This window comes from Adelges cooleyi, unplaced genomic scaffold, assembly GCF_023614345.1.
Source record: "Adelges cooleyi isolate 19-005CV unplaced genomic scaffold, UGA_ACOO_1.1 ACOO_flye_CR_arks_rails_tigmint_CR_PRNA_574, whole genome shotgun sequence".
Classification (NCBI taxonomy): Eukaryota; Metazoa; Arthropoda; class Insecta; order Hemiptera; family Adelgidae; genus Adelges; species Adelges cooleyi.
In genome coordinates, this window is record NW_026096268.1 from 1574230 (window position 1) to 1646318 (window position 72089).

General features: G+C 33.5%; 3 protein-coding genes and 1 long non-coding RNA gene across 10 annotated transcripts; 3 read left to right on the forward strand and 1 right to left on the reverse strand.

Annotated features, from left to right (window-relative positions):
* Window positions 1-749: 749 nt before the first annotated feature.
* LOC126842909 (uncharacterized) lies at window positions 750-3062 on the forward strand. Its single transcript, XR_007686383.1, has 2 exons — window positions 750-1383; window positions 2185-3062. It is a non-coding gene; the product is annotated as an uncharacterized LOC126842909 (long non-coding RNA).
* Window positions 3063-5515: 2453 nt separating this feature from the next.
* LOC126842964 (centromere/kinetochore protein zw10 homolog) lies at window positions 5516-10052 on the forward strand. Its single transcript, XM_050580220.1, has 10 exons — window positions 5516-5727; window positions 5813-6015; window positions 6193-6997; window positions 7074-7219; window positions 7280-7365; window positions 8335-8510; window positions 8574-8750; window positions 8954-9091; window positions 9171-9304; window positions 9639-10052. The coding sequence occupies exons 1-10, from the start codon at window positions 5694-5696 to the stop codon at window positions 9867-9869; spliced, it is 2130 nt and encodes a 709-aa protein (XP_050436177.1). The 5' UTR covers window positions 5516-5693; the 3' UTR covers window positions 9870-10052.
* A 1463-nt stretch (window positions 10053-11515) lies between these two features.
* On the forward strand, window positions 11516-19370 carry LOC126843048 (protein SCAF11). Of its 6 annotated transcripts, XM_050580350.1 has the most exons (13): window positions 11516-11880; window positions 12804-12863; window positions 12942-13020; window positions 13090-13245; window positions 13327-13476; window positions 13536-13691; window positions 13827-14012; window positions 14094-14195; window positions 14256-14443; window positions 14504-18372; window positions 18446-18528; window positions 18768-18896; window positions 18997-19370. In XM_050580350.1, exons 3-13 carry the CDS (start codon window positions 12958-12960, stop codon window positions 19111-19113), a joined length of 5199 nt encoding a protein of 1732 aa, XP_050436307.1. In that variant the 5' UTR covers window positions 11516-11880; window positions 12804-12863; window positions 12942-12957; the 3' UTR covers window positions 19114-19370. The 6 variants fall into 6 exon arrangements, with proteins under 6 accessions (XP_050436307.1, XP_050436305.1, XP_050436308.1 ...); XM_050580348.1 differs by lacking the exon at window positions 12804-12863; XM_050580351.1 differs by lacking the exon at window positions 12804-12863 and having other exon boundaries at window positions 13830-14012.
* Window positions 19371-24168: 4798 nt separating this feature from the next.
* On the reverse strand, window positions 24169-46671 carry LOC126843829 (mushroom body large-type Kenyon cell-specific protein 1). Of its 2 annotated transcripts, none has more exons than XM_050581639.1 (4): window positions 46477-46671; window positions 30718-30905; window positions 29374-29912; window positions 24169-28233 (listed from the first exon to the last, which is right to left on the reverse strand). In XM_050581639.1, the coding sequence occupies exons 1-4, from the start codon at window positions 46589-46591 to the stop codon at window positions 25941-25943; spliced, it is 3135 nt and encodes a 1044-aa protein (XP_050437596.1). In that variant the 5' UTR covers window positions 46592-46671; the 3' UTR covers window positions 24169-25940. The 2 variants fall into 2 exon arrangements, with proteins under 2 accessions (XP_050437596.1, XP_050437597.1); XM_050581640.1 differs by lacking the exon at window positions 46477-46671 and adding an exon at window positions 45185-45748 and having other exon boundaries at window positions 24170-28233.
* Between the last annotated feature and the right edge of the window lie 25418 nt (window positions 46672-72089).

Consider the following 72089-nt stretch of genomic DNA (forward strand, 5'->3'; position numbering starts at 1 on the left):
ATTTATTTAACAGTTTATACGGTAGAATTTATAGTTAACTACGATTGAGTATCTGTTTTATATTCAATCATAATTAATTAGAAATTCTTGTTGTATAATAAGAGTGCGCGAGAGTATATTACGACGGGTAGTAAATAATAACATTCATTAAAATGTTTCGGATTACCATCGCTAATCAAACGTTTATCTATAAGGAAATGTTTTATTAATAACTGAAATAAATGTTTTTTCAGTGTCTTAGAGGGGTTTAGGGGTTCTGACCCCCAGACTCACAAAATATAAACAATTGTATTTATTCGATAATATTGTTTTTGTTTTGTTATTAAAGATACGGTTTCCTAACATTTTAACCCCATCGCCCAGAAAATGAGTGAATTATTATATATATATATATATATTATAATACGTATTTTGTATGTATGTAAATAAATATATTATAGCATTTTTATTATGTTCAACGCATTTCAGGGAATTAAAATAGTAATAATAATAATTGTTAATATAGAATTAATTAAATTAAATTAGGTTAAATAAAACATCGTATCGTATACTTATAATATAACATTAGTCGCTATTCGAGACCATATCAGGAGAGCACGATATAATTTGTAAAATGATACATCCTGTATATGCCGGGCAAGGTGTGACGGGCGGGTCGAGGAAATACTAGTCAGTGCGCATGCGCCGCGGTAAAAGCCCTGTGGGAGCGCCGCCGCCGCCGCCGCTCGTTCCTCCGTAATAGTCGACAGATACACCTTCTTTTCAAATCGCGGCAGACGTACCGACGAAAAGCACACGCCGCAAGTCATCGGTCGTGTTCGGTCAAACATATATATATAATACATAAATATGTTTTTTTTTTAATTCCTTGACCGGCCGTTCAGTGTCGTCCCTGTTTGCCACCGTGTGTGTGTGTGTGTGTATTTTTCCCGGGCTTTTACCTGGCCATTATAAATACGGGGTGCACGCGGGCAACATCATTCAGTCTACTACCGGCTTTTCACCGAACGACATCTATTTAGCCTTCGTGTATTAAATATATATTTTAAAAATAAATTCAGTTCGCCGCCAAAGTGTGTTCACGTTTTCGAAACAATTTTACCGATTTGAAATTTATTTTTGAAATTTGATTTAACCTTCCGAACGCAATCATCAACGATGGGTTTGGATCCGACCGGTTTATACTGAAACACCCGCGCTTCAAAATCGCCAATAATTTTTTTATTGACAAAAAAATAAATAAACTCAAATTTATTTTTCTCAACACGCCGACAGCCAATACAATCAACATGTGCGGAGGAGGACCGAAACTGGACCCAACCGGCCTTTACTGAACATGCAGTAGAAACCCATCGATACCCGTCACCGTAATGTTCAAATCAGGTAAGCGTTCACGTCTTGGAATTAATTATCGTTTTGTATAATAATACATTTATCTAATCGACCCCATACGTTTTCGCCGACGTTAAATTGTGAAATATTTTTTTTTCTTCGCAACGAGTTCTCTACCTTGAGGGTGTGAAAATTAAAATTAAAAGTTATAGTATCCTATGTTATTATTTTCGCTAATCAGGGACCGCGGCGCTGGAGGCCGGAGGTCGCGTGCGCGGATCGATGACTTCTTCTGTAGGTCAATATTCTCACAGACCGGAAGACACACGGTGCACCTTGGTCCGTCCATCGATGATTTATAGTATTTCTACGCGGTGACTACTATGGGGGGTCATTTTTCCAAAACTCTTTGATCCATCAAAAGTATTGATTTTTGTCTCGCACGAAAACACAACGTCGCACGTTTCGTGTCGTAATCGTTTTCAACTACAATATGCGCGATTAAGGTGAAGGAGGTGTGTTCCGATGTATTCGCAGGAAGTTCGTGGGACGGCGGACCCGATGATAATCGTTGAACGTAGGCGACCGAAACCAAAAAAATAAATAAATATATATTATATATGTATATATAAATATTATATGAAAAAAAAGTGTAAAAATTATCCGACAGACGGCCCGCAAAAACGTATGAACGCGATAGTAGATATTACAAGCGATTACAATAGTAAATATTACCGGCAGGCGCGACAGAAAGAAAAAACACTCCCTTTAGGTTCATTTGCGATTATTTTCTATTGTTGTGTGTACACGTTCAAAATTATTAACTAGATTTTTTATTTTTTTTTGTCACAGGTTTACAAAAAAACATGTATCCCGAAATGGCGGTGCCGAAAGCTAGTACCTTCCATCACGGCACTCTTAGGCATCCGTATTGGCCTCAAACAACAGTCCGTTGGAGGCTATCGCTCAACAATGTTATTTAAAGAGACAAAATATTCACAGTTCAGATTTATATCTCTGGCTCAAGGAGGACAAATCGCGACAGAGTTTTTTTTTTAACTATTTAAACACTCAAAAAAAAAAAAAATAGTTATATTGTTAATTTTTTTTGTTTTTTTTTTTAAGATTTACATTTCCTCCTCACTTATTATTATTATTATTATTATTATTATCATTTTTATTGTCATCGTGGGATTACATGTAGTTTCATCGGGAATATGGACATCTGTAATGATTAGCTGATCATAGTCCCCATGAAATAGGGTTTCTGTATGTAATAAAAAAAAATATATACCTATCAATGTTTTTCTAAGAATTCGTTTCGACACTAAGTACATCGAATACTACAAAGATTTAAAATACAGTTATCTTATGTATTGTTAACTATGTGGACAATAACTTTAAATTAACTTAAAATCTTATGTTATTTTTTTTTATTTAATGGTAATAATTATTTATTATTATTTTATTTTTATTTTTATTGCTGTAATTGAAATTTTGTATGTGTCAATAAGAATAACAAAGAAAAGTAGAACACTTTAAAAGCGAGTGTAATGAATGTAGGTTTAAAAAAGACTGACTTATCTGAACTACAATTTTATCAAATATTTGTTCTTCAATTCTAATATTGTATGGTCTCAGGAAAATATGTTTTTTTCTATTTTTATCATTTTCTTCTCCGTATATTTATTTATTTTGTACATAAAAATGAAATAAAAGTTTTAAAATAATTTTGAGTATTGTTTTTTATTAACTCCTGTTATTGTAGATTATTTAGTAAGCAGGTGTGTATACTAAATTGCATAGTGAGCTCCTTAATCATATGTTTTATACACCTAACGAAGCAGTTTTCATAATTTATTGTCTGTTTACTACTATTCTAGTACTATAACGATTGGAGCAGAATAAGAATTTGCTGTACTTAGTTTAAAAAAAAAACATTGTTAGTAATCGTGCCATTATATTTGTGAACTATTCATTATTGACTATTGTTTTTGAATATTCATAACTTTAAAAAGATACGAGTAAAATATAATTTTTATATTAAAAAGAAAAATTAATTAATTATTATTATGACATTAAGAGAACGTCATACAGCCAATTTTACAACGTTAAGACATTAACTACGTAGAACGTTTTACTCGCTTCAAGATGGGTTAGAGTAAAAATACATACCTATAACAAAAACGGAAGATAACAAAATTTTGGACACAATATCATATCCTTTTTTTTGATAAACCTAATATTTAACATTTAAAATCACATTTTTTTTCTTTTTTAAAATAGCTAAAACTTTGTTTTTACGTTCTTATTTTTTAAATCAGATATGACCCGGTCTTAAAAATGTTATCTTTCGATTTTATAATAAATGTTTTAGAGCAAAAATAACCATGGACTTAGTAAAACGCATTCTGCGTAACTATGTTAAGATGAAAAAAATATTTTAAAACACTGACAAAGATGCTGTGATAGTCCGAAAAATAAATTAGCTACCATAAAAGAGTTCTAGTTAATAAACTAATAATCAGACATTGCTTTAAATTAAGATTTTGCTAAAAATTGCCTATACTTAACTCCTTAATAAATATCACGTCTTCTTAATAATAACATTTATATGACGGGTCCATTAACAAACAGTTAAATAATTTTGAAAAAATGTTTTTCATTCTAAACCTTGAAAGTATAAATTTTACAATACCTGTACGCACCATGATAATTTGTTTTGGAATATTCTAACGACTGTTATTTTTCAATCTAAACCAATCTCTCTAATGGCTATTTATCAATAATTAATTGGTGTTTATAATTTTTTTTTTTAATTAAACAATTATTTAGTCATTTATAGTAGTCCGGTATGAGGTTATTATTTTAGTTACACCAGTGGCGCAACCAAGAGTGGGGGTCCCGGGTCCAGCCCCCCCTTGAGTATTTTTAAAGTGGAAAATTGGGTAAGTTATTTTTAGTTATTTTCTAATTACATCGTGCGAAGCTGAAAGATCATTTTCTACACTCAAACGCATCAAAACTTTTTTAAGAAACTCTGCATCTGAATCGAGATTGAATGGACTAGATGCTCTCAATATCCACTACGATATTAATGTAGAATCCGAAGAAATAATAAATCGTTAAGCGACCTCGAAGCGTCGTTTAGACTTTATTTTATAATTTTATTTCAAATTTTACATTTTATTATTTATACAATAAAATAAAATAAATTTAATTTATTATTTACATGATTATTTATGATAATATTTTTTTAATTATAATTTTGGACCCCCAAGGGATATTTCAGGTTGCTCTTCTGAGTTACACTATATAAAATAGGTTTACACGCAGTATGTAATTTTGTCATCATGGTGCAAGTTGCAACTATACCTTACCACTTTCTTTTATTTATGTTAAACAATAGAAATGTAGCCTCAGTAGTCTGTACTGATACCTATTCGAAAAAAATCATTCGTTGGTTAAAAAGATATAAACAAGTTAATGTAATTGGTCTTTTTAAAATTATGAACTTGGCAACTAAAAAAAGTGCAGTTTCTTGACTATAGATAACAAAATCGAATATATTATCTTATAACTACATCAAGCTGTATTTGGCATGTATTATTGATATAGGTAGTGCAAATCTTTCTGCATAAACTGTCTGATGCTTTTGAGTTCGCACAGCAATAAATTAAAAATTCTAATATTAGAGCGCACTCTATCGGATTTTGTCTGTTGGTGTTACAAATGTTGTTGATACCAGATAGAAGCTACATCATAAATAATAAATAAATAGTGTAGGCTACAATCTTGGATACCGACAAGAGAACCTCTAAAATACTAGATCGGTCATAGCTTAAATATACCATGATGTTTATCACCTCAGTAGGTCTATGTATTAAAAAGGTTGTTACATCCATTCATCGAGGTAAAGATTACACAGTGTATTCTTTATCTCGATGAATGCATTGAAGTTTGAACCCTATGGCCTACTCATCTGGATGATATTATATGGCGACCCATACAAAGTGATAAGAGTAAAAGACAATTCTCTACAAGGGGTTGTAGCTGCAGCTGCTGCTCTCTTACCATATACTTGGTAGTTAGATTATCACTTGTACAAAATAATTATATTAAATGTTGATAACATGAGCTAGATCGTACGTAACTTCAGATGATACTGATTGAACATTATTGTTATTTGTTATTTGATTCTATTCGTTAACTGACAAAATTTTAAAGTTCTGATCATTCAGCATTGTAAATTTACGCTCTTATCATTAGATACATTGTATAAAATATTATTTTATGACTATTATTGATTGACAATTAACTTTTTTATTTCATAAATATACATCGGGGAAATTCCAAAAGTTATGAGTTTCCTAGCAGCTGTGTTAGCCTCGGCAGGTAAAATTATTTTATTATGTGGATGTTTTATTAAAATATTTTTTAGCTATTTCTTAAGTATTACTTTAATAATCATTTTCTAAAGGTGAGGTTGAAATGACAGACTTGGATAAAAATGTATCGGAACTTAAGCACAAAATCGCTAACCTTGAATATGATATCAAAGATGCGATGGAACAGCGTTACATGAAGTTTGCCGTTGTGTCCAGGGATGCAGCCTCATTGTTAGATACTGCTCAGTCCTATTCAAGTCAAATCAATAATTTAATATCTCGGATTGATAATCAAGTACGTTATATAGGTATAGATTTTAATGCGCTATTTTTAAAATATTTTTCCATTTTTTTTTTTGCTCTCTTCCTCTATTTTTACTTGTTTTTTTTTTTATAAAAATACGTTTTTTGCTTTAAAGAAATCATAATTTTTATTAACTTTTTATTTTATTCTTGTTACTTTTAATTTCAGACAAAGCGAGAAGTTGCAGATGCAATGTGTGATTTAAAAATGTTTAAATCTACATTAGAAGAGAGCAAGTTCAGCTTAGATGTTATCGAACAAGTGCTTGTTGTTAGTATGAATCTTATGCATGATAACCAAGCAAAATTATTATTGGTTGATAGAATAAAAAACTTACAAACTGCAAAAGAAATATTGTTAAATAATGAACAATTATCTAAATTGAATGTATATAAACATTTAATGCGTGAACATCAAAGGCTTACAGATGTCTTACATTCTAATTGTGTCACATCATGGAGAAAACAAATTGAATGGGAAGAAAATACTTTAGATGACCAAGAATCCTGGAAAACTACATTAAAAATATCAGGCAATAAAGAAGACATCTGTGATAGTATATACGGATTACAATACTTTGATGCTTTAGACGCCGAAGTAAAAGAATTTGCCAATAAGCTGATGAATTTAATAATAACACCAATAATCATTCAGAATTACGAAGTTTCTGTTAGCCGAACTATGCATTATTCTACATTGACGTTAAAAATTTCAAAACATGACGATGGTTTTTTATTTACTATTATAAATAAACTTAAAAAAGTTTTGGAGTTTTTGAAGATTATGCTGCCTACAGATATAGATAACGTTCAAATTATGCCTTATTTAGGATCTTATATAAATCAGCCTTTTTGTAACATTTTCAATAGTGTTGCATTGTTTAATGCTGTACCCGTTAAACATAACCAGCTTGAAGATTTTCAAGAAGAGTTAAAAGCAGTATACGAGTTTAATAATTATTTAAACAAATTAGGTATTTAATAGTAATTTTAATTTCTGTGTATTTATTTGTTTCTTGATGTTTCTTGTGTTATGTCTTTAAATTTTAGGTATTTTTGAGGAGTTCAATAATGACATAATCAAAAACATAGAAAACATTGATCAAATATTTTTTGACAAAGTTAGCCAAGTGTATTATGATAAAGCTAGGAGTATTATAAAAGAAGATTTGCATGACCTAATTGAAGTTAACAATGTTAGTTTATAATATTAAATTTAATATTAGGAAATATCTGATTAATATTTAAATTTTTAGGAAAGGCAATGGACATCTGAAGAAGATACTAAAGATGACAATGGCTTTTGTCAACATTTTTTTGCATATCCACAAAGTAAAGTGAGGTAAAAATTGTAATTTTAATTAAATTTTCATTACATAATTGCATCTATTGAGTGATTGGTCCCAGCAAGTGTAAAATTTGACTTTAATAATAGTAACATTTAAATCAGAGAAAAGTATAAAATCTTGAAATATTTAATAATGTATTTTTTTTTTTTGGTTGTTTTCTTAAGATAGTATTCATAAGAGATAACTTTAGTTTACAATTCGAGAATAACCAGTTGAAATAATTAAAAAAGTTTAGATACATGCCCAAATAATTTAACTGTGGACCGGTCACAAAAATAATTATAAAAGCAATATAAACCATCGTGTTTATAGCTCAAATGAGTATAAATTAATTAAAAAAAATAAATATTCACTAGAACAAAATTGATTTAATTTGTTAAATCTTTGAGGGACAGCCAGTTTAACTCGTATTCTTAAATTTTGTTCATGTAAACATATGTTATGCTTTCTACTCGGATATGAGAAAGAAAAAACCTTAATTAAGGCAAATTGCCTGACAAATGTGTTACTAAAGTGATACATAATAGTTTTTAGACATAAATGTTATAGTAATGTTTTTAAAATATGGTTTATAATAGTATATTATATTAAATTTCACATTAACACTCGGCACCATCAGATTGTTAAATTTCAGTAAACAATTAGTTGTATTTTATAAGATGTTAAAAACCTAACCTAAATATAGTAAAACTCAAAAAAGTACAGAAGTTGGATAATCACTAGAGTTGTTAATTGTTGCAACTCCATTTAGTCTTGAACAATTTAATTTAGAGCTATACATTATGTTACATCCCTCTGGTCTACTGATCTAATAAGTGTCAGAATTTAGAAGTAGATATTTTTTTTATAAACCGTTAGTTATATAAAATAATTTTAAATTGCAAGTCTAAAAGTGATACTATTAAAACTTAATAAATTTGTTGGAAAATATGTTATGTCCTATAATAAATATATTTTTTCAGCAAGTCATTATTAGAATTACTGAATCTTATAGACACCATAACATCAGAAATGTCAAGCACATCAGAAAGCAGTGCATGGCGTTATCATGATATACTTAACAACATTACGATTATGTATTGTGACATGATACCACTTCAGCATTGTAAAACATTAGAACTGCATCCTCAGCAGTCTGGTAAATATGTGGTGAAATACAATTACCAATAATGTTTTCTAATTTTTGTTGTTTTCCTTTCAGCTATTCTTTACAATAATATAATGTATTTTACGCGTAAATTAGCTGAAATGAGTCCAATTTATAAAAACCTTCTCATTGTTCATTTACTTGAAAAATTAAAAAATTTAGCAAGTGAAATATTACACACTCAATGCAAGCAACAAATTATACAGATGGAAAAAACTGTTAACCAATCAGGTGCGTAATTTTAAAAACAGTTAAAAATAATAACAATTAGGGTACTTTTACAATGTTAGCATTGCCGTGTTTTCACGTCATTTTGAATTTATTACCTATACATTATTATTATTTTATAAAACATAAAGTAAAATAAAATATATAGAAAAAAAAGGATGTTATATTTAAAAAATATTATTATAAAAAAATGTTTGGCTTTTTAGATCTTCTTGCAATGGCAGTAAATTCAAATTTAGGTTATTCAGTTGAAAAAAGCATTGGCGAGTGCTATAATCATCTTTCAGTTTTAAGCGGATTGTGGAAAAACATTTTGCCATCTACAGTTTATTGTAAATTCATGGGTAAACTATTGAGTTAAAATTACATATTTAATTTAAAAAATAATAACCTTTCTAAACTTGGTCAATGACTAATTTTTAGGATACTCTTGTAATGGACTATTTGAGTGTATTATCAGTATGATGTTTAAATTGCAAGATATATCAGCAACGTCAGCTGGACAGTATTCAAATATATTCAACAAAATTATTAAAGATGTTCCAATCTTATTCCCAGTAAATTAAAAATCCTATACTAAAGCCAGCCAAATTAGTGTCGCAATCGTTACTCACTTAATGAAGATTTTCCATCAGGGTCCTGCATACTATTCATTTAAAATTATTTTATAAATCTCGTTTATTAAATGTATGTTAAAATATAATGATTACTCAAAATTCTATATGTCTAAGTGTAACCCGTTTCGAGCACTTGTATATGTAGAATACCCAAGTTCAAAGAATTGTTCTACTAGTTCTACAACGATTGCAGCTCTAATTTGGCTAGCTGTATTAAAGTACTATTGTTTTTTTTTTTTTTAATAAATTATAGTAACAAATATATAAATTACAGGAACCAAAAGAAGTGCATAGATATATACCTAAATGGTGGCAATTAAATGAATTAGTTTATGTTCTGAGTTCCAGTATGAAAGATATTGAAAATCGATGGGCAGATGGTAAAGGACCATTGGCTAATGAATTGACTGTGGAACAAATTAAAGGTTTATTGAAAGCTTTGTTTCAAAACACTGATCGGAGAGCAGCTTTACTAAAACATATTATGGCTACTTCAAAAACATAAGATATTGTAGTTTGTTTCAAGTTTTTAATTTGAATCAAAAAAAAACTTGAGAGTCATACTTTTTTATATTATGAAAACTATGTTTTTTATATTCTGTTATGTGATTTGTATTTAACGTTATTTGATGCAGTAAATTACTGATTTATAAATGTCACTTTTTAAAATTTAACAGAGGTATAAAGTGTCATTGTGATATTTATTTAAAATTGAAATACTTCATATATTAAATTTAAAATCAAAATGAAATATTAAAGAAGGGCAATTTATTAAATTATAAATTAAAAAGAAGATTCAAAAAGGTGGTAAGGATGTTCAGTTATTTTTTGATAGGTTCTTGTATATGGTTTGACACTTTTGTATTTTTGGTGTGGAAAAAGTTCCAAATAGGTTAACTATAAAAATATGTCTTTCAAATTTTCTAAGACCATAATCCCAACAATCAAAATGCACATAAAAAGACAAACAAGATTTTTATAGTATAGCCAAAACCAAAATTTATATGTATTTTAAAATCATAATTTAATTAATTTTTTTTTTCAATACAAATTAACAAGATCAAATGGCTTGTAGCATATTTTGAAGGTGAAATGGTCAGCTTTCAGAACTTTTTTAAAATTTAAAAATAAAAATTTTCATGTAATGGTGATTTTAATGAAAAATGTATTTCATATGTGTTACCTCAATGGGGATAATTATAATACTCTATAGGAACCACTTGGTAGTCTTAAAAGGCTGAAATTTTACACATTTCTTCTTTTTTTTGACAAATGAAGGCAATTTAGGGAGTAGCAAACAATTTTTGTAATGTACTTAAACTAATGTAAACATTGGTATTAAGGCATACAAATTTCTGAAATAGAAAATTCCCCATTAATGTACAAGCTGTGCGAGATGATTTATTTGAAAATTGAGGATGTTGTTTGATGTCCTAGATTCCTACCATTCTTAACAATCTGGTATTATGAGTAAGTTTGAAAGGTCCGAAATGAAGAAAATGTTGAAAACCCTCGCAGAGTAATTGATCCAGCATCATAGTATTAGTTCATTACTAAAGCAGCTATAAAATGAGTTAAAATACGAACAAAAAATACCGTTGAAACTTGAAAGAAATTATGGAATTTTTGAAAAAAAACGTGTTACAGCAAAAACAGAATCATTAATTAAAATCGCAGTTTTCAATAATCCAGATGATTGCTAGAAAATCAGTTAATCGTTGGTTCCCTTGACTGTAGTCACGAAACGTTACAGCCTCAGATTATATGAAAATCTTATGTATTATGAATTGTAATCATAAAACCTATAATATAAGTTAGCCTTTAGTGTCATGATTTTATGTTTTATGTCTATAAATCACAACAAAATAATTACATCTTAATAACTATTTAACAATAATTAAAACTTAAATCTTTAATGTGTGTCTGGTGTCAGGTAGTTTTTTCTTAAAGTTTCGATCTAATATCTATAGCCTGTAGTTGTTGCTGTTTAGTTGTAAATCACGGAGGTATCCATAGCAGTGATTGAGCTGGAGGTAATCCTGACTTCTTATCATTTATTAGTCAGAATATGTATTGGTGACACTGATGGTTAGCGTCCTTGAATTCAACAAATATGTTGGCTCTTCTGTCACATTGTCCGTCGGACATCAGTGATTTGTTGTAAATTGTGATTATTTTTGTGTACCACCAATTAATTGTATGAACTTTTTAAGTTAGTAAATAGTATTGTTCATGAATAAGACGCATTGTTTTATTATTGATACCCGTTTCAATTGTATCGTTGTGTCTGTTTTACACAATTACGTTTATCGCCGACCGACTTAGTTGGAACCGACAGAATACCGAGTGCAATCAGACGCAGGGACGATGACTGATGTTGCATCCCTAGACAAATATTCGTACCACAGCACTTATCCTACAAGATAGAGAATGTTCTTTTTAATTGTTAAGACCGCATTTGCTATATCGCTCAACAGTTTAAGAAGTCAATAGCATATCAACTATATTGCTCTACGGTAATGATTTTACTTTAAACTATATACTTATAATACATTAAACAAACTATAATAGGTATATTATGTTTATTTGTAATGAACTATGAACTAAATCCAATAATCAAATATTAAATATTTACTAGTTTAGTATACTCCAAATTGTGTAGTTTTGAAATGAATTATTAACAAACTAATGGAATATTTATGTTATTAATAATTTGCTTTGTAACAAAATTACTTTCAATTGTGTATACTCTCATTATTTTGAATAACAATTCAGTTACTAGTTGTAAATACTAGTGATTAGGTAAAGCAATAATTTTTAGGTTTGATGTAGAATTGTTGACATTTTGGTCTACTTTTCATGAATCAATTATTTAGTACACATTTTGGGTAACTTAATAGTGTTAGTTTGTATAACTAAACTCTTATTATAAATTATTTTAAACATTATAACACCTAATTAGATAAAAATCTTTACATCGATTTATGATTTTTTTCTTTTTGGTATCAAAATATTAGCATATCTAATAGTTATTAGTTTTAGTTTGAAATTCACTGAATGGATTTTTACTAAATATATTAAGTTAAATCTAAAATGTCTGGCTATGGTATTCTGATTGACTCAACTAAATTATCAACGTTTTCATTAGTGGAACTATAGTGAAACATAAGTATAGACTAGCAGTAGATTTTTGCAATAGTCCGATAAGAAATCATCATTCTTAGTCAAATTAAATTTTTTTAAATCAATTCTGTAATAGTTATACTTTCATAGCTAAAATGTTACTTACCTAAAATTATTAAAACTTGCTCTAACCAAAAACAAAATGTATTGTAATGTTATAATCCAAACCCAAGTTTAATAATTAACAACTGAGTTTTTTTTTTCTTTCTTTTTTTACTTCATTTCTAAATTCTTTATAATATGTTTCCCATTACAGCGAATCGCTTATAAGGAAACTGGATATATAACCTCGAAACTAGTCTGATTTATGTTACGTGTGTGTATTATAAAACATTATTTTACTTCATTAATAAACATTTCCTTTATTTATGGTTATTTAAATATTTTTTTTTAGAAATTTTAACATAAAAATGGGAGACTCTGGAGACAGTGATAGTGATTTAGATACTGGGAATAAGCGTCGAAAACAAAATGTAAGTTTTACAACTATAACAAATAACTTAAAATATAATTTTTATTAATAATTTCTCTGGTGTATTTAGGTTATAGAGAGTGATGAAGAAAGTTCATCTAGCAGCTCTGACGGAGAATCCGCAAAATGTCCTATATGTCTTACTCGTTTAGGTGAAGAGAATGTAGCATCACCAAATTCATGTTTACATTCATTTTGTTTAAATTGTATCACCGAATGGGCTAAAGTATGTATATTTTTGTTTAATATACAGAATTTTATTAAACGACTAAATTTTTTCTGTTATTATTGTATTTGTTTATTCTAGAATGCTAAAACATGTCCAATTGATCGATTAGATTTCAAGTTTATTATTGTGCGATCAGTTTTCGGAGAAGTGCTAAGTGAAATAGATGTAAGTCAGAATAACGAAAAGATAACACAAGTAAACAATGTTGATGATTTAACCTATTGTGAAGTGAGTATATTTTTTATAAATCATTATTAAAAAGACGGTAGCATATCTATTAAAACCAGTCCATTTTAAAGGTTTGCCATTTGAGCAACCGTGAAGACGAAATGCTTTTATGTGATATTTGTGATTGTGGATATCACATGGACTGCCTAAATCCACCTCTTTCTAGAGTACCACTGGAAGAGTGGTATTGTCCACAATGTCGGTCAAGAGAAGAGGTTAGATAACAATGTGTTATAGAGATATTAATTTACCAGCTCGAAGGATTTCAACTTTTAAAATTAATAGATTTTTTAGTTTTATTCATTTTTAAAGTTAAATTATTTAAAGTAAAAGTTAAATAATTTTATTAGCAGAGTGATAACGATATTGATGAAGACGAAGTTATTGATATATTAAACGACCTAAGTGAAGATGAACAAGTAACTAGAGGACGAAGAACAAGAATATCACGGCAGCAAGAACCAAGATTAGTCCCACGTACTAGAGCTAGCGAAAGAGTGAGAATGAATACTCGTCGGTTACAACAGATAGTCATGGTTGGCAAGCTTCTATAAACTATTTATACACAACATATGTATCTATAAATGTTATGAAAATTTTTAAAAATTTTTTTATAGACAGTTGCAGAAGGTGTGATGCTGTCTAGTAATACACGAAAGAAAGTATGTAGAAACAGAAAGTATAGAAAAAGAAAAATTAAGACAAACAAATTTCGAAAGGTAAAAATAGATGTTATAAAAAAAAACTTATGTGTATTTATTAGTTCAATTGTATTATAGGCTAAAAAACCACGATCTAACAAAAATAATTCAATGTTAGCTGAGCGATTAGGTACATGTTCGACCCAAATGAACAGAACTTCTGATAGTAGTAATACTATGAGTAGTAATACATTCAGCAATTTCGTTGATCATACATCTTTAAGTATACTTGGAAACCATTATGAGTTGGACTATACACCATTAGAGTATGTTTTTTTTTTTTTTTTTTTTGTGACATGAAATAAATTGTTTTTAAATTTGTGTAGGTCGGACAGTGAAAACGACATTGGTGGCGATGGACCATTGTTTATGTCAACGGTACCTCGAATACGTTTTTCAACTGCTGATATAGTTTCCCGCAAAGAAATTAGTGAAATTCTACGTAGGCCAGTCAGGAAAAATGTAAATATATCGCATAATACAGAATCAATTAACATATTGGATACTATTATGAATGTACAAGAAAAGGAATTTAAAAAGAAAACTATGGAAAATGAAATGAAAAATGTCGACAAACACACTACACAAACTCCAATGTATTCAGATCATCATTCTGATAGAAATACAAATAACGTCAACAATTATTCATCCAATCGCAATAATAGTAGAAATTATCCTAGGAATAACAACGAGTCACATTCTGAAGTAGTAGGAAATTCGAGCTCTTATGACGACCATCAATTACCGGCTAACCAAAATTTCAGTGAAAATCAACCGGTGAATCCTTTCCCTTTTAGAAATTCTGGACCTATAAAATTTCGAATGAATGTCACCAGACTTGGCGAAAAAAAACAGTCACAAACTCCACCAAAACCTGTTACTACTGAAATAATCGTCGAAGACGAAAGTGGATCTAGTTCACAAGCGACCGAATCATTTAAAGCTCTTGAGCCTCCTCCAGAACCTCCTGCTTTGTTAATGGGTATTAATCTAGATGAAGATGAAGCCGATAACTTAGTTATTGACGATAACGACTACTACGATCCTGAAAATCCTAATGAAATTGATGAGTCAACAGATGTAAATAAATCAGCTGGAACAACTTATATGCAATCACCAACTTATGGTGGGTACATGGAACAAGTTGAAACCAGTTCTTTACCGTTTATTCCAAATCAAACTAATAATATGTTACCCCATGATGAAGGTTTATCGTCTGATGATGATGAAAAAGAAACTAATGATGATTGTCCAAATATATCATTGTATTCTACAGCTAGCCTTAACTTATCAAATTCGCCTAAAGCACACGAAGAGTGTGAAGCTGATGCATCCAAAGGAGAAGATGATTTTCAAGATATTCCTATGCCGCCTGTTAGCCAAGATAAAAATTTGAAATCGAAACTAGTAGGAGAAGATCTAGAATTTAATGAAATACAATTAAAAACTAATACTGAAACATCTCTAGATGATGATACCTGTGTAATTTCTGATAATTCTGGTGCAGAAGAAGAATGCAAATCAAACAATAGTGATGATGATAATGCAGATATTATAAACTTGACTAAGGAAAGTAAAAATAAAGACTGCATAATCAATAATGATAGTAATTCAGATTTAGCCGAAACACAATCTGCAATTGAATCAAATATAGACGAAGCAGTAAGTAAAGAAGATGAAATATTAATTGGTGATATGCCATCAGAAGTTTCATGTGAAATAATAAATAATTCTGATAGTGATGTTAAGGAGGTAATAAACGATTTGAGCTTGGATCCAATTTCAGATTCGGAAGAAGATAAGAAAAAAAGTAAAGGTCTTAATACTAGTTCAAATGCTGTTAATAATAAAGAAAAATTATCAAATGGCAAAAATGAAGATAAAAAAGATTTAGATCATAATACTAAAATGAAACTGAAAGAATCTAATAAGGAAAGTATTCCGTGGAAAAAATTATCTAAGAACTCTAAAGACAGAAATTATCGTTATGGTAAGGGAAAAGAGAAAATTGGTGAAGAAAATGATAAAAATAAAGAAAAAAAACAAAAGAGAAAGGAAATAGAATTGTATGACGTACGAAGAGTGTTAGAAGACAGACCTAGAAGAAAAAAAGACAAATTTGGGCGTGATTTATCTAAATCTAGTCATAGTGATTCTGATTCTAGAGACAGAAATAAGCGTAAGAAGAATAAACGAAGTCATTCTAAACAACGTAGACGTAGTGTGTCGCCTATTAAACCAAGAAATCGTAAGCCATCTAGAAGTCGTTATCGCAGTGAATCAAAGGAAAGGTATCGTTCCAGGAGCAGACACCGATCAAATAGTAGACATCGTTCTAGAAGTAGACACCGATCAATTAGTAAACATCGTTCGAGAAGTAGACACCGATCAAGTAGTAGACATGGTTCTAAAAGTTTTAAACATTCAAATAAACATGATAAAAATCAAGGGCAATTGAAGGAACGGTATCGATCCCCAGCACTCTATGATGAACGTGAATTATCGCCTTTGCCTCCTAAACGCAATACAAAAAAATCCAAAGAAAAAGCAAGTATATATTCGAAAATTGAAAAAGACTATGAGAAAAAATTACAAAAAAATAATAAGTCGTCTAAAAAGAAAACAAAGAAAAAATTAAAAGATCAATATTTGTCACCCTCTCGTTCCATATCATCTAGAATACAGGTGTGGCAATCGCCAAGAGACTGTGCATGGTCACACACGGATATTTCTCGAACGCCATCTCCTGTGTATGGCCGTCATGCAACAGACTTGGATATGAGTTATCCTGCTAGAGATCAAGATTATCCCGAGTATAATGAAAACTTAGCGGCGTTGGACAATTTAACAGTAATAGTGAAAAATGATAGTACGAAAAAATCAAAGCAGACTAAGCGCCACACTACACGACAAATCGCTGTCCCTCCCAGCAAAGAAGTATACGCGTCTGGTGATAACATATTAATCAGCGTTAATTTTAATAAAGACTCTGTTAGTGAAGAAACTACACAAGAACCAGTGAAACGTAAGCGCCAAGAAACTACGACAGTTTTATCAATTAAAAAATCGAAAACTATTAGTACTACTTCTGTTGTTAGTACTGCTAATCAAAAAGCTATAAAAAGAGGACTAAATCGTAAAAAGATAACGAGAACACTAGAAATAGTTAATGCTAAACCAGTTGCAATAATAGATTTAAACACGTCTCCATTTAGAGAATTACCTGTGTCTCCTAAAAATGTTATTGTATTAACTGACAGTGACGAAGACAAACAAGTAACAAAACAAGACACGAAAAAAGATATCAGCCCAGAAAAACCAAAAGAAAACAATGTCATTGAACAAAAACCTGTAGAGAAAAATGAATGTAGTACCCAAACAATATCCACAACTACTAGTGGTGGTCCCAAGACTCCTCCAGAACCAACAAATGTTTTGTCAAAATCTGATTCAATTTCGAAGAATAGCTGCGAGTTCAACAATGTAGATGAGGATTGCGCCAAATCTATTGATGTTCGTGGCCGAGGTCCCAACACGCCCCCAGAACCTCCAAGGTCGGTGGATACAACAGCTAGTGAGACGGCATACGATCCCTTTGAACCAACTAAATCAAACTCTCCTAGTCCTCCTCGAATTGACATGTTTGAGGATGATCACAACAATACAACGATACAGCCTCTTGAAGAGAGTAAGGCAGTGGATGAGCAATCATCAACATCACCGAAGACTACTACAACCACCACTATGACGTCTCCGTTAGAGATTCCTGTACAACCCGATAAAATTTCTCCTGAAAAACTGGCAACATCAACTGCGAGTTCATCACTTTACACTAGTCCACCTGCGACCAAAGCTCCTAGCCCTGTTGTACAACCGTTGCCTGTTACCGCACAAGACGATGAAATAATTAATCTGGACAACGATGATAGCCAAACTACTGCTTTTGATAATGAAGCTGATTCGCCCTATTCACCTGGAGAAGGTTTTGTCGACGAGCTTAAAGGATCATCACCCGAGAGCCCAACTCCTGCTCCCAAAAACGTAGCTATTCCTCAGCCACAGAGTAAAATTGAATCGGCTAGAAGTAAATTGGATACTTTGCTCAGTATACTACCACGATCTAAACCAGCCAATGTTTTTGATAGCCTTATAATAAAAAATATGAAACCTCCAAAGTTTTTATCCAAATCAAAATGTATGTATATAGTAATATATTTAATAATGCTAATACATCTGTAAAACATTTAAAACTACACTTAATTTTTCAGATTTTAAACAAAACAATGCCTCGAGTGATGACAATATTGATGATTTACCGAGTTCCGCTGTTGAATTAGAATCTAAGAATAAGGTAATTTTGTATTTAATAATAATATATAAATCAGATAAATGTCAAAGAAATTTGAAACTCATTAAACTATTTTTAATATTAGTGCGAGGCATAATTTCAAAATTGGAAAATGTTTAACAATTCTTAATGTGTTTGTAGTTCATTGTTGTAATCATATTCATGTGCCTTCAATACTGTTGATCCTTAATGCTGTATTTATTAAACTTCATCATTCATTAATCGTTGTTGGTGTTATTTAGTTTTTGGAGAAATTGAATCGTCAAGAACGAGTGATCGATGAGGTGAAGCTTGTGTTAAAACCTCATTATAATAAAAAACATATAACAAAAGAACAATATAAAGACATTATGCGAAAAGCAGTACCTAAGGTATGTTAATGTTTAACCAATTCAAATATAGCATGAATAATAATTTTATATAGACATTTTACAAATGAATATTAATAATAATAACATTACAAATTTTCAGATTTGTCACAATAAGAGTGGAGAAATCAATCCGCAGAAAATACAAAGTCTGATCGAAGCATATGTGATTAAATACAGACACTCGCATAGGAAGCAAATTCAACGGATCCCAGTTTAATAGCCGGTACTATCGTTTTGTCTATCATACAATCACATTTAAGCTACTGCTCAATTTGAATGTTCAGTAGGTAAATTTTATTTATGTGTAATTTCTGTGTTCTTTACCATTGTGTATTAATATGTACTTTTATTGGCCAAAGCCCAGAAACCAGTATTGATTTTATTATCTGGTTACAATTTGTCTTTATAATTATTATTATTTGTAAAAACATATATGTGTACATTATTGTATTATTGTATTATGTAATTTTTGTATGACATTTTTTAACCTTATATATATATATATATATATATATAAGGTGTATCATTGTACTAATGATAGCTGTTAATTTAACATTGTAGTTTAAAATAATTTTTTTAAACAAAATGTATTAGTCATATTGATAGTAACATTTTTAATAAATTGATAGGTAAAACATTAAAAAAATTACATTTTATTTATTCATTACAGATTAAAATAATTAATAAATATTGATCAGCTGTGTGTTTATTACTTATAATTATTATGATATATTAAATTATAATACTATCATTGCTATGCAATTTCTATTACTTGCAAAGTGCAAACTTCATGAAAATCTACTTGAATAGTTTATCAATTTTAGTTATTATTTATCTTTACGGGTAAAAGTTAAAAAATTGTTTAGTAATTCTTCAATTTGTTAGTGTCTAGTATCCTTGCATGGGTACATCCTAATTTCAACACTACAACACTATATTTAAGTATTTTGTTGTAAAAAATGTGTTTTTTTACAATTTTTATTATTATTATAACTTAAAAATATAGTGGCAGTACTATATTAATATAATATAAACAAATCATTGGATCTACCTATTCATTAGATTAAAGTAGAATAACAGAGAATAGACGAAAAACTATGAAGGACGAATGGTGTTAACTAAAGTTGTTAGTAAATTTTTTTTTTTACTAAAAATCAAGTATTTTATTTTCTTACTATAGTAATTTTGTTCGTAATTGAACAGATAATATGCTAGGATTTTTTTTTACTTTTGAAAAAAAAAAGTTTAAGGGGGTGTCTTATTAAATTGCCAAAAATGTTCTTTTTTAAATTTCTTTTAAATAAAGAGTTTGTTTATAAATCGGAGAGCTCGCTAAATGTTGTTTTTTATCAATTTAGAAAAAGCGTATGTCTGAGTGCCGAGAGAGGCTTTAAGTGGGTGTTGGTGAGAAAATGAGTTACGAAGGTTCAAACACCAGTATCAAAAGTATGTGCGGATTTTAGTGTTTTAGTAGGTGTGCACACTGCACCTGGGTTCTGCTTTGAATCCTAATCTATTTTCTCTTGTGGTGATGGATGAAGTTACAAAATAAATACTGAGTGAGGTACTAACGTGAATGATGTTTTGCAGATAGGCTCGAGGGATAATGGGCTAAGGATTAGGAGAAGTAAAACAGAATAAATTGAGTATGAGTTTTGAGTAAGAGGACAAGATATTGACGAACCAAGACGAGTGATGACAATAACCGGTGACTTAGTAGGCGAGGTTGAGAGTTCTAAGCATTTAGTATTATAAATAGCCAACTAAATCTTTGGTTTAAGCAACTATAAATTTAGTTATTCCAACTGGAAGTTTATTGTGTCCCTATATTAACTATAATTTTAGTTGGACTAACTATGTACTTTTTTCTATGCCACCTTGACTTTCCTGACAATGCTAGTCCACCTTTGGTATGATTTATAAAACTGAAATGGTAGGTAGTATTAATGTTAGATTTACGCACACAAAATATAGTACATGATACCTAAGTTGCCTATACGTAACGCCGTCTTACAAAAATAAAGGGGTTTTAAATTTAAGTTATAAATTATAATGGTTTAGGTGTTTAACAATCTTTAAATGCTAATAATTTAAAACTGTACTTCGACCAGTCATTATTTGTAGTATATTGTTAATTTTATGTAAACCGATTCGGTATGTTACTATTTGTCTTAGGTAACCCATTAAAATCATCCTTAAAATTATATTTTTAACTTGAACATTTACAACCATTTTCGCTAAATCAATTACAAATTATTGCGTAGAAGAAATCACCTGGTTGCATGGAGAAATCTGGCCTGGTGGTTTATAAGTGATTAAATTACAATTAAAAAAAAAAATCAGTAAAAATAACAAAACCTTCCCAGCTACAAATCAAGACATAAGACGGCGTCCTGGTTAGGCAATTTAGGTACAAACAAATCTCGCGTCCTACCTCAACAACAACACGTTTGTTGAGCGAATCTGTTGCCGACGGTGTTTATTAATAAATGAAGTCGTTACATTTCTTTCTGTCTTTTTTTTTCCTATTCTTATTCTTTGTCTAGCCAGTATACAGCGGTTATCAAATGGAACGTTTAACTGACTGTGGACACACGAGCATTGGATAGATTTAAAATAAAAATCCTTGTCATAACAGCAAACACATAATTTAAGATAAATCAAATATATCGATACTACATTTATTGTTTTTGTTCTATTGTAAAATTGATTAAAATATATCATTCTCGCCCTCTAACAACATGTACATGCGGTGTATGGGGAGTTTACGCGATAGTGTTGGGAGTTATTCAAACAAAATGACTCGCCTTCAACACATTCGGTTATTATATTATAATCGCAATTTGCACTTTAAGCGTACTCTGCTGCGCCGTGCAAACAATTTCTCTCGGTCTATATGTATATATGAACAGCAGCAGCAGCTGTATTGCCTTTACCGCCGTGTCGCCTGTCGTGCACGTTACAAGAGAGAAAAAGCGCGGAGTCGGCGCACGATTAAGTTTTAGGCCTTTAATTTCGATTCGCAACTAAAATTGCTTCCGTTCGTTACACTTAAGTTTGTGCGTGTGCGGGCTGATTGCGGTACCTACTCGCCTGACCTATAACAATTTTAGCGTTGGCCTATATATATATATATATATGCCGGCAAGGCGACGACCGTCTATCTCCTCTTGCGCCACCGTCGCCAGCGGGATGATCGTCACGGCAACGCAATTACACTGAAAATGAAATTCAATAAATAAAAAAAAAAACAACTACCGACGATCACTTCCGTTTGCCGCCTGGCCGGTGGCATGTATGGAAATCAAATTCGAATCGGTCGCCGATAGGACAAAATCCTGTGTGTGGTAGGGGAGGGGAAGTGGGTGTAAACGATAAAGCCGGGGGAGACAAAGTAGGTCGAACGGTTTTTTTATATTAGCAGTACCGATGTCGCGGGGTGAAGGTATTACCCGGTTCGAATCTTGTTCGGGAATAGATCCTCCTCGCGATGGCCTGCCCCACATTTTACAGCAGCTCCTCCTTTTTAGCTGTGTGTTTTTTAAAAGACACGCATACAACAGTTGACGTCCGCCCCGTATGTGTACTGTACCGCAAACACGTGTGCACGCCCTCGGCCGAAATGGGGTCACCACGATAATGTTATGTGTGTACATAGGTAGATAAATATTATTATTGCCATTGTGTAACGATTAGTCATCAGCCACCAAGCTCAAATTGTCGACTATCGAACGGAAAAAAATACTGTTTTAAATCAGTTGGATGTTGTTTTTTTTTATTCAAAATAAATATAATCGTATTAACGTTTTATGTTGTCAATATAATATGGGGCCATCTGAACTTGCACCGGTAGAAAATGTTTTAAAATTAACTCGACAACCGGGGGCCAGGGCCTCTATATACACGGGTCAAACAAAATGTGTAGGTACTGTAGTATTTAAAATGATATCGATATTTCTTGTGGTATCGGTTAGCAATCGGCCGTTTTCGTTCGTTGTCGCAGTACCTAATAAAGACGCAGTAAAAATAATGTTGCGTCTGGTCGGGAACGAAAATTAAGAGTCCGTCAAAAGTGGTTCAAATACGGTTCAACGTACGATCGCGTGGTATAATATGTAATTGGCCGAATTCGTAAACGGCCGGCTCAGTCAATTAGCCGTTATCGTATCTAAAAGCATGGCATCTGTGTGTCGTCGTAATTGAATCCCGAGGTCGTGAAGACCGACAGCACCGGTGTCGGGGATTCGTCCTGCAAAAACAAAAATATTAATAATGAGTGGAGCCCCCGGCTGGAGAGCTGAAGAAAAAAAAAATTAACGAACTACCACAAACACAGTTGTATTCTAAACTAGCGTTTTGTGTCCGTTTAATTGAAACGTCCAACCGTGTAACGTGAGGTCACAAAATCGCCAGCATGCATTACAAACATGGTGCACCACATTTACAATGTAATTTATAACATGTACACTGTACACGAACTTGTCTGCGTCTTGCGCGATGTTGCCGCCATTGAAAGCGATTTCAAAAACTCGGATTTAATGTCCGAAATTTCACGTCAATTAGGTTGTAATTTATGCATCGTCAAATTACAAAGTCAACGGTAACACAATACAAGTGTAAAGTCAATAAAGTGGACTCTCGGTAGTCCGGCAGGTATCAGACCGCCGGGTACTGCGAAAACGATACTTAACGAAAACGCCGGATTTGTGGAGGTTCGTTAAAACAACGAATTTTCACAGCAAAACCAATGTTAATTGTTTATTACACTGTACATATTAGTATTATTTATTTGTATTAAACGGGTACTAAACAAATTGTCAATTTTTTGTTGCCTTTGCGCGTGAAATAATGACATTTGTATCGCTTTTTCTTGAAGCGGTTTTAACATTAAACCTGACAATTATCTTTGTTCGTAATTTGTGTACAAAAAAAATTGGCATTACGAAAATGATAGTGCCGGATGCCGAGAGTCAACGGGATTTTCATTTCAAAACATTTATTCGGAAAATGTTGTACAAAGATAGACATAAACAGGTTAAACATTTTGAAAATATCAATTGTTTTGGGGTACTCTACGGACACCGGCCACTGGGCAGCATCAATTAAAGCTAAAATAAACAAAAGTTCATTATTTTTACAAGTCCAGTATATTATTCAAATAAAACGCGAAGTATATCATATATATCCCACTTATGTATTCAATTATGTAAGTTGATTTGTTAGTATTACTTAAACAACATAATATTCGAGGAAGCCAAATAAAAATAACTGTTTTATTAGTACAAAAGTTGACCTCAAAGAAGTTTGTATTATTATTAAAAATAATATGTTTGTACAGAGTAAAATTAATGACAATTCGACAGTAATAATAATAATAATAATTAGAAATTTTTTTTTTCAATTGTACACAATAGTAAAAAATATTTTTGTTTTATCATGATATACATAATTTAACTTTAGGACTACATGATGTCTTAAAGTAATTAAAAAAAAAAAACACAGTACAACAATAATAAGACTATACACATATTAATAGTCGATATTTTGAAAATATGTTTTTTTCAATGAACACAAATTATTTGATTAATATTATTATCAATAACAATATACAACATTTTAATCCATGTAAATTCTGTAACGCTCGTTTCCTATCCCCTCACCTCCTTCCTAAGGAAAAATATTACAAAAAAATGCATTGTAGTGTAGACATTAAGTATATTATATTTTCAAAGTAATATTAGTGATTTTTTATTTGGAATGCATAACTGTCTTTTGAGTTTCGAATATCGGCTATTCGAGGTAATTTATTTTTGGAATGTAAAATCGATTGAATTATAATATCTTCCTCGTGATCGGACAGATGATAGCATAGAACTTATATTCTATACAATAATATTTTATAGTGACTTATTATCAAAACGCTGTACATAATAATAATATATAAAAACAAACTGCCTAATTGTTTAATTTTAATGATATGATTAGTTGGCTTACAAAGAAGAACAAAAAAAAAATGACAGACTTTTGTTTGATATAATATTTTTATCTTCTACAACGAATACAATAAAATTTTGTCACTTGGTTTAAGTAAATAATTTAAAATAATAATAATTATAATAATAATAAATATAATATCATCGGTTTTCGTCGACGCGTTTATATAAAAGGAACAATAATATAAAATAATAGTCTTAAATGAACATTCGAATTTGGTTTTTATATACATATATAAATTTAAGTGATGAAAAAACAATATCCTTACGTATATAATAATTATAATAAACATGCAATCAAAATAAATTAAAATGTTTGTTCGGCAACCGGGAAGTGGAAAACAAAAATATGAAAATTACTATACACGCATTCCTTTAGAAAGGATTTGAAAAAAATATAATTTCCTTTTTTTTTTTATGGCACAAACATTTTTTTCAAATAATAATAGTAAGTATAACACTATGTATTTTCCGCGTGGCTAGGACTGTAAACTATTTTCGCAAAACCAATAATAATGAAATGAATAAACTAAAATATTATATACAACTATATTATAAACGTTTACAACCATTTCGAATATGGTTTTACAAATGTAAACTAAAATTTTCGAAATAAATATAAAAAACACAACGTACAAATAAATAATAATAATATAATAATAATAATAATTACATTATTATTATTATTTTTTTATCACAAAGACGCAGCTTTCAAAAACAATTTATGTTTATGATTTTTTATTTACCATTAACGACCGGGGTGGGTGGTCATGTTCTTCATAAAATTGCACTAAGTGATCACAATTATAATAATATTTTCATTGAATTTCTACAAAAAAAAAAACTTACCACGCACATCTACCCGCTGTGTTCTGTACACGCATTTACACAATACATAATATAATCATAACTATATTATTTATATTATGTTTACTTATTCGAATTGTTCCCAATTGTTTATGAACCGCGTTGACTATTTCCTATACTGTTCTCGACGACGACACCGCCGCCCGAGTGCAATGGTGATGAACACCATGAACGCCTAGTCGACTTACGATTGTTCTCCTTCGTTTGGCTGTTCCGCGCTGGCCGGCCCCGGCGAGGACGTGTTCTTCTGTTCCGAATCTGACGACTGTGGTCCTTCCGTTGGCTGTTCGGCGTGAGGCGACAGACCGGCTTTTTCGTCTTCCGTGTCCGATCCCGATTCACCGGACGGCGTCCGCTCTTCGGTGGCCGTCGGGTTATCGCTTTCCTTCAGGCCCAACTGATCGATGAGTTCCGGACTGCGCTTGGCGGCCTGCGCAGCAGCCATGGCGGCCGCCGACTTGAGACCCGTCTCCAGGCTGGATCGTATTATGCCGTCCAAAAAGCTACCGTTGTCGGATCCGTCGTACAGATTTTCGGCCACCTCGCGAGCGTTTTTACCCAGACTAGCGATTGACGCGGCCTGCTGGTGGTGTAATCTAGTCTCGGCTTGGATACGTTGCATCATCGACATGGACGTAAACGCCACCGGGTTGCGCTGAAAATCCATTGGCATGTGGAACGGGCTAGGTGCCCAAAACGGAAACGTGGGCTGTCCGTATGGCCCGACGGGTGGGGTATCAAACATTTTTAGACCGTTGGGTGCCGTCAGTGACGGCGGTTGTTGTGACGGAAACACGTGTGCGGGCAGTTTAATCGGCGGCGTCTTTTCGCCCGTTCTCGCCGCGTCTTTCTTTCGGTCCTGCTCGGCCACGGCGGCTGCGGACACGGACGAGGCCGACGGTGGGTTTTTGGGTTCTCGCTTCCTCGGTCTCATCAAGTGTCTCTCTTTGACCTTGTACTCGAGCGTGGAATGGGGCACACCGTAATACGATCCAGCCCGATGCACGCTCATCTCGCCCCTCTGCACCGCCCGCACGGCTTCTACCAGGCTGTCCCTGTCGTAATTCCGGTACTTGCCCCGTTTTGGTCTCGTTCCTTTGCCACCGCTGCTCGACGAGTTGGACGACGAACCCGCCTGGAATCCCGCCGGAGTGGATGCCATGGCCATTGCCGGTTTAGCGTTGGGCGTGGACACCCGTTTCCTGTCTTCGAGCAAATTGTTGTTGTTGTGATTTCGGACAATTGGACCGAACATCGGCATACCCTGCTGGTAGTGTTGGTAAGCCCGAGCGAACGATTCTACTTGCAATGCTTCCGGTTGTTGGAATTTCTGGCTAATGCTCTTGGCGATCGCATCCCTCAAGTTAACAGCCGTTTTGCTGCCTGGCGTCGGCGGCGGCGACGACGTGTCGCTCCTGGCCGTGCTGCTATTCATCCTGGGCGGCGACAGTATTGACTGGTGACCGGCCTGTTCCCTGTCGGCCGATGTCGATTCCGTCGGCTCCGATTTGATATTGGGCCCTACCGGTTTGAAACTGGGTATCCTCAGTATTACGTTGGACGGATTAGAATCGTCATCATTGCTCCGGCCCGTGTCCATCGGTTCTGCCGAACAACCGTTGGACGACCGACCTTGGTGTTCAGATTTGCCGCCGTATTGTTGTTGTTCGTCGTAAAATATTTTCCTCATAATTTCGGTGGCGTACTTGGCGAGGAAATCTTGTGGCGCCGGCGGTGGGCTTTCGTGGGCCACGTGCGACGCGCTCAACCCGGACGGCGAGGAAGCCGACGTCGACAGCAGTCTGGACAGGTACGTGCCCATCTGTTGGGGATCGAGCGCGGCGGCGGCGGCTGCTGCTGCTGCCGCAGCCGGCCAGAGGTCTGAAGGCATTCCCTGCGGCAACTTGGGAGGCATCGGCTGCAGCCTGGGAGGCGGTGACGGTGACTTGCATTCCACCTCTCGATGACGATCCGTCGTCTGTTTGCTTAACAGTTTGCTGTTGGTGCAGTTTTGGAAAAACAGCCTGAGTGCTTCGGCGGTTGTGGGCATGGACGCCGGGTTCGCGGTCGGCTGTTCTGATGAGAACCTGATGAGGTCCTCCATGGACAAGTAAGGTCTGGCGTTGAGGTTATCTTTGTCAGTCGACACCCTTTCGGATCTGCCTCCGCAATCATCTTCGCCGGCCGACGCCGTGTCCCGATCATCGTCGTCTTCGTCGTCCTCCGCTTGCAACATAGGAAGTAGTTCGGCCGCGTTGACTTTGGGATCTTCGCCTCCCGACGAGTCCCTGACGCCACTGTCCCGTTCCATCGCCATCTTGTACACCTTGTTCCGCAAAGTGGATCTAGGTATGTCGTAGAGGACGGCCGCCCTTCTAGTACCCAACTTGCCGCTTTGGATGTCCCTAAGTGCGGCTTGCAACTTGTCTTCCGTATATTTCTTACGGCCGGCCATCGTACTGAGTTTTGATTTCGGCCTAATGCACAGAAAAACAACACGATTAGTTTTATTTATTTATTTATTCAGTTTATTCACATTTAAAGAAACAATTATTTCAGCCCTATAACTTCAGTAAATTTCCAATCTTGCAGAATTTGTGGATTGATAAATAATCTACGTCAAGATTATAGACGTGTGTTGCCATCGAAAATAAGCTTACAGCATTATCTTAAAATTATTTGAGTGCCCCAGAATGAATATAATATACATAATATATTATTTTATCGAAATTCTAATATCACGTGCGGAGCTGGACGAAATTCGGAAAAGCACGTGCTAAAATTAGAAGTGGACAGACAAGCACAGATGTTTGCGACATGTGTGACATTCGACGAAAAATAAGATTATATAATACCTCCATGCAAATGATCGACTATTACAGAATGCATTATTAAACGATTTACTTTAATGACACGCTATTTGAAAGTACTTAAATATTCCGTTTTAGTTGCATAGAAATATTTATTAAAAGCGTCCATCTATAACATTATTTTTGTGTATTGAATCACTTTAATATATTTTGCTGGACCCAGGATCAATAACATAAACAGTATGCACGTTTAGTCTCAGTACTCGAATACAGCAAGTGTTCAATACGACAGTGAGATAATGCGTTGTAACTTTTTTCATTTTTATATCGAAATGAGCAATAAATCATACGTTTTGCAATTCACGTCTTAGCTCTGCAAAGTCGGACATGTGACAAACATAAAAGGGAAGGACGTATCCGCAATACCGTGAAATGTAAATCAAATCGTGACACTTTCAACAATTTCTACAAAGTACATACACCAACTGTATATCATTACGTTCTTCGGAAAATACGTTTGTTTTATCGGTTTTTATATTTTACGAATGTTGCCAGAGCAACAAATGATGAAGAGGACTAATTCTAGCCCTCGGGGGCAACCTTAGTGTCTACTGACTTAGCGAACCCGGGGCCCCGAGCTGTCTTTACCTAGGGTGTGACAAGTTGGCTAAGGTCCCTACATCGTAGAAAACGTGTGTTAAGACACGGCACAAACTACGTCTCGAGGCGGTGACGGTTGCGGCTAAGACCACAGCCAGAGAAGAAGTAGAAGGCGAATTTTGTAATCAGCAAAGGAGAGTGGCTTACTTGAACACATGCCTGTTGGCGTTGAGTATCGGAACCTTGAGCGATGGGTGCGGTAGGAACGTGGACGCGGTCGGTATTAGGTTGTGCAGTGAGTTGACCATGTCCGTGGCGGCGATGAGATCTGACGTGAATGGGTTTGTGGTTGTCTTGAGCTCGGAAGGCGAACTCAGGCACGGCGTGGACGACGCGGACGACGAGGCGTTGCCGCCGGACGCCGCAGTGCTCTTGGCGCTGAGATCGAGCGGTTGGTCCAGGGACTGGTGCTGTTGCTGATTACTCGGCGGCGAACGGCCGTCCTGCGCCGTTTCCTGTAGCCTCAACGTGGCGGCCAACAGCCACTGCGGCAGGCCCGCGGTGGACGCCGCGGTGTCCAGCGGGCCCGTTGACGTCGTCATCGATGCGACCGCGGCCATCGTCGGCGGCGACCTGTCATCGGCGCGACACTGTTCGGATGGAGAGGACCGCCTGCTCGCCTCGGGTTCCGGACTTTCTGCGCTGCGACTGCCGCCGCTCAAGCTACCTGTTTCATACGATGGCTCCTGTAAACATACAAAATTCGCACCGTCTTAAAACAGGCTCCGTAGCTGACAATATTTAATACGCATTTGTGCAAGTGTCCTGAAAATGTACGTTTGAGAAGACCATATTAAGTGAGCGATACGTCTTGTTAGGTTCATTTTAACGGTAAAGTTACATCTTTCTACAAATGATGTAGAATAACTTTTTTAATGTATCCTCTTTGATAAGTAATGATAACGCTGTATGAAAATCTGACCTTAGTTTGGCGAAAGGTGCCTTTTAGCCGATGGAATTTGTGTTTTGGAATCTATATGGAACACTGGCGGATCGTTATTAATGCTACAACATATAGGTTGTTAATAGTGGTTGCGAATAGAAAGGAAGTGGATTTCATTGCAAAAGTGCGAAATAGCATTTTTTTTTTTTTTTTTGGTCGCTTTTTACTGGCCTCGCGTGTAGGTGTATAATATGACATAGAAACAAAAAACAAATTACCATGAATAACGATAAAGTCATGTTGTGAACACCTGTATCAGAGGTCAAAGGCGCAAAATTTGTATAATAATTTATATTATATATGTTGTAAAATATAGGTCATATTCTCACATCGCAACAACCGGACTTCAATGGGCGTGCGTGTAATTGAAAGGTTATACATCTGTCGTCGCCTTTTCGACGTGTATCTCTAGTTTAACATGTTATTACATTTATTATCATCCATTATCTACAATACTAATAATACTAATTATTAATATTATTCTATAAATCAGCGCACTGTGTGCCGATAGTACCTAATATACATAACATAATATAAAAGATGCCTACCAGTTCTGCAGGTGAGTGATCAGTTACTCTCAGGTCCGTGATCACATCACAGGAATTACACGTTTTGACGGGAACCCATTCTCTCTGGTTCATCAATTCCTCTTCCAATAGATAATTTTTCGCCAAAATGTCCTGATACTGATGCCATTTTCTTCTTCCCATTAACTCTTCAGCGATCCTTTCCAGTCCTGATGACATAACCATTATGCACGTTATAGAAAATATAACATATTTATTACACTCGAATATCTATATAATGCACTGGGCATAAGACAATCGCACCTTGTATAAGAGTAAGACGGGGTAAATGTAAGTTTATAGTATTTTTCTTGTATAACACAATGAAATTAGTTATCTTAATTATAAGTATAACTAATTTATTAGTATCTACTATAGTGACAAAACGTGTTATTTTTTCAAAAATAATAACTACATTTGTTTTGTGTCATACATGCAAAAAAAAGCCAACATCACACATTAAAACATTGTATTTTTTACTATTATTTATAAACATAATTTGAAAAAAATATTATAACAATATTATATTAAACAAATGGCGTTGGGCGTTGGCGACGGCCAATCATCTTTAGCGGTTCTCTTATTTCATAATATTGTCTGCTAGGTAATATAATATTAATAAATTATATGTAAAGTTATATATATATATAATGCATTATCTTTTATACAGACACTAGGCTCTTATTAGATATTTTATATTACCATGTTGTCTAGACTAACATAGTATGCGGTTTTTATGCTTGCGGCTTTGATTCGTCGGCATTGAAATCAAAGAAGATTTAGACCTAACTAGCTAATTTAATATAACATGCCTGTTCTAATTTTGTCGACAACGTTTTTTTTAACTATCATCGTTAAAACATAGACAGACGGGACGATTGTATTAAAGGTGTATATAGACAATAATTAGGTATTTTTGTTTTTATGTCTATGCAACAATAATGATAACGATTAAAAGCCAATAAAATCATAAGTTTTGTCAAGAAACCGTATCATAAGGGCTGCGCTGGACCTTCAACGTCTGTTAGGCCACACGACGATAAGAATAAAATTATATATAGGATAATATAATATAAAGTGTTTTATCTGCAATCCTAACCTAATGGCTCGTCACTATCGCCGTTTCTGCAGCGATTCAATAATAATAATTAAGGGATTAATAAAAATATGTATAGCCTATGATTACTCTAACGGCTAACCTCTATACCAGTGATTAGTGGTTACACTATAATAGTAACACATTGATACCTCACGTCAGAATCGTTACGAATTCATATTACCACGCAGCGATATAGTGCAATAATATACATATATAGGTATACACTAGAAGCCCGAATAGTGCATGCATTGAGATAGAATTACAACTGAACCTATATTCACACGTCATGATGATAGCTTACATTAGTTACATACTAACAGTGGTTAGATAGTTTAGGAACTGCGCTAATAACAGAAAAAATTATAGAGAATAAATTGAGATGGTTGGGTAACGTTGAAAGAAAGGTTAGGTTAGGTTAGGATCGTGGACGTAAAGAATTAAAGCGAAGAACATTTTCAGATGAATAAAATAATACACAATTTATTATAATAGTAAAACGTAAGAAGAAACTTATCGAACTTTCGAGAGTGCTTTTATGGGTTTCGAGTTGTGCTGAAATTCTTACAACATTTAACGACGCTATCATTATACAAATTGATAAGTTCCGCACATTTTGTGTAGATACTTAATGAGCATAGCTTTAAGTTCATATTTACACTGGGAATATATTTGTTTTGTTTGAAATGAATGTAAATAATAGAAAAAAGGTTTCAATGGCGTTGTTGTTGAGTCGACTAGAGCGGAGTGATCCTTTGAGCAGTGGACAAGACACTGATTTATGAATACAAGTATATTTAGGTATATGAATTTATTTCGAGGTGCTATTGTGCTTTACTTAAATTTCATGTTAAAAATAATCCCTTCGACTATCCAATGTTATGAATTATGTTCATTAAAAAGAACTACAACGAACTATATTGTAACCACAACATACTATTATCTGAGGAGGACACGTAAGTGCGACTATACTGTTCAAGTCTAAATCATATTTTTCCATATGATCTATTTTGTATATAATCGCACCTATAGGCTATAGTGCACTTAAATAGTTGTAAGCGAATGTGTATCATCTACACGATGATTCGTGGCGGCATCAGATTTAGGATAACGTCGAAAGATAACGAGCTAATTCTTTGATTGATAACAAGGTAACGAGATGTTGTTGAATGGTAAGTTGAACAGGTTTTTTTGTTCTCCCGTAAAATAGATAAAAATGAAATAACCGGTGTTGCCGCTTAAGCAACAATATACTAGTGTAATAATATTATTATGATGATGAAATACCGAGACGTGCTTTTTTTTTTATGAATACTATCCGTGCACTGGGATTTTGATTCCACAGTCCGACGACAAGAGTGGGAACAGCACAAGTGTAATATAATATATATATATTTATATGCAAATCTTAGGCATATTAAGATACAATAGACATAGGAATAGGCGTGTCTGTGTGACGCAACAAATGTCGGTCAGAGTGAGAACTCCCCTTCTCGCCAGCAAAGACCGCCACCGTCGCCGTTTATGGGAGAAAGACAAAATAGAGAACAATCGATGGAATTGTATTGTAGGCGCATACCTAATACTATTTTATGATTTATTCTAATCGATTGTTGCTGTTGTCGTTTGAAACGAAGCAAGACAAATATAATGCGAATAAAAAAAGGTAACCCGCGGTCCGTGGACGACGTCGGCCGAGAAGGCCTACAACAATTATTATTATATACCTACGTGTAGTAAACCACCGGGACCGTGACGACGACCATTTTGAAAATGAGGCGGTGCGTGAACAGTTTGGTAATGACCGGTTGGCCATCGATTGGTCAAATCCGATTGAAGCCTATATAAATACGTTATTATTGTTACATAGTTGTACTACCCGTTTTAAATGCGTCTTAAGTACGCGTGCAGGTATATACAACGGCGCAGAACAGACTATAATGTGCATAGTAGGCGTGGACTAGAAAACCATTTGGGCAAACGGAATTGGAATAGAAAAAAAAGTAGGTACCTGCAAACAATTTTCTGCCAAGGACTTGAGTTTTTAATAGAAACTCGGCCCTCGGGTAGTGTAAATTAAGAAACACTGAAAAAACGAAAATGGTTATCATTTTACTTTTGGCAACCGGTCGTCCGCCGTTAAATCTTGGTCCATATTATGATTTATGATGATGATTCCTTCGACAACCCGGGACAAATCAGTAAAATCCAATTAAATAGATAACAGAACGAAGACACGTGTAAAATCTGCGTTTGTGACGAATACGGTATGGTACATCGGATAATATCAGAATTCGGTTTACAGCATTTTTTTTTTTTTTGATAAAATTAAACTACATAGTACATAAATATACAGTTAAAATTTAAATAATATCTATTTTCAATATTTATATATATATATATATATAAATTATGAATAAGCCATGATAATACGTTTGCGGATGACTCGAGCGGTAGAATTATTTGTCCACACGCCAAATATTATCACAAAAAATATCCCAATAAATCATGTATTTATCACAATAAATATATGATTTGTTTATAAGAAATTTGTAAAAAATATAAAAATAAAAACTGGAACTAACTTGATAAACTACAAGCGGTATATTCATATGATTGGTTGTGTTATATAATAAGTATAATGCACAATGTTCGCTATATACTATGTGATAACTGATAATAATATGTTACCAAATCTACAATAATGCCAAACTCTTCGGGCCACTTGTTTATACCGTACAGCATACATACGTAGTATGCATTTCATTTGCAATAAAACAAAAACCCATAATATTATGTAGCTGTAATGCAATACATACGGTACGGATCCGAATTATATTTTCTTTTTGTCGACGATGATATTTATACATTTTTTATATGTATTTCCGCGGTTTTTATTATAGAAGTGTCACGAGAAACGGGAATCATATAATATAACAATCTAGTAATTTTTGTGTCAATGGCGATATTTGTCTCCCCCACACGGCGTTTCACATAGATGCATAAATGTTTTGTAAAGATTTTGGAAATATTTCACATACAGATAACGGAATACAGTTATTATATTATTTATAGTAGGTATTTAGAAAAGTGTATAGAAACATTTGTGTTAACAATATTGTATTTCATGTCTTAATGCGAATGTAGGTCAGTTTTAGAAAATGCACTACATTTGTTATTAAAATATTTTCAAAATATATTATCGCTTAGGTCAGTACAGGATTTTATAATGATGAAAATTGAGAACAAAACTGTTTGTGTTGATAGTCGTCTCGTCGTACCGCTTTGGTCGTAGTTATAGGTATAACATAGATCTCGCAGGAATCGTGAATTCGCCGGCCGGTTAGAAATACCGTTTTAGTCTCGTAGTTGATAGTAAAAAGAAAAAAATTGTAACGACAAAAAAAGCTATAAAAGCATAATATCACACCAGTTGAGATGTGGATGCAGGTGGAGAAAACGCTAAATTACTTTGGTTGTATAAAAGAAGTGCGTTAGAATAGCCCTACGGCCGTGTGGTAACGCTTTTGCTGTGTGCAGATCTGATGAATAGTGTACAGTGTTTATACACATGTGTATATATATATATATAGTGTGTGCGGTTACTGAGTGTACACCATAACTGCACTTATACGACCGAGATGGACAAAGGCGTGAGCGTGCGCTTTTATAAATATATACTCGTATAGTATGGCATTTGTACAATATATTGTTATTATTATTATTATTATTAGTGTTATGTAGGAAACCATCTAGCCGTGTTTTTCATCTAGCCGCTTATGTTTGTCAAGACCTCCGTGGCCAATTACCTATACACGGTATACATATTCCAGAGTAAACATTTACATACATCTATTGGCACGGAAAATAGCAATTTATAGTTCCAAGTCGTGCGCAAAACCTTAAAAAAAAAACATACTATATAGGTATACTGCAGGTGGAACGGCGTCCGAACATTGACGTTTAGGTACAGTGCAGGTTGTATATTATTGTAGGTATAGTTATGGGCAATAGGCAATAAAAAAGCAATACTCGTAAAAATAAAATAATATCCATGCGTACACAATAATATAATATTGTAATAGTATATTTAAATAAAATAAATATTTCCTCTGTACCTAGGGTCGTTCGAATTTTTCGCACTTGCCGTTGAAGTATAAAAGCAAAGATTAAGTAATTACTATGGATAGGCAACCATATGTTATGTAACGACTGATAACACTATATTTTCCCCACATTTTTAAATTTCATAGTACTAAAATTTTAAATAGGTATTATGAAATCCTTAAAAATAGTGCGTCAAATACGTCTTGTTAACAAACGGCATTTGTAGGCGTCTGGATAGCGCGGACCAGGAATAATCTATAATTATATTTATTCGGCTTAATTAAAAATAAAGTTCATGAACTCTCGGTGCAATTTTCATACAATAACCTCATATCTAAAATACATTATACACGCTATAATTAATTGGTTTTATGTTATTGAAAATATTAAAAAATTATACTAGACATTTTATCTATACTATTGCGTAACATCTATGGGGTTACCTGTAATCGCTTCTGTTAATTATCTAATTAATAGAATAAGTATAAATATATCTAGGCATTAGACAGACTAGACATAATTATAATGTGCAGAGGTTATATACAGGTACATACTAATTAATATAATGTACAGTAGGTATGCAGTAAACTTAGCAAAGTATGTACACATTATCTTCGCCAATTTATTTATAAAAGTCTGCAACATTGTATAGGTAAGTAATTACTTGTACAGTGAACAAATTTGTTCTTAACTTTTAATGTTCAACCAATTGCTGTGTTTAAAAGTTGTTTTTTAAAAGTAATCACTTTTTTCAATAATCTTGTAACAAATTCTACATCAATATATTATTTCCGATTTTATGGAGAGAAGCAACTTTATTAACAATATATAAATAGCGGACACCTTTATATAAGGCTGCTACAACATCGGGCTTAGACATAGATATTTCTTATGCGAGTTCTAATAAATGTTTAAATCAAGTAATAACTTATCTCCCCGGTATCACATACCTAAGGCATTTTTTTGGTGACATTTTTGGAGTTGACCAGAATTTAACCGTAAATCAGTCAACATCCAAACACATCTGATAATTGTATTTGAAAGAAAAATAAACTGGCGATAAAACAATTAAAACATACATTGGGGGAAAAGTACAATGTAAAATGTAATGTACATTTTAGTGTAATGTATTATCTACAGTTTAAATGATAAGACTAAAGTGTAATGACATCAGACATCAATAATTATGTTGTTATACTATATTGTTTTTCTTTATTTACTACATGCTTATGAATGATTTAATTGAGCAAAGTACTATAATAGTAGCTATAGTTTTAATGATACTGAAATATGTATTACAATTAAATGATTTTACATTTATGTTTAGAGTTGTAATAAAAAGTATGGATGTATCTTGAATACATTTTAACTAAAAACTATTTTATAATGTATCAGCAATGGATTCAATGGTTTATTAAGCTTAGAATAAATTAGATCTAACTATCTGACAACTATTTGACCAACTATTTGAGTACGATATTCATTTTATAAAGACGTGTTACCGTACCTATTAGTGAAAAAAAAAACGTCTACATAATAATTTGTTGACCTTTTAACATTAGGAGAGTTAAAGAAACATGTAAGTGCGTGTGTGCCAGCGCAATCGCACGATATCCTGAAATTTGGCTGTACATTATATTTTATACGTATAATATTGTAACCTTTGGATCGGTCATAACAGCAAAAACTACTGTATTTAAATGATAAAATAATTGTTGTTTTTTTTTGTGTTGCGGAAATAACATAATAGTTTTATCTAGAAACACGGCTTGGGCCTTAGTCTGTGAACTCATATTGTATACATAGACAATTACTGTATACACTATAAAACATTAAATCACCAATTTGCTGTCTGCGTTCAAAATCGTACGTTTTTTAATAACAATTTTTCCCTACCACAACCCGCAAACAAATGTGCCACTGACACCTCTTGAATGTGTGTAAACGGCCGGTTTTTTTAAGTTTTCTTATTGTACACTAAGTATATTGTAGTACAAAACTATTGCAAGGTGTTCCAACGCTAAAAAATATGGTGTGCAACGAGCCCGGAACAACGGTCGATAACCATAACAAATAGATTTACCCGTATGAACTTGAAATCTACAAGAGAAATACGGTGATAAATGGGCGGGAACTGAGGCGTATACACCCTTACTTATAATATACATGTATAGGTTGGCGAAAAATTCCACCATCACACATGTATAGGTACATTATTATCCTGTGGCTGACGTTATTTCGCGCGTGGAACATGATATTTTATACCTGTGATGGTGGAGAAATATTAAACGGCGATAAAAAAAAAAAACAACCGTATAATATAAATAATAAAACCGGCATAGCGCGACGCAGACACCGTATATTCGCGCATAATATATTAATTTAATAAAACAGTATTTTATTTTTATTTTTATTTATTCGAAAATTCATTTATTCCTCGCTATCGGATCGATTTGTATTTTGTACTATTATGTTTACTTGCGGTATCACACCGAGCCGTTCAATAATGTTGTTATAGCGCTAATGATATTGTATCAAGTACCTACCCAGGCCATTATCCGCTTTAGGTTTCTGTTACCGGTTGATAACGCATTTTTTAAATACCTACCTATTCGATTTTTCTTTACGCTGCAATCGTTTTACCAGGACACGTAATCTATACATGTATAGAGCAACTTCAATATGAATAGTCATTATATATAGTAATAGATTAACGTAGATAAATAGAAACTAAAAAAAAAAAAATACTTAAACATTTTTTGTAGTAGAGAGCCTATATTTGTGTTTTATCATAGTGTACACTACTCTGGGCGCCCATGAGAAAATACAGAGGTCCAAATCCTAAATATATAACAATTTATTTCTATAATTTGTGATATTTATACCTACATTTATCATTTGCACCTATAAGGACCTATAAAAATAATAGTGGATTTTTTTTGTAAATAACATGTTTTTTAAATTAAATGAGAATAGATTTTGAAAAGAAATTAGCTATTAGGGCTTACACCTGCCAACAAATCATTTTTAAGAATTTTTTGGATATCCGAATTTGTCTAAAGATAAAAATAAGTAAAAAGCTGAACTTATTTAGATGGGTTCCTCACGGTTTTTAAGAAACCAGCTAGATTAGATTACTAATTTTGTTGAGCAGTTTTCTAAAATCAACAGTAATTTAACGATATTATATCGGTTTTCAACACCACTTCGAAACAGAAGTTATCGAAATAAGTCAAGTAGCCATTCGAAATTGTATATAATATATGGCTATGTAAAATTCATATGTAAATAGTAATAAGTGAACCGAAGTTAGTCTTGGCTAAAGTAATAAAATGTCCATAACACACATAAAAAAAAACTGCATGTCGATGTAAAAATAGAACCATTTTTTATCTTGATGAGTTAAAAGTAAAATAATATGTTAATATTACATTTAATGTGTACACTGAAACGTTGATCGTGTGCGTCGCTGTACATTCTTCATTGAAAACGGGCGATAAGCTTAGTATTTGTGAACCGAATAGCATCGGCTAACGATAAGAGAGTATTGAACTTAAAGCGTCTGACCGTGGTTCAACAGCTGCTAAGTGTTTTTTTTTACGGTTCTGTCACATCGTGAAATGTCATTGAGCCTGGATACATATATTTTTGACAAGTAAATTATATTATACCGATTAGTTTTATGGTTTTCAAGTAGATAATAGAGGTTGGCGTACATATTTAAGTTTTACGACATTTAATTTTGAATCGGTTAGGCTATTGATTTCGTTAAATTTTTACAAACTAATTGCATGATATTTTTTTTAAATTGTCGATATTATCTAATTCTATATAACTGATTATTTCAGTGTTTTTGTAACCTATCTTAACCTTATAAGTCGGATGACAACTCTTGTATAAATCTCGCATCCACGGAAGGTGATTTATTCATAGTCGTGGAGATTATAGAAGTGCAATGTATTTTACAAATTCTAAATTAAGCATAGGTGTTCGTTTATATTTTAATCAGCAACAAAAACAAAACAACGATAAAGCTGTCTTTAGAATATTGATATCAAAATACATGTAGGTACTAAATATAGGTACTGAAATTAATTTATAGAAATTGATAAAATGCACATGAAGGACGTTTGAATGTGGTAGGTATTCATTATATTCCTAATAATTTAAAATAATTACTTGAACTTCCTGAACGCTTTCTGCGTTGACTATGCGAACAAGAATGTCTATACAAAGTGCGTTATCTTTATTGTAGTCGATATTCAAATTTGTTTGTATGTGAATTGTGAAACGCCGGTTTTGAATAATTAATAACATGACAAAGCACAAATGGATATTATAACGGGTTTGAAAATGAAAACATACAGCGAAAAAATAATAAGTTTCCAATGCAATCAACGGATAAATCCATTAAAAAAAAAATGCAATATATGTAAAAAAATTCAAGAAGATTCTAGTTTTTAATCAAAAAACCTGTCACGAAGACCTGTAATGGGACTAATGAACGAGCTGTCCTTAGAAGGCATAATATGGAAACCTTCTTTAAATGGAGTAGTTTTTTTTTATAAGTATCTTAAAGTTTATCATAGTGATGCTACGACTAGATGCCATTTGTATGCTTAAAACTCAAGTATAGTTACAATTTTTATCTACCTCCCCTGAATTTAAAGAATAATTAAACAAAAAGCCACTATTTATTGTTTAGATTAAAATACCTTGGGGTAACTGCTTGTTATTGCCTTTAGACACTTTCCTAATTTGCCACCCCCGGCCCTAAGTATAATAACGTTCCTAAAAGCGCGAAAGCTCGTCTAGCATAGATGTGTATGTAAGTATAGAATTTCAAAAACTGAAAAACGTAACTGGACATATTATCACATAATTACCGAGCACCAATTATTAATTATTGAGGCCGACTTTGTGCAAAATTATGCGGCTTGAGAGGTTGTGTGATATATATTTATATATATATATATAAATTTACAAATGCGGGCGTACAATGGTGACCGATGATTTTATAATATACGAGTTTGAAAAAAAAACAACTAAATAAAACCTAACCTAAGATGTACATATGTAAGAGGTATTTATTATGTGATGTTTTATTTGCGATATGTTTAAAAGAACGCGGGCCGCTAATATTTTTGAAAACAATGAGTCACAGTTTTGATTTTACACGCAAATTCATCGACAACGGCGTTTTATTATGATTTTTTTTTTTAGTTTTTTTTATTAATATTTTGGTTTTAGAGCGTTTTCTCGCGTTTTTCCATTCCGCCGAATGAATTTATTATTTATTTAACATTTTAGATAACATCTATGAAATGAAAACGTTTACAAAATAAAATTCCCGAGAAAATTCTATGATGATATCGACGCCTCAGTTCAAAACTGTAACAACTAATAAAATTTCCAAAATATGCGCTCAAGTATAAATAAAAAAAAAAATAAAAAATTAAGGTTTTAGTTAAATTTTGAAAGTATAAAAGCATATTCTAATTTTTGTTTTTATCTCAAAGAAATAATTTTTAAACATAATTTCTGGCTTTCTGGAGTTGTTGCAGTTTGAGGGTTTAATATTATATCTACATTATTAATACTACGATGCGTCTCAAAATAATAATATAGTCGAGACATAATCAAAAATCTATTATGAATGTGTCAATAGAAAATAGTAAAATCTGTTTATTGTACAACACCGTTAAACTTACGGTGGATTGAAGAAATGTTTTACACAGTTTTGCCTACAACGATTTTTACAACGATTTGGTCAGTTCATTTTGTAAATTTTAACAATTTTATTTTGTACATTCGATATGCAATTAAACATTTAGAGCTGAGCCTGAAAAGGTACATTTTACTTAGACTGTAAAATCTGCACATTATTGTACAGAGTTGGCAAATTTGTTTTGTTAGTACGGTTAACAATCGATTTTGTTGTTGTGTTAAACGCATTGTTTACAATATGATATTTCGTTGTATGTACACACGAATTAATGTATCAATTCAGTATGATATATATAAATATATTTATATGAGTTGCAAAACTATATCACAAAACTCATGTAAAATACTATAACTGTTAAGATGCAATCACGATGTTAAAACATATTATTGAAATGTTATGTATATAATATATATATATATATATATACATATAGTTTTGCTACTTGAGATTTTATTACCGTCAAATAAATATGTCCATAGATATACTCGTATACTAATGGTAGTCGTTTTAACGAGCTTCGAAATTATTGATCCAAATCGAATGATTAGAGCCATTGGATCCTAGAAAAACCTAATTACATATTAATATATATATATATATAAACACACATGCCATAATTTGGACGGCTGCAAAATTTAAACTTGTATTTAATAATAATTGGACCCCTACTGTTGTGTATAGCTTTCAATACGTTATTATCATTGGCAGTGATGTAAAGCTAAAATAAAAAAAGAAGCCCGTCCAGTGAAAAACACATAAACTGGTTTTCTGTCAAATATTTGTATTTATTAATAATTTGTTGTCGAGGTGCATACATACAATGCGCCGTTCTTATATTATTATAATCACAGTGCTCTTTTTTTTACGAGTAGGCGTGCATGCCAATTTTTTTTTCACGAAAATATAATTATAATACATGCTTATAAATAATTGATTACTGATTTCTCGGACACTAGATAAACTCGTTTCGGTTTAGCGTACACGTGTACAATGCGTTATATAACTACGAATTTTATAATGTTCTTTTTTGAGTTTTTGCGTTTATATTTCTCAATAAAATATACCTTTAATACCTATAATGATGTACATTTTGTATTGGTTTTATCTCTCCCGACTATTACTTTTTGCACATGTAGATATTAGTTTAGACCGTTCAATAAAATTAATGTTACTCCTAACATACCCTACACAGCAATTTAAAAACAGCAATAACCGTTTTGTTGACGTTTGGTGGACAATATGTTAAGTATAATATCCTTAACATATTTATAACTAAATAAAACTAAATTACCAAAGAAATATTTGTTTTAATAACTCTTTATTTTTACTGTCGAAATTAACTTTTTTTTTTGATGATAAAATCATTATTATTTTATACCGTCACAGCTAACAAAATAGGTAAGTTTATTATATTTAAATCGACCACAAGTTATTGTAATCATTTTGTATACTGTAAATGGTATATGTATAATGTATTACATGAGTGTACATCATAATAAAGATAACAGACACCAATTAAATGTATTTGATCTTTTCTTTAATTTTTTGCACTGTAAAAAAAGGGTCAAAGCCGTTATCGGTCAGCAAAAAAAAAAAAATATTCTAATAATAATAAACAAAAAAAGTTGCTGATAATAATTTACCGAAGCTCTTCATTGCGATGGTGCGAGGACGGGGGATAGGCCAAATTATGAGTTATTGCTTTGCTCGTTAAACGAAACGTCTGTCGGTTTAGGAGTCGTGGCCAAGATTATTTTTTTGGCGTAAAAAAACGAAAAAAGAAAATGATATGTATAATAACGGGTTTCTATTTGATCATTACGGTCTAGGAAACAGAACGGCAATGGCAATATCATTCAGTATGGTAACAGTACACGCGCTGAATAGCGGTTATCGTCAGATAATTAAATAACTTACTTAAGTGTTTTGAATGACTCAATAATTAATTAATTATTATTTTTGTTAGAAAAAATATGTAATTATTCTAATCGAAGACAAATTTGGTGGTGCGCGAGAGCAGGGGTAACGTTATTATTATTAATATTATTTTTTAATCGACTCGAGTAAATTCATGAAGCTAATGCTTTGTTTTAACATAACCGAATTACATAAAATTGCAATGACCCAGAATAAATTCATACAGAAACAAATAGACATTGGAAATCACACGTGCAACGCAACACTCGACGTTATAAGTGTTGGATTCAAAAATTTGCATCCGAGCGTGTGACGATTTTTTTTTTTCAAATTTTATAGTTGGTCGACGACTATAATGCATAATTTATGTAAAACACGTTTTTTTTTTTATCTGACAAATCTAAAATTTATTATTTAATTTTTTTTTTATGACTACGTGGTCTGGTGGGCAGAATTTTTTAATTTTTCGACTACAACATGCTGTTGAAATTACAATATTATCGTTATCATTGGACCGCGGCGACCACCACGTGACGTCATCTGCACGTTTCAGTGGAACTCGGAAAAAAAAAGTCATAAAACAAAATGTGTACAGAAAAAGAGGAAGTGCAAAACCGCCGGAAAGAAATCGATCGGTCCTGCAGCCGGCGGTGGCGATGGCGTCGGCCAACAGACACGGGGGCCCCTATAGTTTTTGTTTGTCTGTGTCGCAAGAAACTTTTTGCAATGTGTATGTGTGCACAGCCCACAGGCGAGTATATCACGCTTTGCTTTAAAGTAGGATGGCGAAAAACGTTAGATACAGAACACTACTAAACGGTGTGGAAACAACAATATTGTTATATACTATATGTACACAAATATATTATTGTATCCTATTTGGTAAATGACCGGCAAATCGCGGGCCCCCTCCTGTCTGACGACGGTCCATTTGCATAATTGTTGTTGCAACATAAACGCATATCGCATGATGTATATAGTTTGCGTATAGAAAGGTACTTGCGGTGGCGACCTACAGACTCCGATAGTTCGCCTCCACCATCCGAATAGGGTGGTTTTTTTTAATTTTAAACTAACCGTTTACAATGTAAACGTGTGAATCGACCCGTCAGGCGTCAAGCCTACTAATTGTGATCGCCGCTGTATACACAGTGACTGCCGTAACGATTTTTAAAAAGTTTTTTGAAGAAAAAATGTTCATATACAATGTAAATTTAGAGAATTAGTGTAATAACCGTGCGAGCGACGACAGGCATAAAACTAAAATTGTACTAAGATTCCGTAATGAATATTTGGATACTATATTAGTTTATTAGAAAATCATGTATCGGTTGCGCATTGTGTAACTACTTAGTTTTTAGCGTAGACGCGCAGCTAAGTAGGTATAAAAAAAAACTGTACACATGAAATTTGCACGCGCTTAGGGACAAAGTGAGGAGGTCAGGCGCAATGTCATCGACGGCTGATAAATAAAAGATAACCTGCCACATTAATCGGCTGCCGACCAAAAATCACGCCATTCAAATACCGGCCGTTATAAAATTCGGCAAATAAAAATATGTTTCATGCGTTGGAAATAAAATCAAACCAAATAAACGTACCGTTCCTGAACGATTAAGGGATCGCCGTTGGCTTCGACGATAATAATTTTCGATTTTCCGAAACGAAATTCCTTTTATTTGGTTTGCAAATTGTGATGGCCGCGACGCACGCACAAACGCGACGGAGAAAAACGACCGTAACAAAATTAAAAATTAAAAAAAAGAAAAATTTAAATCGTTATATTTTTTAGTGTAAATATTATAATAAATCGTACCAACTCATTATTTTGATTATTGTTAATATTGTTGTTATTATTATTATTATTATTATTGTAACTATTACTAAACGCGAACACGGACGAGCGCACACTGAGAAAAATAATTATCGATAACTTAACGAACGACTGAAATTGAACGTATTAAAAAAAAATATATATATAAAAAAAAAATTAAGAAACTATTGGTAGTAACAATTTTTGTTGCCGTTGCGACCGCCCGTTGGTGCATCCGAGCACAGTGCATCTGAATGCAAGAGGACCGCTCATTTAGGTTGGTCGGGCCGTCGTCCTTGGAGAACACAAAATGTGCAACATGCATTAGGCTGTCGAAAAACTGCATTTCGCCGTCGCCCGGTGCGCGCACACACACACTCAAACCCGCCCGCCCGCCCGCTCGCCCCCACCCGACGACCAACGGGCCCGGCAGAGGGCGAGGGGGGAATCACGAAGACGTCCGATGCACGGCCGGCGCCGAAGACGGCCGAACTACTCAAACGCCGGCTATAGTAGAGGCCAGAGGGGGTAGGGAACCCCCGCTCCCCCGTCTTTTTGGTCACACGCCCCGCCCGGCCGCCGGCCCACGGTGCATTTCCTACAATATCAAACCGTCGCCACCCCCACTCTCTCTCCCGGCGTCGCTTTTTTTCATATTTTCGCTGCGGCGCTTACCCGTACCTACATAACGGCCTACGGTTTGACCGGTGTGCGCGCGCGGATTTTGTTTTTTTATATGCCGAATAAAATAAAAATAACCAAAGAGCCAAACGAACGGAATGGGGGAATAATAATAACGATAAAACGGAATACTATAATCGATTGTCGTCCGCAGCCGAAACGCGGCGCGAGATCACGATTCACGAACGACGGCAGAGGACGACGCGGCAACGCGATACACGTTGAGGTAGGTCGGCTCGTCCGATCATTACACGTATGTACGCGATCATAGGTAAACACGTATTATAATACACGTCATATATTATACCTATGCACACGCACACAGTCGATCGCGTGGTGCTCGCGCTTTCACGTGTGTGCCTGTATCATGTGAGTGTGAGAAAGTTTCGCAAGACTTACCTATGACGAGAACCATGTTGTGTGACCAACGACGCAAGTGTTTTCTGACCGCCTGACGGTCGTGCGCGGGACACGACCGGCCGCATCCGACGGCCGCACGGCGTTGCAGCTGCATCGCGCACCAAAAACAATAACAATCCCCGGACGTTCAACTAATACTATCAAAATATTAATTGTTCGAAATTAATAAAAAAAAAAATAAACAAGTTAAAAAAAAAAATACGCCGCAAATAATAATATGAATGACGGATTACGGTGATGGCGGTGACGGTACACGCGCGCGGCGGCGGACGGTCGCGTATTACAACACACCGTTCGGCGGCGGCGGTGGCGATCCGGTGTTTATGTGTACCGAGTATGCAGCTTGTACTAGTGTATTGTGTATTGTGTGCATATGTATGTGTGTGTGTGTGTGTGTGTATACGCCGGACGTGTTCTTCGACGGTGACGTCACAACAGCAGCAGCAACGACGGTGGCCGGCGGACGAGCGGGGACATTGGTGGCCGTGATGCAACACGTAGTTGCATTCGTCCCCCACCCCGGCTGCATCCGTTTTGCTTTTGTCCAAATATATATATATATATATATACATATAAGTATATACGTGTATGTGTGTGTATGTAGGTACGGGGCGACCCCACCGCCAGACTCGCCGTACGAAACTCCAGTCGACTTCCGCTTTTTCCTCCACCCCCTCTTCGCCGCAATCTCACGCCCGGTCGAAAATTTTTTTTTTGTTATAATCACTTAGCAACCGAAAAAAAACGCGGAAGATAATCAATACTTTGGGTCTAGCCGGGCTAAGCCGAAATACCGTCTCGGCCGCCGCCGTCGCCACTCCCGACGCACACTCGAGGCCGCTTCGGCAACAAAAAAAAAAAAAAAAACAAAAAAAAATTGCACACGCGCGCTAACCCGTTTTTTAACGACTCCCGGGGGCTCTAGAGCGTGTAGAAATTTGGGCGTAGCACGTTAACGTTAGAAGTAAAAAGAACACGTTTCCAAGAGCCACGAGTGATGTCGACTGTATAGCTTACGCCCAAAAGCACGTGTATACAGTCATAAGAGCATGAAACAACAGCGTTTATTATAACCTAGAACCCGTGGACCGAAAAAAAGAAACCCGTGGTCCACCAACGATCAAATTAATGATCACGTGGGCCAGCCGCCAAAACGATAACGATTCATACTTCCATCCCCCCCCCTCTCCGGATTCCGGAACTTTTTTTTTTTTTTTCTCTTAGGTTTTGGAGCTGCCCCCTTTTATAAACTATCCCCTTGCATATAGATTAAAATAAAATAATAATATCACAGTACGACGATTCCGGTTACCTCTCGTCGGACTATCCTTTATTCTTTTAAGGGGAACGATATTTTTTCGTTTCAAACTGCGTTTAGCGGGGGCGACGCACTGCGGAGGAGAAGGTGGCGGCCCGTCTCGCCGGCGATCCGAGGGTTGAGCGTGGTTGCCGAATTTAGTCGGGCTTTTCTTTGTCGTCTCGCCGACTCCGCCTCTCCCCTGCCGCCGCGCCCGCAATGCAACCGCCGCCGTCTGGTGCCGATAGCGAGCGGCGTAGGCCCACGTCGATAAAATTCCCGGCGAATTTGCATCTTCTCTCTCTCTCTCTCTCTCTCTCTTTCAGTCATTCTCTCTATCCTCTCTCTTTTTTTCCCCTTATACACGCACGCTCTTTCTCCACACGCCCTGCCCAACCAACACGTATATAGTTTCCGTAGCCGATGGGACACGCCAGGGTCAGACGAGCGGTGGCGGCGGCGGCGGCGACGTCCGGCGTATAACCAAAAAAATAAAATAAAATAAAAACTGCAGCCGCCGTCGCCGACGAAAATTAAACGAGCCTCCGCCGCCGCCGCCGCCGCCGCCGTGGAAAAAAGAATTTTGTTGATCGATCGCAGACCCGCCCACCCCTTGATATCGGCCGAGTCTGGCCTCTTTTGCAATCTGCAGCAGCTATACAGGGCGAAACAGATGAACCGTGTGCGTTTTTTTCCTTTTGCTCATAAATCCGCGTGCGTTGTGTACAATGATTCGATGAAACCCCAACCAATAAATTTGCGTTGTATCGTCGTCGCCCTTTGTAGTTTACGGGCCGCGGATACCGGGATGAAAATATAGTGTAGATAATATTTCTATATTTTGAGTACGAATTTACAGAATGAGGTTTAGAATATGTGTAAAAAAAATATGGTATAGATACACATAAACTCATCGTAGGAAAGGGAAATGATCCAACATCGCAATTAAATTCAAATTTTGGAGCGAAGATACTCACCCCGGCCCCTCTCATGTTGGCAAGTGGCGTAAGGTATATATTAGCGTTGAAGGATTTATAAGTAGGGTAGACCATAGATAAAGTGGTTGAATGAGATAAATAAAGAAAAGGTGATCAAGAAACCAGCATGACCCAACGTGTATGACTTGGACCCATATTTATAAGACGGTTATTTAAATTAAAAAATACCATACGTGTTAGGGGGAAAACGATTTGTAGTCGACTAGCAATATTAGACAGTGATGTTTGTATGTCCATTCGCCATTTAGTCTTATTTTTTAAATAAATTCCTTTACGAAATTATGATAAAATACTTTTACTAAAATGGTTTAATTTGTGAATTTATTTGCTGTGTATATTTGCACTGTGTCATAGTCTAAATGAGGCCAGTATCACGTTTTACATTTAAAAACTTTTTGAAAATGAGCATATTTTATTTATACGTTTTATAGTTTAGCATAAGTGCCTATGTTTTAAAACGCCTTGTTTAAGATATAAAAGACGTAGGTGTGAGTGTTTTTTAAGCAGGGTGAAGCATAAAACAATGTGTATGCTAAGTATTTGAACACATTTTGCCTAAAAGATTACAAAATTACACTGGGGGAAAATATGACAGCGTTAATATTTTATATATAAAACATTTTATACCACTTATATTGTATTGAAATACCATGGTTTTCGTTAAAGTAAATGCAATATTGTCAGGACAATATCGTGAAACACAATCCGTATTCAAAACGCGGGGTATACCCCTACAGGGAAAACAATCTGACCAAACATTAATTGACAATATCGCAACGGTATAGAAGCTCAATTACAATGCTGGATACGACGGGGTTGTGTATTGATTTAGACTGTTAACGATTTCGACTAACCTTAGAGCTTGTTTTACAACGCAATATTGATATAAAAACTTGTGAAAATCAACGAAAAATTAACAAAATATACTTTACTACTGTTCAATATTTGAAAAATACTTAGGTAAATGACGGCTGTTCTGATAATTTATTTATACTGTATAATGAATGTATATATTTTATAAAAATTATGACGTCGATACATACTAATTGATTTGATTTATAGGTGTTGTCAAAATGCATTACTATTTTAAAAACATATTTATTTTAGAGAAATGCTAATTAAAATTTACCCCTGCTGAGTTTTAAATTACAATTTTTTAAAACTATAATGACCAGTTTTTATTTTAGTCGCCAGAGCAATGTACTCTATTGTAATTTTTTTATACCTAAGCTAGTAAAACTCAAACGTGTATCGACGTAAATACTTTTACCACTATCAGACGTATTATTTTCATAAATATTTACAAGAATTTTTCCGGCGTGCCTGATACTGGTGTCATATTTTTAAAAAATGTATGAAGATAAAAATATATTAGCGCACTAATATAATATCATTATTGTCTTTTTTTTATCAATAGGAAAGAAATATTTCATAAACTTACATACATAATTACTATAGGTATTAGATAGACCGGGAAGCGGAGCAATATTTGACATAAATTGATCTCAGAGCCATTTTTGTATGTACATCATCAATTAAATATTTTAATTTAAGGATAAAAGACTGTTAAGTTATATATGTGTATTGCTTAATATTAGTTTTATTCATTGACGTATTTCCAAAAATGTTTCAAAATGTTAGACAACCGAACGACAAAAAAAAACAAAATATATTATCAAATTCATACGTACCTACTTGTAATTATTTTTGTTATATCTGTATTGTAGTTTAGACTTTAGTATACCTATCAGCATGCTGACTGACGTTGCAACGTCATCTTACCGAAAGTATATTATTAAATTGTAGTTTTGTCTTGTAAAAAAAAAAAAAAAAATACCATAGTTGGAATGTTTTAGTTTGTTTTACAAATATTATTTAAAAAGGAACACATATTTAGTTTAGTTAGAATTTTCCATTTTAAACTTTTAAAATGTTAACTTTTATACTCATATAGACTGTAATAAAATGGCTTTGAATTACTATATTATGATTTTACATATCCGAGTTTAACAATCATATGTTGTTTGTGTCTGTAAATGTTATAATTTTAAATACCGAGAAATTTACTTGAAATCTGCTCGTTTACGCAGAACGTGCATCTAAATTCGCAGACCTGGAAAACAATTAAATTTGTATGGTAAAGTTTTGAAACTTATTAAAAAATTTATTTAAATTACACGTGTTAAGCCATTCGTAGGACAGATCATGAGTATTATTTGAGCTCTACGCTAGACACAAGACTGTGTGCAAATACCACCGTAAATAATTGATGCGGGTTATTATTGAACAAAAGTTTAACTGACTCGAGAATAGACGTTTCCCTCGCTGCAAAATGCATTTTTCGTAGAAGTTTATTTTAGAGCACTGTGCAGGTCTCGTAACTATAGACTACCGCAATCAATAATGTGAAATATAAAAATAAACACACCAATCAGTAACTAGTATATTTTGCGCCGTTCCGTCAATGATGTATACATTTCATAAAACATAAAGGACACAATAATATTCTCTTTGTGTACTATAGCTACTATAGTATTGGTTATCGAGTCAAGTATAAAAGTATAAAAAAATGTCCTTAACGTTATCTCAGGCTAAAAATATTGGTTTGAACGAATTATTATAGTATGTTGTACATCATCTATGCATGATGTGTCATAATTTATGTTTGCTAAATAATATTATTATTGCTATGATAAAAGGGCTCACACCGGTGCACCCTCGTCGAATTTCCATTTCGAAGACGTTTATCAAAAGGGAATGAAATTATGAAAAATAAGTTAAGAACAGTTTTGATTAGCACTACCAGAATGAAGTTTGTGAAAAAACAAATAAAGAAATGAAATTTATTCATCCCTCCTGATAAATTCCGTCCAATTGTCACAATTACATTATCGGAATGATTTAAAAATTAAAAAATGTTTAAAACTTTAATTAGACCGACATAAGTGGAAGGAATTTCATTTCAAGGTTTTTATCAGACACAAAACGTCAGCCTACAAGATTGGTCGATAGCACCATGATAACAATATATTATGACAGTGCGTGCAAAGTTGCTTTCTTCAAGGCTGAAATTCAGGAAAACGGTTATTATTTATTCAATGATAGCCCTATAAACGGCAAGACGACCGGAAAGTTTTAGCGATTAAATACACAAATATCAACAATTCAGACGGCCGAGTTTGTTTTCCTACACAGTAAAAAAAGCAACTATGTTAAATAATCACAAGGAAACAGCCAAAAGGATCAATATATTATGCGCATCAAGTACATTAGATTATGCATTGACAATGAAAAGACCAATCCGCTTACTAAAATCACCATTGACCAATTTTTGGAGTTTAAGTAAAAATTAATACCACTCGAGTATATTTTAGCTTTGATTTGAACCCCTAAGAAGCGATTGCTCTCATAATGATGATAATGAAAAAAGTATTTTTTATCCGAAGACCAGACACTATAGGTTTTTAACTGCTAGATATTTTTTTTTTATAGTGTCACGTTCAAATAAAAAATAATATTGAAGTGGTTGAAACTTCAAGTACGAGTTCCGCCTTGGAAGAAGTAACAAAATCACTTACAAAAAGAGTTTTGGTGTTAATTTTAAAATTTGACATATTAAATATAATTATAATATACAATTAAAAAAAATAATTATGCATTCTCTTAAACCATATCTAGATGTATTCTATAATGTATACTATTGTGTTTTATAAAAGCAAAGTTTCTCACAAAATACGATTTATCAACGTTTTTACGTAATGAAAAACACATGTTTAAAGAAAATTTTGGGATTACAGTATTTAAATTTGGTATACATATTTAAACAATGTATGCTTCAAGTGTATCTTTAGTTTTAAGAGAGGAAAGTTAAAAGTGGTTTTAACTTTATTAAATGCCAGGAAAATAAAAATATGTAGGTATTATATTTTTTACTTTTGTACGTTTCATACTATTATATTAATTACATACAACACTTGTGTGTTTATAAATTATAAAATGCTATTTAAATGTTTCTTTATCGTAGTACCTAATCATTATCATTATTATATATTTTTTGCAAAATTGATTAAGGAAAAATTATTGGGTCCATTGTGTCATTAATTTTGGTGGTCCAAAATGGGGAAGAGCAATTTAAAAATGTTCTTTTTTCACGGATAAACCTGTGACTTTTTGGTGGATTATTACTTCCACGATGATCATAGGTTAGGACGCCAACATGTTCTATCTATCAATCTTACAAATAGTACACAGAAAAAAATACACAGTTAATCCAACTAAAATTATGAGGATACAAATATAAATGGATACAATAAATTTCTAGTTGGAATAAGTAAATAAATAGTTGCGGGCCAACTAGATTTTTAGTTAAAGCAAAGTTTAGTTCGGGCAACTATTTATTTAGTTATTTCAACTAGAAATGTATTTTGCCCCTGTATAAACCATAATTTTATTGGACCAACTAAGAATTTTTTTCCATCTACAACACGTTAATTGGCAATAAATATTTAATACGATAGAAAAGTTTGCGTTCGGGTCATTTTTGATTTGTCGGCGGGTTTTAATTTGTCGCACTTTGATTAGGGCTTTCTCCAAAGATTAATCACGGGTATCCGGCGGTTGCTTGGAAATAAATAGCTTGCCTTCAAATCAGTGCCGCACCGCTCTGCATTATCCATTAATGATCGCGAATATTTTTTAAGAGGCAATGCCCCACGGTATAGCTAATAAAAAAGTCAAAGGCCGATTTAGCAACACTATCGTACTCCAAATGGTTTTACCCCATCTGTTTCATCTCCGTCGAGTTACTGACTGAGTGCACCGGCCGAAGGGGCGCGTGCAATGGCGATGGACGATTTACCGCTATATTATAACGTGGTACGTACCTACACAAGCGTATGCATTTTATTTACTGTGTACACATTTAATCAACGAGCTACAAACCCTATTATAATGTACTGTAAAAAATAATAACAATAATAATTTATTGTACTACACACGGATAGTGTAGGTATAACGCACGCACAAACACGTTATATACGTATATTATATAGGTAGTCACCGCAATGATAATAACAAAGCCGTGAAAGAGATCAAAAGAGTTACAAGTCTATAACACACACGCACAATTATTTTATTATAAGCGATACAAATTATTATACCGACACGACACCGCGTTGTTAACAATGTTTTTATCCTTATTTCGTAATAGTGGTAATGTTTTATCATACATTTACATATTATTTGATATGTGTTTACTATTTCTTCTTCGCGGCGATAGGCTGTGTTAACAAGCGCTCATTAAAAACAATTATTGTTTTGCTCTAATTGTGTTTTGCCCGCCTGTAGTTTAAAAAAAAAAATTAAGAAATTGCAAAGTATTTTTTCGTAACAATTATCATTATTATAGTTGCCTACTATGTTATATTTTATCGATTACTAAAACTATGATTAATGGTTTTTAAGCTTGATATTATTGAAAAATTGTTCACCTGGTATTGACCATACAAAGTTTATGTGGCGCCGTTACTGGATTTCGACGAGTGCAAGTATGCAAATTTATAAAGTGCGCGTCCTGTCGCTCAAAATATACTTAATTAATAATAATTGTAGTTTTCAGATTTATGATCTATTAAGTCTGGAGCCCTTAAGTTAAACAGGCGATTATAACGAATTGACACCTTTAATTTTGAAATGCACATGCTCGTAATATTAAGTGATATAACGAGAAGGTTCATATTATAAAAACATAATATTATGTTTCTTAATTCGTTTCTGAATAATTTCCGTTGATGACCGTTTCGACTGTACTGTATTCAACTGCATGCGATGTTTGAAATAGTATGGAAAAAGACGAGTTTCTTTAATTTAACCACGATTCATTAGCAAGAAACGTCGTTATAATATTCGCGCCGAAAGTCATAAAATTTTAATTGAAAAAATAAATTCTCGTTTTGAAATAAATTATACAAATTTCAGTCGTTGCCTGTGTTCGGTTGTACAACATATGTGTACGTTTAAGTGAATATAACCAAGTATGGGGCCTTATAAAAGGATCATAATATAATATACATTTTAATAACATGATAAATATTATTGTGTTTGTATAGAAACCATAAGACGTGAATGATCCTGTATAGGATGTGTACATTTTGTACAGTGTGTAGATACATATACTTGAAAAACTCTATTGTCCAGGTCGAGATACAGTCGATGAACTCTCAAATCATGTTTATTATAATAACAGACTAGGAATTCAAACTATACACATAATAAATAGTAATATTATTGACACGTATTGTGTACGCGTTAGGTCCATGGGTGTTTACAATCGACAGATGCAGATAAATATTTAGTTTCAATAGTTGCCTACCTATTGATTATTTTGATATTATTTATTTGCATTTTAAGTACCGAAGGCCGCCCGGCAATATCACCTATTCAATTTTTTGCGCGTTATTATAATAGTGTTATCTAAATTTATAATCATCATACCATTAATAACGTGTTATTTTTCACCTGAGTCTATTGTCTATATGTATATATAAATAATAGTTTGGCGTTTACAGTAAACAAAATAATGTAATAATATAAACTGCTCGTTAATCCGATGGAGCGTTATAGCTCGGTAATCGAGGGTCGTTTGGTTAAGTCCACCCGGACGCCGAACCCAGAGATCAATTCGACAAATTTAGACACATCTTGCTCAAGGTTTTCTGACGGCGGCGGCACCGCTATTAATGCACCTAACGCTTTACTTGCCTTATATCATATTACTCGTTCTTCAGTTATTGCCTCGACCGCCGCCACACGCCGAATAACAATAATCAAATACCACCGAAAGACCCTGAGGCTACACTATGGTACTTACTAGGTGTGTGTTATCGTCAGCGTGCGCTAACCTATCTGCGAATCGTGATAATATGTCTTGCCGTTTATACTCGAAAATAATAAGACAGGTCGAACGCATGTTGTGTACAGGTAGCCGTTAGTAAGTCATATCTCTGATATACACGTATATATGTATAATAATAATAATTATTATACCATATTACGTACGATACCGACACGGGTTGGAGCACGACTACCCTATGGGTAAACGATGCGGCGTGCGGATGCCATTAATATTAATATTATGTCTTCCTTGTGTGTCTGATCCACCAACCACCTTCTTGATACAACCAGATTTTTGTCCCTTTTTAACACGTTAGCTGTCAGAGCACCCAATTCGATTATTTGGGAACCACTTGAACTGGGACCAACGCAACGGCACTATACATAGCGTCCAATTTATTAAATAACAAAAAAAATTATAAAGAAGCCCCCCGCCAAAAAATAACGGGTACACATACAGATTATATATTTTACTTACAGCGATTCGGGTGAAAGGCGGCTGTACAGTAAACCCTGGTCACAACAGAAAAAACAAAAAGATCACAAAAACTTCAGTACATCACACTGCGGTTAGCACGTTGGCCTTTAAAAATTCACTGTGTAATACTTGCTTTTAACCGTTGTTTTGAAGAAAAAAAAAATTAAGTTTCATAAACAACGACGTTTGTGCGTGTGGACTAATTTATATTATGACGATAAATGGTGTTGGCCTCTCGGTTGGCGTCAACTGAATTCTAGTGTGGGAATTGAACGGTTATGTGGACCACAATTCGCTTAGATTCACGGAAAATCAAATGGCCGACAAAGATCCGGAAAAAATCGAGTTTGAGCACAAATTAATTATATATATATATATGTATATTTTTTTTCAAAAAAAAAAATATCTCAAGAAAGCATAATGTCGTCGTGTATATGGTGTAAAAATAATCAAACGCCTACGACCGTGTATTTTTTTTTCACTGATTCAGACTTGCCGAGTCCTATGATACAGTCTGGGTATAGCTGATATACCTGATCGCTCGCCCGGGCGTTTTCTATGGACGTAGACAAAAAATGTGCACAATTTTTTGATTTATTGTCAACGTAAACGGTTCGCCGCAGACTATATTTCAGACCGTCACTTTGGGTGGAAAATAATAACGATAGGATAATATAAATAATAAAATGCTATAATATAATAATATGTGACGAACGTCAACACTCCAGACAGAATTTTAATATGTATAATACAACTTCGTACAGCACTGCAATTTGAATATTCAATAATGGTAAAAAAACGCATTTAAAATTCAAGGATTATTTGGACAGGAAACAAACGTCAGATTGCAGTGGGCGGGTAAACGAATGTTAGATCCTCTCAAACAGTATGTATGTATTATTATTATTATTATTAGTGCACTATACTCTGGAATGTCGATGACCGGCCAGAATTAGAATTATATTATATTGTGTCACATTAGGTACAATGTATAATATTTTCGTTAAAAACCGATGAGGCGCTAAGGACATGCGGTATTTATAATAATATACTGACATGCGTTAAGCGACCTATAATTAATGTATATACATTATACAAGGGCGTCCATCTGATAATTTCCTAGAGGGCATTAAATGATGCAATGAAGTTATAATAAAACAAACTTTTATCATAATAAATAATTAGTGATTATTCTTATGTGTACTTGCTTTCTTCCATGTCGTCTTCTTGTTCCCCTGCTTTATAACAACAGCTTGAATTATACATGCAGAGTTATCCAAAACATTGACATTGGCCCCTATAGACTCGAGTTATAGTTATAATAGTGTTGTTGTTGATATTCTAACGTATGTTTAATATTATTACCATCACGACATAGACCCGAACGCTTACAGTGTAGGCTACGGTGACCATAATAACAATAATAATAATAATACAAATATATTCATGACTGGAACATGCAAATATCGTCGTCCCCTCCAGGCTAAGTCGCACGTTTTCGGCACGTTGACGTCATTATGTTTTCTGTGTATTGTTTTTAATTAGCTTACGATTTTGTTTTCAAGACCTCTTAATCTGTATATGTGTATATATATTATGATAATCGACCGGGCGCAGGGTCAGTGAACCGATGATTAAACCATGTTTAAAATAAAATATTATATTATGGTCTGGTCGGCGTTTTTTTTTTTCTCGAAAAACAATATCAGTTTTATTGACCTTGGTCCGGGTACACCTCGGGCGCGCCGACGTTATTCGTTAAGAAAAACTTTAGGGGCATTTTTTTTTCTCGAACGAGTCTCGTTCAAAATGTGGTTTCGGGTAGTAAATACTTGCATCGGCCGAGCCGTCTTCTCATGACCGAGCGCACATGTGAAGTAAGGTCAGGTATCGGACGCTGCAAGAAAACCGGTCGTCGGTTTTCAAAATGCAATTTCAAATATTTACTGCTCTCTCGGAGTATTCCCCTCGTCGCTTCGACCGTTTTCAACCCGAGCACATGACGTTGCGACAATAATATACCGTCGAAAATGCATGTGCGCTTTTATTTCCCCTTTTTTTTAACCGAAACGAACCGACGACTGCATTCTGTTTCTTTTTTTAGTGTCGGTGCACCGCGAGACCCAGACCTACGTCAAAAACCAAACCAGTTTTGACCTTGGCCGTTTGCCGCCTATACAATAATAATTTTGCTCTCTCTCTCTCTCCCTTCGTTTAACAGAAACCAATAAAGAAATTAAGCGAAAAAAAAAAATATTGTACATAACACTTGCGGGCCCCTTCCTTCTACTGCTACCTCTCCTGTTTTTGCATAAGGCATCGGCGGACCTTGAACCGGCAACGACTTCGCGCCGTCGGACCAAATTATTTTACGATTTTACGCATTAAAAAGTAACCGCCTCTCGTCGGGCTGTCATTAAAATAAAAAATTCTATCCGACATATATTATACACATGTTTCTTCGGCCGGTGTGCACTAAACGCGAGAACAAAAAATTGCTGCCCCCTCGAACTCTAAATTGTTCAGTGTGCATCTCTATAATAAGTCTCGGTGTAAAACTATGCTCTTCGTGGACGTGCGCTTTTCGGTCCTTTCTCTAATTTGCTCGCAATGACAAAGTTTAGGTCGCGCTCACCCGCATTTTGAGATACACAAAACGAATAAGTATAGGCATAACACCCAAAGTGTGCGGTACCCAAAGTCACTGGTCACGAAACGGCCAACCTATGAGTATTTTTAGTTAAGTGTTATGAATTTTACTTCCTTCCCCTCACATTTTCTAATCATATACGTTCGACTATTATTAATTATTTACAGGCATTATGCCGAGTATACTTATCGAGCAGCTTTCAAAAAACTTTCTCATGCAACAGATTCATGATTATTAAGTTCACTATTAGCGCGTTAAATCCCGTTTTTTAACTCATTTACGATGTTTCTGATGTTTACAAAAACACATTCGCGTTCCGCACAGTTTAACATAGCATAAGTAATAATTGCGGTTTAAATAAGCGACGATACACATTGTAAGCTTAAATTATTAAATCATTCAAATGGTAGTTTATCACATACATTCATAATATAATATACAATATATCTGCTATTATACGCCTTTCATAAGGTACAACATCTTATAGACCAAGTAGAAGACCTGCTGTAATATTTGAATTATGATAATATTGTTAACTATAAGTATATAATTATAGTAATATTAATGCAATTGTTAAGGGGACATTTTTTATAAGTGTTAATTTTAAAGTATTATCCGATACCTAACCTGAGCAAATAGTCTAAAAACTAATTCACACCATTGACATCTAACCAATAAGTACTGAAGTCTATAACGTGTACTATGCGTATAATTCTACTTTGACTTGACACTTATGTTGACAAGTGTATCTTTTCAAGATATTCTAACCTAACCAGTAACCTGATACAAACATTTGATACAAAGTGCCCTATTGTGATGTAGAGATGCGTCAGGTGGGATATTGGTTATACAGACCAAAAATAGAAACCGCGATAAACATACTTGGTGTGAAATTGTTTCCTCGTCATTATTGGTGCAAGCGGACGATTTCACAAATCATAGTGATTTGTGAAGTTTGTACCAAACACAAACCGTGTTCAGTTTTTGTTGTACTCAACTGTTGTACACGGCGGAGTTTGGACTTTCTAGTATTTGAAGGCTTACATTTTTAACGTGCAGTACCTACAACGAAGTGCGATGCTCTTGTATAATAAATAATAATAACTAAAACTCATAAAATCCGTTTATATTCTTTTGTCATGAAGCTGTAGTACTTTAGTGGCGTCTTTCATAGTACTTATATAATATATTACATAGGGTCAATGGTGTACGTGTAGTAATTGTAAATAAACGGGGCAAGTGAAAATGCAATTTTTTAATCAAATTAATCAACATAATTTTTAATATTTTTTTAAACATTTTAGTATAATATTGAATGTCAGTACGTTACGAAATTAAACAAAACAGAAAAATCGCTGGTAAATTCTGTAAAAATAAAAACTGCATTTGTATATGACTCATTTGTTTACTATGACTCATATATATATACTGAGTTTTTACTTAAGCTTAAATATGTAAATTCAAAATAGTTGCTGTTTTTTTTTCTTCATATTAATGTGCTTTTATTTTAACAACATTACAGCACGACAATTACTAAACTATACAATTTAACTATACAACTATACTATGTACAATAAAAACAAATTTAACAACTAATAAAACATGTGAAAAGAACAATTAAATAAGAAATCCAGCTTTGGAAAGAAAAGAAATTAGGAGGACGATAACGGAGGGAGAACGAGAGTTTAAAAGAAGAGAGGGATGAAGGGAGGTATAGCCGAACAAACTGAGATGGGAAAGTAAATTTTTCCTGTTGGGGAGCAGTCAAGGAGAATGTGATTAAAATTACAAGGAGCTTCGTTAAGATGGAGGGTACAAAAGGGAGATGAGTTTAAGGAAAGATTGAAGGCATGAGCAGGAAGGAGGTTATGACCAAGACGTAGTCTGGTAAAGGATACAATAAGGGATCTAGGTAAGAGAGAGTTCCAGAACCAAGGACGACGGGAAATGGTAGGAGAAATCGCTCTATGCCAAGCAGCAAAATTATGAGGAAGAGAGTGCCATTTAGATAACCAGGAATTAAGTAGTAACTTAAAAAATATATGGGAGAGATCCGAGGGAGGAATTCGGAAGGAAGAGGGGTATGTGTAGAGACTGGTTGAACAAGCTAACTTATCTGCCACTTCATTGCCGAAGATATCCGAATGACCGATATAGTTGCTGTTTATTCTGGTCAAATCGGTTAACTTTATTGTTATTAGTTATAAAAAACGAAAGTGTATTCACTATTAATGTATTGTCGTTTACACAAAACTTGTGCACATAAGTCAAATGCATTTCAGATTGAACTCGATTCGATGTATATATGCAAATACTGTTCTTGATTATAATATGACTATAAGTGATTGATAAAATAAATCGGCGATGGTTCGTTTGCCCAGGGTGATTTATGATTATTCACTTATGAAATCTATCAAACCGTTTACGTCCGACCGGTCAAAAACAGATAAATATCTTATATCTATACTGTCCGGTTGTAATTTGGAAGACAAATAAAGCTCTTAGCATGAAAGGATTGACAAATGTCAGTTTTTTTTTTCATAAAAACAGGGAGCGCAAGTATATTATTATTGTTATTGATGATGAAGCACCAAAACCGTTGAAAGAAATAATGATGTGTGCACAACATAATATACCGGTTTCGGACGTCGGCCGCCTCAGTTCTACAATATTATACCTACCTAACCCAACCGATTCGTTAAATAGAGTTAATTTATATTCTAATAGCTAAATAGATTACAGTAAACATGCGATTATATTATTAATTTATTTGGACGATGATCGACGACGCGAGGAAATTGACCTCGGGTCTCCTATTTTTTTTTATTAGTTATACTGGCTCAAAGCGCGCTTTATAATTTGTGTCCGTCTCATAAGCACGTTTGGATCACACCATTATAATTTATAATATAATCTGCCGTGGTTTACTTATTGCCTCTGTGTGACTACAAGACTTTTGATTCCGAGTTCCATGAATGTTCATTAAACGTTTAATCAATCAATATGTAGACGTTTAGTGGATCCTTAAACATAGTTTAGTATAGGTGAGTAGTCGGATTCAGTTTTAATGTACTATTAAATTTGTCATATTTTTGTGCAACGCAAGAACAATTAAGTTTTTTCACGTGTTTCCTTATTTGGGGAAATAGCCTTGTAAGCCCGTGTAAACGCAATATCGCTGTAATATATTACGGTAGTATATAAAATTATTCAGAAATACTTGATCAACAAATTTTAGTATAAAAATGTACAAGTCATACTGCGCTCAAATCACCGCCTATCGATGTACAACAGTCAACATTGCACGTTTTTTTCTAAATAAGTTCAAAAAAACTGTTGTCAAGCTAATCTACACGAGGACTGATTACACCGTAGAATTAGAAATTAATTGTATCATGAATGAGGGTGCTAAATGGTTTAGATTTATCTTGATTGAAATTTTATGTGTAAACATCGGTAGTCGGTACCCGCCAGTTAGCCATAGGAATGACTCATTTGTTCATTTCTTCTGAACAATTGCTAAAGCTGTAGCTCTACGGAGTGGTTATAGAAAGGCATTAAGTTAAGAGGTCTAATTACCCCGCGTTTTATAAAATAGATGTATTATTTGGTCCTTATTCGGCTTACTTCATACAAATGAGGCTAACTATAATACAATACTACTGCTATTTTAAATAAGACTTTAAGATTACATCAAACTTTAAGAAGCGATTATCCTAACGCGGCGAGTCACGTTAATTTTTATCTGTATATTTAGTTTAAAAAATGACCAACTGTAATAGACAATGATCAAATTAAGTAGAATTCAATCGGCAATTAAAGTCACCAAAACCGTTTTTAAGTTTAAAAACAAATTGTATAATTGTTATAGTTTTTTTTTATAATCTTCTAGTGTTAAGTTTAATTGCTGTTATTAACGTGTAAAAGGAGCGTAGCGAGCAATTTTTATTTTTTATTCTGGTGGTCCATTTAAAATATTTCCCTGTTACAAAAAAAAACTATATTTGCACAATAGTCGCTGTTGTTGGACCGATCTGGTTTTTATTATTATTGTTATTTTTTTTTTTTTTGATCCCAAGTCCGGTCAAGAAACTCTATTGCGGCGGCTGCGCAAAATCGTCGCAGTCGCCGCCAACCCAAACCGGTGAAGATCGTGTAATTGGTCGCAAACGACCGAGGTCAGTTCTGTATAGATTTTTTTCCCTCCGCCCTTTTCGTGTGTGCGCGAACGACCTCTGGCCGAGTACGATTTTATTTTATTTTTTATTTCGCCGAAGAATGCGGATTTTCTTTATATTATTTTTTTTGTAAAATCCAAAGAGAGAGAGAGAGAGAGAGAGCGAAAAAAAGAAAACTTAGCACGCAACCCGCGCAGAAGACCCGCGAAATACTCACACACACACACACACACACACCGCGCTCGTACGCAAAGATAACCGGTATCGGTAGACTTAAACGTTCAACGTACCCGTGAGACAATGGGGTGGATGCACATCCCTCCCTCCCTCCCCCCCCCCCCACTGTTCCCCGTGCATGTTATGACACCGGAGGATATGCACTTCCACGTCGGTTGTGTGTGGTTTGCACAACAACACGCCGTGTATTTCGGCCGGCCGACCACGACAGCCGAGCCCTCTGCCGGCCAAATGTATTTTTGTTTTGTTTTTTTTTTATTATTATTTCTGTTGCATACTCTCCGTTGCAATTGTTCGTCTGATGTGCGCGTGCGCCGACACAACCTAACCTAACCGACGGCCGAGACGACGGCTTTAAGAGTCGATGACCCTCCCTAAAAAAAAAAAAAAAAAAAAAAGAACCAGTTTCCCTTTTTTTGTTCTTTGTCTCCTTCCCGTCGTCGTCTCCGCCGTGCAACCGCTTTCCGCTCTCCCGACGTGCGCACCAACGACCGCAGTGACATAGGTCGGGACTGCCACCAGAAATTCGGTTTGGATATTCGAATCAGGGTCTGGTAAAATGCGTGTAGACCGTATAGTGGGTTGTTACCATATATACCGGTTGGTGCACATACAGACAAAAAAAAAAAAAAAAAAACAATATACATATTTTATATTATGTACTTAACGAATCAATGTGTGTTATAACATAATACCCAACCAGCCCGAGTATACCTATCGCAGATACAAAATATCACCAGGCGATTGTAACGATTAAGTGATATTTGCAATAGCGTCAGGTCGATTACCTGATTAATATGTACCTATTCAAATTATCATTACGCGATGTCGTTGTAAAAACAAATTATTTTACACTTTATATTGTATAGGAGGATTATCTATGTATGTTCTTTGTAGTTTGTACTTATGCTATGACGCGACTGCTGTGTTATAAAAAAAATCAACGATTATATTAACTATTACTGTGATAATAACAGACACCACAATTTGTTTTTTTTTACCAATTTATTCGACGTTAAACGTTCCTAATTACGTACAATTTATTTTATAGACGGCTCATCAGTAAATTAATCTTATTAATTATACTTTTTTTTATTATGATTGTTTTTTTTTTTCAATCTATAAAATACACGAGCACGGGCCCGACGTTCATTAAGGCCGAGGTGACCTCCAGCATCGGCATAATTTATATTATAATAATAATTGGAAGTATATAACATGTAATAATATTATATATTAGTCGGTAGGCTAAGGCGCTTATATCGACGCAATGAACCCTTACACTTTATAATAATTAGTAATTAACAGTAGCCCAATCGTAATTACCTATAGTTGATTGAATTGTTGGTTGAAATTCTTTGAAGCTGCTTAAATTCAAGTCGAAAAGTTTTACAATCCAATTACCTTTGTTTTCTGTGCCCTGTGGATATTAACATCTGTCTATATTCTTTCCTATATAAAAAAGGCAGTGCGTAGAAACCAAAAGACATCACTCTTGTACGCGGCTGCGCATTTTAGTTTTTGCGCATTACCTTTCCTATATGGGATAGAGTATAGGACATTTTAAACGGTCACCATGTGGTCTAGTTTTGTTAATTACCAGTTTTAAAAATAAGCTGTGAAATTTTCTTAGATGAGAAACTATATGTTATGCGGATAAATTTCAGACGTATTCATGTCTTCAGTTTTTTTGCTGACGTTTCGGACTCGTTGCAGAGTACTCCATCTTCAGACCGACAGTCACTGTTCTTCTGTCGGTTTTCAAAAAACTTAAAACATGAATATATATCTGAAAATTATCCACGTAGTATTTCAATCCATGAAAACTAGGCTTAAAATAGACTCAATACGTAAATGCAGAGCCCGCGGCCAATGACAGTCAGTGGCCCATGGCCGATAGATAAAAAATCAGATTCATCTGTCACATGTTATTTAACTAAATTTAATATTTGTTAAGTAAGGCATCATTTCTTAATAAAGAGACAATCAAATAAAGTGATCGCGTAGTAGGTGCTGAATTTTTTAGATTAATCTATATCGAAATATTGTGAAAATTGGGACATGGGTGCCCAAGTGCTCATAGAGAACCTATGCGATGGACGAACCCGACGACTAGAATAATCATGTCCATTGTTTAACGCCATAAAAACCAGGGTATAGTGATTTGGTTGAATTTATTCCAATTATAGTTGCATGTAGATATCCAATTAAAGACGATAAAAAAAAAACATAATCAGTCTATTTGTATTTATGAAATCAGACCATTGTATTTTGAAGTAAGTCGAAACCAATATTAGTAATAACTTACCCATTATTATTAAGTATAATAATGGAATTACACATGAATTAACTAGTTAACATGAGTTAACACCGAATTAGTTAAATATTACTCATTACATTTAAAAGAAAATAATAATATAGACATTACTCTATTTTTTTTAACGATTTATAAAGAAATACATAATTTGCATATAATACTGTGGTGCAATTAGGAATTCCTTCATTATTAAAATAGAGAATTTAAAAAATGACCTTATTGTTTCATTAGTGATGATATAACATATAATGGGAATTGTTTCAGCTGATATAATGAGCATAGTTCGAGTAACTAATATCACACGTTTCATTGTGTTGATACATTATGATTTAACACCATTTTAACGAGTCATAATTTAAGTACAGGCTGTGTAATATAATATTTTTTAAGTAATTAATTGGTGTGCCTATAATTGTAGTTAACCTTAAATCGGGTCGTAAAATATTATTATTTTATATCCGTAATAGACGTAATACGCGTTCGTTAACGTTTGTTTATTAATTTTTTTAAAATTATTTTATTTAAATTTTATATTGCTTTTAAAGTCTATACACTTAAAATCTATACCTATTATAGATAAAATATTTAACAAATTAAAATTGCCGTTAAAATATATTCTCTAAAACGTAATAAAAAATTTATATACTCAATATGTTATATAATTATGGTATAATTATTAAGCCTTATTATGATGATAATTAGTACAAAGGTTACATGTAATCGTATGGATTACAGGGTGTGGTAGAAGGAGAACTTTCAACAGTTTTACAAAATAAAAATGATTTAATAATATGATATATTTTTAGGTTAGTATAAAATTCACCGGCTTGAATGGTTATAATGTTGTCAAAACGGATTTTGAACATAAAAAAATAGTGTTTTATGTTTCAAAAATATAATAACAAATTTTCGTTAAAATAATATAATTTTAATACAAATGTAACGTTTATAAAACTTTATTTGAAAGCAAATTTTAGTAATTTGTAAATATGTCTGTGTATCTTCAAATTGTGCAAATAAATTTAAATAATAGTTAAAATTATTAAAACACTTTAATCAATTTTGAATTGATAGGTTTGATAGTTTTGTACACAGAATGACTGTAAATCTATAAAATCCCCGTGAGCCACATATTCTGTAGCTTTTAAATGAATGTAATATAAATTAATGCTAATTAGAGACATGTAGTCTCAATCTATATTGCTTAAAAATGATGTAATTGACAAAGTACATTTCACATTTTAAGAGTAAGTAATAACAAATAAAATCAACAAACGATTGTGCTGTACAAAATAGGAGGTTAGTTTAATGTAAAAAACATGTTGGTTTAAGAAAATGTAGTAAACATTTAAGTTTATGATCATTTGAACATAATATTTTTTAAGTTCGGACAGAAACGTTTGCAGACCAGAAACGGTATGCATTACTTTTTTACGTTTTAAATACATACAAAATTAACAATCTCATAATAAATGTATTAACCGAAAAGGTTTTTTATTCACAATTTTAATTGCAGTTTTCTTGAGCCATATAATATGTAAGTCATTGAAGACGGTGTGTTTAATTTTTTTATTATTATTAATGAAGTTGTTTCTTTCTTGTACACATTATATCATATATATATTTTTTTGATACATATATACCTCAGCTCATATTTTCCAAATTAGTTTTAATTTCAAATGTTCTCCCCCTTCTCAAAAAATAGTCATAGCTTGCTGTGTTAGAATAGAAGGGGTGACCACGTGACTGACTACCTCTGTTTAACGCAAAGGCGAATTTTATTACCTGTTTTGTAAAGGCAAAGAATCGAAAACGAAATGAAAACTATTTGAAAAGTAATTATAGATTTTAATGTACCGGCAATAGCATAGTTACTAAATATAAGTACACCTATAGAAGAAAAAAGGAATTCAAGTGCTTAACTATTTTGTACATACATTTTTTATTTAAGTTTCATTTTAAAAACGCAATAAGTTTGCAAAAAACTCGGTTAGACTCTACTCTCAAACTGTTCTAGAGTTTTATAAATTTATATCAAACTACACAGCCTGAAATATTAATCTCTTCTTCCATTCATAAAACAAGTTTTTATTTAAGTATAGCTAATGGGTTTTTTTTATTTCTGCTGTAAAGATATAGATATTGATTATAAAATTATGTATCTTTATGTAATAAAACTTTGTAACTCATTAACATGGCACAAATTAAAAGTATTCGAATTAAAAGGACCTCACACAAACTATTTATTACAAGGAGTAAAGTATAGGCAATGTTTCGATAAAACTTGACTTGAAGTTAAAATATTTGTATCAATATATTGACATAGCAAGTATAAACATCGAGACTTTATTAAAATGTTAACATAGAAAATTATTGAGAATGTTATTAGAAATCGAATTGTTGTCTTACATTGAATTTTACAATTTTGCCGAAAATTCTTACATTTTACCATTTTTGTTTGTCGAATATCGCTCATGTTAAAACTTAAATATATTCTCAAAATCATATTTTGTATTCATGTACTTTTACGATAAAATCGTTCGGTTTCTTAAAACCATAGACTATATTTTTTAAAATTATATTTCAGACACACTGGCTTATTTGTTTATAATTATCACTGCCGCTGTATTATACTTACGATTAGTAGTACATTACATAAATGTATATACTGTTGTTGTGCTTGTATAATATGTTTTTCTGCATTTTTGAGTTTTTTCGTACACCATAGTGTGCATACACATATACAATAGACATACATGTGTAATAATATACTTTATCTGTTTTCAAAATGTACACCACGTGTATATGTTCTAAGAAAAACATTTAAAAGTAACGCGTACTCGTTCTCTTGCGTTCATTTTGGAGAACGGTTTTCGCCTGTAAAATTGTCGACGTTGGCATAAATAGTAGGCTATAATATTATTATTATTATTATTATTATTATTATTAGTGTACAGCGAAAAAGAGAAAAGAAATTTGTTCTCGTACATGGTTTTTGACTTTGGCTGTTGTGTAATGCGCTCGTCACCCCGAGGCCACGTGTATTTAACAAGGAGGATACAATGTGTGTAGTCTAAATAGAAATGTTCAAATGCCAAATAATCATAATAATAACGTCTGCCGGTCATATTCGTGTAATGTACATACATATACATATATATATATATGTATTTTTTTTTCTTTATGTGCTGTAGACGGCGGCCGTGACAGTGTCTCGAGGTCACTAGTTCAGTAAAATAAAAATAATAAAAAGTGAAACGCCTGTACCCGAAAATTGCATCTCTTTGATGATTTCCGAATGCAGACAAAAACGAAGGACGACTTTCGAAAAACCCGTCTGCGACGTGACGGACGACCGCGTGTGTTTCGGTACTTAGGTTTACGGGCTGCAGTTTACCACCACAAAGAATAGTCACTCGAGAACTTCATCTTGCTCGTGGCTATCGCTAAGACGTTAAAAACGACTACAGTTAGGTCTAAATATGGCCCAGCCGAATAACAAAATTACACTATGAGTGTACAAAACGCGGCGGTAACGGTCGTCGAACATAGAAACGTCCACGACTGTGTACATTTTGACATGTTAATACGACTTCTAATATAAACACCGTACCCAACAATACGGGTTTAAGTGCTGGTATGTGTAATTCGTTAGGTTGTGCAATTTCTACTTCAAACGTTTTATTGGCCACACAAGTCGTTCAACACGTACATTGTATTGTTTCCAAATTGTAATGTTTATCGTTGATCGTTTTTGTATTGTCTCCGCAGTTAACATAATCTTTGCAATTAAATAATAATTGCAGTGTACAAAACATGGTACTAAAACAGTCCAATCGAATGCGTTTTTATCATTATTGTCATTTGCCGTTGATTTAACATGTCTACCATTTCAAAATGGGCTTAAGGATTTGTTTTACCGTAGCCACTACCTGCTACACGTTTTAGGACCGATTTTCTAATAGGTGTATCCCGAAATCTTTACCAGTAAGGACCACAGATATCCTTAAACGCTTGACGATTGGTAGTCATCCGGATGTGTCAAACACATAATAACATGTGCCATCTTTATTTAAAAAAAATATATATATATATATCTCGCTAACACAAGCTGCACCATACACGTGTATCCTCGCACTGTACTATATTCGTAATGATATTAATTGAGTTTCCCTAAACCCACCAATAAGTAATTGAACTTTGTTGTTGAATGCACAGTATGTAAACTCAATAGCATCAAAATGAACAATATAACGAGTAGGGTCAGGTTACATCATTCTGTGTGCATTATGGGATACAGGGCCAGTTACGGTCATTCCTCCCTTTACGACGGTTAAATGTAATTTTAATTAACATTTATAGCAATCCAAAAAAATGCTTATAAAAAAATTGAGCTTGTAAATTTGGTCTGTCACATTTATGCGTCCAAATACAATACATATACATAAAAATATGATTTAATAAAAATACAAATTAATATACATTAAAAATATTTTTTTTTCAATAAGGCTTTGACAACTGAGGTTATTTGTCAACCAATCATATTATTACATTGTAAAATATCTCCCATCGCCGACCGTTGCTCGTCTTAATCAGTCGGTTCTCGAAAAACGTGAATCTTGGACGAAAACCTAATTGTAATTACTTATTAGTTATTAACAAATACCGGTCGGAGTCGAGTACAGTTTTTTTTTATCAACGCCATTACGGTTTAATTTTTTTAACAGCGCCCGATGAATAACTACAATGCAATAACACACAATCTTATCGGTTCGGTTTAATTGCATCGCGCAGAGCTGCTAACAGCTAACGACCACAAAATGTTAAAATAATATCTAAACAAAGTTAGTAATAAATAGAACAACAACACCGCTTACAATTGGCATGCGGTTAATTAGTATATTAATCGAGCGATTTATGACAGTAAAAAAAAAAAAAGGTAAACATTTTAATATCCGATCTAATCGCTGTAGGTATACAGTTTTCGGTTGTCGCGTTATGCATAATTGTATGTATATATATATATATATATTGTTTTGTTTAACGTGTAAACAAACCTCGTATGTATTCGCGGTTATATTTGTTATTATTATTATTATTATTATTGTTATTATTATTCTAATATTTACTACTAACGCACTTTGACTGAGTTTTTGTCCTAGGTCAATACATTTTTCAGTATATTCGCTAATCTTGATATTATCACGTGTATAAAGTACATCAGCCAACGGACTGGCTAACGGCCGGGAACATAGGTTAAACGTACGTTCGATGTGCTCTGTGCAAACCGGGTCTATTTAAATTGGAAAAAATTTGATTTTTGGCCGCTCATAGTCGATTTGAACGAAATTCTATTTCCGGTGTAAACATGACGAGGACGAGGGGGGTGTGTGATAAACGAGGTACACCTAATATTGTTGTACAGACGTACGATAGGGAAAATATATCATGTAGTTAAACGTATAATAAAATACATTCCGGTAAGTTGTCAGTTTTAATTTTTATAGAGGTGTTCTGTCAACAAAATTATTTTAACATAGGCGCAAACGTCCACGGACCTTGGAAACGGCCTCGAAAGGCTTGTATTGTATTTTTTGCTAGTGTGAAATATTATAATATACAGATTGATCGCTTATATAAATGATAAAAACAGATTAAGTATGCAAAAAATAATTTACAACATAAGCGAGCGAAGATTGACTTTCGAACAGTGTTTGTATACTATGTTTTACTTTCTTATGGTCGTATAAAACAAAAACTAATTAAATATAATCAATTTAAAAATATCAGATAGAACTGTGACCACCCTATCGATATTGTGAACGCTGTGTGTTCCATGCTTCTCTGCAAAGATCCACTTAGCTCAAATGTGGATTGCCTTAAAAAGTTATACCGCGTAAGTAGAGTACTTTTGAAATTAAACTCTATTCACCTTTTTTTTTGTCCACCATCATCATTCCGATCTGTGCATCCAACTTCCAAGTGTCACCTATTTTACATTTATACACTTTTATATTATTTAACTGAATAAATACACCTTTTATATTTTAGTAGCAATTCTGGTAATTAAAGTAAATAGTAATATAGTTTATTCGTCTAATATTACACAAGACTCATTCTGCGTTTGGACATAACATGCGGCTCATTTTTTTTTAATCTTGGCCACAGTTAATCAATCTTTTGAACGACTATCTACTTGAAAAATACAAACAGCCTTTGACAAACTGTTAATGTCAATATTATGTAATTTCAGAATCATATAAGGATTTAATTAACTTTTTTTGCGTTGCTCCAAATTCAGATTATAAAATTATAATAGCCCAATAGGACACAAGGGGTTTCGTCTAAACACGCATAAATGCTGCTGATCTAGATTCGAGATCGTAGAATATGCAGTATTCAGTACTGTAGTAATGTTTTCAAGGCCATAGAAAAAAGATTCGATCGTGCTTGGAAGAGAGTCATAAAATTGTTAAGTACAAAGGATACTATGCACTTTTGTAAATTAAATAAAACTTTTTTATACCTTTTTTGGATGATATATGG

Excerpts from the sequence above, each read along its gene's own strand:
- LOC126842964 (XM_050580220.1), top strand. The coding sequence starts at position 5,694 with ATGAGTTTCCTAGCAGCTGTGTTAGCCTCGGCAG. Across the intron at positions 8,511-8,573 it reads ACTGCATCCTCAGCAGTCTG|CTATTCTTTACAATAATATA; the intron begins GTAAATATGTGG and ends TTTTCCTTTCAG. Across the intron at positions 9,305-9,638 it reads ATGTTCCAATCTTATTCCCA|GAACCAAAAGAAGTGCATAG; the intron begins GTAAATTAAAAA and ends TATAAATTACAG.
- LOC126843048 (XM_050580350.1), top strand. The coding sequence starts at position 12,958 with ATGGGAGACTCTGGAGACAGTGATAGTGATTTAGATACTGGGAATAAG. Across the intron at positions 13,246-13,326 it reads GTATCACCGAATGGGCTAAA|AATGCTAAAACATGTCCAAT; the intron begins GTATGTATATTT and ends TGTTTATTCTAG. Across the intron at positions 18,373-18,445 it reads GTTTTTATCCAAATCAAAAT|ATTTTAAACAAAACAATGCC; the intron begins GTATGTATATAG and ends TTAATTTTTCAG.
- LOC126843829 (XM_050581639.1), bottom strand. The coding sequence starts at position 46,591 with ATGCAGCTGCAACGCCGTGCGGCCGTCGGATGCGGCCGGTCGTGTCCC. Across the intron at positions 29,913-30,717 it reads ATCACTCACCTGCAGAACTG|GAGCCATCGTATGAAACAGG; the intron begins GTAGGCATCTTT and ends GTATGTTTACAG. Across the intron at positions 28,234-29,373 it reads GCCAACAGGCATGTGTTCAA|GCCGAAATCAAAACTCAGTA; the intron begins GTAAGCCACTCT and ends TCTGTGCATTAG.